Here is a 64,617-nt window from a genome sequence, read left to right as displayed (position 1 = left end):
AGTGTATTACACCTTCATTTGAACTGTCTAACTTTGTGTAAATACAGAGTTATATGCCTTTTTATTATGTGACAAGAAAAGCAGATTATTGTCAAGAATCAGAATATGATCAGACTGTTAACCTAAGTAAACATAAAAAGGTAGACATTCAAAATCCAGACAACAAACCAGTTTAAACCGGTTGTTGTTATGACTTCACTGCATGAAATCGTAATTTGCATCAGTGGGAACAAGAGCTGGCCATTTATTTTCACACCACACAACAAAGAACCGCAGTGCTGAGACCAGCCCTCATCCAGTCACCTCGAGTTGAACTGTGGAGCTACCAGGGCCCCGATCAATTCAATCTGAAGCAGATCAGGTTAACACTTATCAAAAAGTGGCGGACGGAGAGGCAGTGACACCAGCGACAAAACAAAAACACTTGAGAGTAAGAGTTGATTCAAGTTGATTACATTTTATTTTGTACATTTTTAAAAAGGAAAAACATATTTTTAACAAAAAACAGTTGCTTCAAGGCATCTTATACTGTAGAGCATTACGCCCCAGTCTAGGGATACAGGAACGCAGCATAAGAGTTGGAAAGATTGACCCCGCCCTGGTCCCCAAAACCATACGATCAGGGGGCCAATCAGCAGCCGTCAGCTCATCCAATCAGGGACCTGCAGAGACTTAAAGACACAGACAAAGAAACAGCCACCAAAACTAATTATGGCCAGGGCCATAACACCCCCCTTCCCAAGACCAAACATCTCTCCTATAGATGTTTGACACTTAGGTGTTCAGAAAACCACGCCATCTCTTGCTTACAGTGAGCGAGAGATGGCTAGCAAGAGGACCTAGGGCATCAGCTAACTGGTCTGTAAGAAAAAATTGTGATAACCAAATTTTTACCTCATGGAGACTTGTAAGGAAGAGGACTCCCTTACTACATTTATTTATATTGTTTATATTGTCTGTATAGCACTTTAGAGCACACCTTTCACTTTATTAAAAGCACCTTAATAAGCACTTTATTTAGCATTGCACGTTAAGCATGGATTTGCATAGTAAAACATTTGCACACAAGAAGTTTAATTATTTATTGAATATTTATTGGGAATTTTAAAAATCAGTCGGTAGCCTTGTTTCAGATCCTGCACAGTTGCTCCTCATCAAGGAATGTGGTGGTAGTCTGTGAGGAGAAAGGAATGATGATTGAGAGGAAGTAAGATTTACCACCAACAAATGCGGGTGTGAAAATCTAGAGATCAAAGTAATAATGATGGATTGGATTTATATAGCACTTTACAATGCCACTATTCATTCACTCTCACATTCACACACTGGTGGAGGCAGCTACAGTTGTAGCCACAGCTGCCCTGGGGCAGACTGACAGAACAGAGGCTGCCATATCGCGCCATCGGCCCCTCTGGCCAACACCAGTAGGTGAAGTGTCTTGCCCAAGGACACAACGACCAGGACAGGGAGCCCAGGGATCGAACCGGCGACCTTCCGGTTACAGATGCGCTTCCCAAACCCTTGATGCCCGGTGATGCAAATAAGTGTTTGTAAGATATGATTACTCACCTTTCTTGCCTGTGTCCTCTTCAAGGTGTTTGAGCAAATGTTTAGTGATGTGTCCTGTGTGTCGAAGCTTCGTTGCCCGTGTCGGGTAATCTCGGGGGAGTTTTTGTGAAGCACGTATCGAGGCTTGCTTTGATTACGTATGCAGTGACGGTCGAGGCCTCGCGGGCAGTCCGTACCATGTGACTGATTCAGGAACTGGCTCGCCGGTTCGCGCCAGATTCAAAATAAAATGGACAGCAAAACAAAGCTGATTTCCCCATCACATTGTGTTGTGGAATTGGACTACATACGTGCTACAGAGTTACTTGAGCATTTCTTCTTCGATGGAACCAGTAAGAAAGAGATTTTTTTAAAATTTCATCTCTTCTAATAAAGTATGCACACAGTCATAAATGTCACGAATGATAAGCACCATAATATAAATAAACAACACTACAGATCCTATAATCTGATTTCTGTCTTTTAGTTTATTAAAAAGTGAAGAACCACACACTAGTTTGTGTCATTATCCAGATGTACATAAGCATGATTACCAGTGTTGGGACTAACGCGTTATTAAGTAACGCGTTACAGTAACTACGTTATTATTGTGGTAACGAGCACGGTAACTAGTTATTATGCCAAAACCAGGAACGCGTTACTCGTTACTGGGATTTAGATAGGGTCGTTATTCGTTACTTCGTGTGGTGGCATCGCGGAGCTTCCACAGATTCAGTAACATTAGCAAGTGGTGGAAGCCAGCAGGTGGAGGAGGGAAAAGGGAGGCAAGCGGTGAGACCCGAGGCGGCCACTGGTCCGAGTGTCAGGTGAACTGAACTTCAGGTAAGAAGTTATGACCTGCAGTCTCTCTGGGTCAGATATGAACCAAGTTTAGGTGGAGTTTATTTTCGTTATGCTGACTTTTTCCGTACTGCGTGCTAGCTAGCATGATGGAGTTTCTAGCTGGGTGGTGCTATGAAGTTACTGATGTTGAACTTTATTTTGTTCATAAGTTATTAGAGTTGCCAACCGTCCCGTCTGGTATTCAGAGAAAATATTACGCGTTTCTTATTGAGGTGAAAAGGAACAGTTTGTCCCGTAATTCAGCTACAATGAAAAAGACACAAAGCTGGAGTTATTCTGTGTCTTTGCTGCACAGCTGCCTCTTCTTCTCTCATTCTCTCCCCTCCCTCTCCCGTTTCTACTTCAATCATGAAACTGATCAATGATCAGCTGATCGGCTCTCTTGTTTGTTTATCGCCCACTTTGCGGCAGAAACAGGAAACCAGCAGATGTCGCGCTAAACAACAGCAGCACGTTTAAGCTTGATCAGCTGTTGTTAGAATTTATTTAATATTAATTTCTACTATCAGCTGATGTTTGATGGAGCCACAGCTGTAAAGCTGCTGGTCATGATGTTGGTTTGGTTATGTGGTGAGAGGGAAACATGAAGATGAAACCAGGAGATGTCCTTACTGGATCATCAGAGCTGTGATGGAGAAACAGGTTTACCTTTTAGGTGACATGGATGAGTTGAAGTTATGAACTGTTTCTGAGAGACAAATAACACCAGGATCCTTTTTTAGGTAGCTGACAGCTGGTAACTGTGCAGGGGCGGGTCTAGCAAACTGTGGCCAGGGGGCCAGGTAGGGCATTAACAGGGAGAGGGGGGCACAAAGAAATACTTTTCTTTCTTATTCTCATTTAAAATGTCTCGCTTTTAATAAATAATTATCTGAATCTTACAACAAACGATTGATAGATTGATGCATATATACCATCAGAACAGTGAACATCACTGTCACAACAGTGTTTATTTTCATTCAAAGGCTTTATGATTCTTCCTATAATGGCGGCCGGTCTCTAGTCAAAATGCCCGGGCCAATTTTCTGTCCCAGTCCAGCTCTGTAAGCAGCTAATCTGCAGTCTGGTGTTACCCACATCTTCCTATTCAGAAGGCAGAATTTCTGAGTTCTGAGTACAATCAAAGCACCACGACTGCAGTTTTTGTGTTGGATGTAAAAGGCGCACATGACTCTGTGACGTAGGCTAGAATCATGGCGGCGGTCAATGACCGTCCAGGCGTGGGACTTCTCTCGTGGAAATATGCACATTATCTTTTCCTTTGGTAGGTGGCACAGTGCACTGTGGCAAGTAAGCAAGCTAGAAGACTGGCAAAGTTATGGAAGCAACACATTAACAAGAGAATTCTGAGTTAAACCAAAGTTACTTTCCCTAGTAACTAGTTACTCTGAAAGTAACGAGTAACTCGAAGTAACTGAGTTACTTTTGATAGAAGTAACTAGTAATGTAACTAAGTTACTAATTTAAAGTAACTTACCCAACACTGATGATTACACAGTTACACAATCATACCAAAACTCTGTCCTGATAGTTTCCACTTTCTCTTTTGTATCAGACATACTGAGACAATATTCGGGATAAATAACCATGAAAACAATTTATTTATTCAGTTTAGAGGTTTACACATCACATCATTATAATTAAAGAGCCTTTTTCACTTGAATCGTTCACTTGATGGCGCAGTAGAGCAAATGAATCATCACAATGCTTCGAACCTTGAGTCGACCAGTTGGATGGAAAGCTTCAGTTCATCGCGAGGTTTCATCTCAGCATCACGACGTTAGTGCTTTGCTTCTATGTCTCGTCGTCCCCAATTGGCTCCAGCTGTCATGCCACCTGTTCCTCGTTCCCTCATGTTCCAGGTTGTGTATTTATAGTGTGTGTCATCTCATGCTTGTTGCTGGTTCATCGGTGTTGTTTCCCCGAGTCTCCCTGCGTCTGTTTAAAGGTTTCTGGTTTATTTTTCTTAGTTTTTCCAGTTTAGGTATTCTTAGGTTCTGCATGCCATCCTCACTGCTGTTTGTACTGTCACTGTTAAAATAAAGCTCACTCGCCACAGAAGCCGTGCTTGCATCAAGGGGCATTCTCAAACACCACATGTCTGCCGTCACAGTTGCTCTGTGCGCTCTGGGTGAAGTAGTCTCCCATCTTAAGCCCTCTATGTGTCACCTCGACACTCTCCCCTCTCGCCTTTCCAAAGAAGTCTTTGACACTATTGGACCTAATTTATTAAACCTCCCTTCTAATGCGAACCATCCCAGCTGATCTTAAGCATGCTACAGTGCACCCATTTCTCAACAAAACAAATCTTCATGCAACAGCTCTCTCAAATTTTAGACCAATCTCTGAACTCCCCTTCCTGCCCCAAATCCTCAAAGAAATGATCTTCCTTCAGCTCCAGGCTTTTCTGGAAATGAATGACACATTTCAGTCTGGTTTCAAAGCATTACTGATCAGCCAGGCTCTGCTCTCTCGACTTCAGCGTGTTCAGGATGCTGCAGCCCGACTCTTGACAGGCACATGTAAACACGACCATCTTTCTCCAGTCTTGGCTCGTTTGCATTGTCTTCCTGTATGTTATAGAATTGATTTAAAGATTTTATTCCTTGTTTTTAAGTCTCTAAATGGATTAGCTCTGTCTTACCTCTTAACCTGTTAACTAAAAATACTCCAATTAGCACTCTTAGGTCAGCTGATAAGTTACTTCTGATTGTTCCTAAAACCCAGAGGAGACCGGGCCTTTGTGATTGCTGCACTTTGGAACAGTCTGCCTCTTCAAATTAGTGTCTCTTCAACACTCAACATCTTTAAAACCCATCTGAAAACCCATCTTTACTCACTAGCTTTTAATTGTGACTGAGGTTTTTACTGTTTACTGTGTACAACACTTTGATCAACCTGTGTTGCTTTTAAATGTGCTTATAAATAAATATATTGATTGAATGAAACGGTGCAGGTGGCTCCAGCAGATTATTAAACAGAATATGTGACAGCAATTGTTCCTTTGTAAAAAAACAAAAAACATGCAGCTGCTATATGTCAGGCAAGTGACCCCAGATTCTTCAGCATTGCGTGATATCAGTAAATATGATGTGAGGGAAATGAATGACACTCCTCCTTTGGTGGTGATATTGTAAGTGAGGTTATTTATTGAGCGCTTTTTGTAGACAGGCAGTCACAAAGCGCTGTACACAAGGGTTAAAATAAAGAAAACATTAAGTAATAAAATAGACAATGTAAATAATGCAAATTCAAAACAATTCAAAAGTGTTGATTCACAGAAGGCCTGTTGAAACAAAAACGTTTTTAACTGCTTTTTGTCACGGTCCGCTGTGACGGACCGAGTGGAGAATGCGTGTAATGGACCCAGGTGCGTACACAAGTGAACAGACGGGAGTGAACTTTAACAGAAGGCGAGCCTTTAATATGGCTGAAAACAAGGTGTGCAAATACAGCAGGGATGGCGTGGCTAAACAAAAACCTAAACTGGGAACAAACTATGGTGAGGCTATGGCTTGGCAGACAACAGACCAGGCATGGAAACACGGAGGGTGGGAACACAGACGACGCGACACAGACTGTAAGAAACACAGAGACTAAATACACATGAGGGATGATCAGGGGAAGTGGCCACACATGGGAACGCAGCTGACACACATGAACTTAACGACAGGACAGGAGGAGTGAAACTGAATACACAGACAGTGAATGCAGGCCTTCAAAGTAAAACAGGAAACATGAGACATGAACGGGGGAGACGTAGTACAGGGGGAGGTGACATGACTGACAGCATGAACTTGACAGTACAAGACACACAGACGTAAACACACGAAGGGCAAGGGAGACGTAATGCAAGGGTAACATAATTACAAAAGGACTGGACTACCTTAAAGAACCTAAGCAAACAATAAACATCAAAATAGGTTAAGCATAACACACTGGGTCACACGACCCAGGACCATGACACTTTTTAAAGGATTCCACAGAGTCAACCAAACGTAGCTGTGGAGGTAAACTGTTCCACAGCCTTGGTGCAACAGACTGAAAGGCTCCGCCCCTTTAGTCTTCAGTTGTGTAACAACGAGCGGAGACAACGAGCAGCAGTGTATTTTATAAGAAGCTTGGATAAATAATCTGGGGCCATTTAGTGCTCTACTTGTTAAAACAAGAATTTTAAAACAAATTCTAAAATCTATTGGGAGCCAATGTAAAGAATATAAGATGGGAGTAATGTGAGCTCGCTTGCTAGAACATGTTAGTAGCCTGGCCACTGCATTTTGTATAGCTTGGAGGCAAGAAAGAGATGATTTATCCAAGCTGGTAAACAGGGAATTACAATAACCTGAACGCGATGACACAAATGCATGAACAATTGGTGCAATATATTGCACCAATTGTTCATGCATTTGTGTTAATGAGTTAATGAGTTAATCACTTGTTCTCCTTCTAAGCAGCCTGTGAGACTGCCACAAAAGTACCATTGAAATACCTGCTGAGAAATTTCACAAAGGGAGCCTCTCCAAATTACAATGTGCTTTGAGAAAGCCAGCTACCAGGCTGACTGTCTGACTGACTGTCGGACACGTGATCAGGTCTCTGTAAAAAGGATTGCAGTGATTTCTGGCATGACTTCCAGAGTATGGCTGGGTAAGTGGATACCCAACTAGGCTGAGCGAGGGGCTCCACTATTAGCAATGATACACAGGAGGGGAACTGACTCCAAATGACAAACTGAAATAGACTGGTGAGCAAACAAAAGCTTTCACTGACTTTACAAACTGCATTAAGTGTGCCTGTAAATGTTAGAATGTAAGGTAAAACTGCTAAGGTGTAGATAAAAAAATGAGTAGTAGTAGTAAAAAGCATTGTGAATGTTCAAACTTAAGTAGAATGTGCTATATAAGTACCAGTTCATAAACCATCCATTTGCCAACTCTAGGATCATGATGACAAACTATTTATTTCAGACAGTGGATGGAAAATGTTCATACATGACGTGTGTTTTATTGCACAGGGTATGGCTGTTCCCGTGTTCCATGACCAGGACATCGTGATTTGAGGTATGACTTATGGATTTGATTCAATTGAGTTTTATTTATACAGCCCCAAATCAGAACAAGGCGCTTTAAATTGTAGAGAAAACTCCAACCATCATATGACCCCCTATGAGCAGCACTTTGGCGACATTGGGAAGGAAAAACTCCCTTTTAACAGGAAGAAACCTCCAGCAGAACCAGGCTCAGGGAGGGGCGGGGCCATCTGCTGCGATCGGTTGGGGTGAGAGAAGGAAGTCATGATAAAGACATGCTGTGGAAGAGAGACAGAGGTTAATAACAGATATGATTCAATGCAGAGAGGTCTGTTAACACATAGTGAGTGAAGAAGAAACACCCAGTGCATCATGGGAATCCCCCAGCAGCCTACACCAATCAAGAGCACCTGGCTGCAGCCACTGGGGAGCGCCATATTGTGACCTCCACAGTAACCGGAAACACGTAACTTCAGTTAAATCGACTTTGACAGCGAAAACTAAATTGTGTTTTTGTTACTATTGATGCTGATGAGAAATAAACATGGTTTAAAATGTTTTTTAACACTCTGGGTTTGTTTAAAAAAATCACCATCCCTTCAGCTTGTTCGTTGCCAAAAGTGTCCATGTTTTATGTTTTTGTTTTGGTTTTTTTGCTACTTTTCCTTTTGGCTCTCGGAGGAGGTGGACGACCTTTTTCTCCTCTCCCTTATCTTCCCTGCTTAGTTCTTATGTCCTTGTCTAGTCTCGTGTTTTTTGTATTACTTTCCCTGGAACACTCTCTCACAGTCTGTTTCTAAAACCTAAAGAGAATTATGGATTTGATCAACTGGTCTCTGAATGCTATTGACACCCTTTTCTCAACGAGAAGTCTGGGCTCGGGAGAGCCCGAGTGCCCTGGAGGGACTTTCCCTGCCGGATACATGATGGACGGGTGGCAGACATGGAGGATCGTGTGCCTGGCGGGACTGTCGATCGAGGACGCTGAAGATATCTACCTATTCGGAACCATGGTAACAGGGTTCTTGCTGATCGGAGCTGGCTTGGCTCTGGCTTATCGGAGGATTAAGAAAGCCGAACCGGCTGTTCAAACCCCCACAAAGCTGCCCGCTGGGATTGAAATGATGGGACGAGACGCGACTTCTCAGAACGGGCTCATTGAGAGCAGCATGGTTAAGAGCTTGGAGACGCTTACAGCTGCCGTGAATACTCAGAATAACACATCTGAGCGTATATTGGATTACATCAAGGAAAAGTCCACTCAGAACAACATCTCTGAGCGGAAGTTGGATTACATCTTGGAAAAAGCTGACTGCGGTCGTGAGGTCTCAGAATCTGCTCTTTGAGCAAAAGAATGACAAGACCACGGAAATGAAGGTTAATACCATCATGGGGAAGCTCGCGGCTCTAAAAGACCTGCAACTGACAAATAAAGGTTATCTCATCATCTCATCATCTCATCAAGTTTTTTTCATAAATATAAAATAGTCATTACTTTTTACATTTTCAATCCTTCAAGCACCTTTTTTTTGTACAATGCACTTGTTTGAAGACAACCTCAAAACTCACCATATCAGCAGTGCTACTGGAAATTATTGTACGGTGGTCCCTCACTATAACGCGGTTTACCTTTCGCGGACTCGCTGTTACGCTGATTTTTTATTTTTTAATTTACAGCACATTGTGTTGTGCGTTCTGATTGCTGTAGACCATTGTCAATCAATCTAGTGGCATGTCTCCTGTACAGCAGCGGTCCCCAACACCCGGGCCGTGAGAGCTGAGGCTCGGGTGTGAAATGTATGGTTTTCTGAGGTTTTATCGTTAATTCGGTTTCCCTGGGTCTTTTGCCGTGTTGTAGTCGTGTGTCCTATTTTGAAAGAACTATTTACGCGTTACCGTAGCGACCAGAGAGCATTAAGAAGCAGAGAGGAGGATGTTACTCTCAATGTTGTTGGCGCATTTCAGGAGGATGCTGCTAATAAAATTACACAATTACACAGTGAATTCACGTTTATTATTATATTTACAAAATACCACATTTTTTGTCTTGGTCGTATCATTTTATTTTGTTGTATTTATCCGCGACATCTTAAAGGCCGGTCCATGAAAATATTGTCTGACATTAAACTGGTCCGTGGAGCAAAAAAGGTTGGGGACCGCTGCTGTACAGCTCAGAATGCGTTCAGCTTGTCTTGAAGATTGTAAGTTTTCTCCCCAACAAACACAACAATGCCGACGAAACGTTTTGCATTCTATAATACTGGACTTATGTTTCTACGAAGGTTTGAACTGTTTAAACAAAAGAGAAAAGTGTGAAAATGTTCGTGCCTGTCTGAGGAAAGTAAAGCATGTAGTGAGGGAGTTTTACAGTTTTAAAACATCTATAATAATTGTAAAAAATAAAGTTGGCTACTTTGCAGATTTCACCTGCCGCGGGTTATTTTTAGAACGTAACTCCCGCGATAAACGAGGGACCGCTATATTATTCATAGTAGAGTCTGGGACATCTAATTGATTAACATCAACATTGATTATTGTGCTCTATTATTTTTGTTCAAGGAGAGCAAAAAATATAAAACTCTCTCTCAGCTTGTTTGTTGCCAAAAATGGCCACTTTTGTGTATGTTCACAAAATGCTATAAAATGTATATTTATTAAAACATTTTTCTACTTTTACCGACTTGACTCTTTAAATTAGCTCCAGTCCTTTTCATCAAAACCAAAATTTTATCTACATTCTTTTTTTTACTCTTTAAATGCCAGTTAGGTTATATATATTACCAGTAACCTTTCAGATAAAAAGGTTTATTTATTTATCTTTTCATCTGAGCATCGGGGACAAGGCTGTCTTGCACTTGTTGAGGTCACTATAGTGTGCGCCCCATTTCTTCCAGGATCACTCTTCATTTGTAGGTTTTAGTGGACTCCTACTACTGTGAAGTGATTTTCATGGGACAGAGGCTTGTATTCCAAGATCTGGGAGATTGTAGAAATGAGCAGTGATGCCCTTCTTGCCATCTTTCCAGAAAAATAAGTGATCTAGAAGCTGTTAGGCTTATTTACACCAGCAGCACTTTCTGCACCTGCATAAACTCCAGGACACATTTACTAACAGTGTTTGTTGCTGTATGTGCTGCAGCTTTGAATTTGTTTTTGAGAGTTAATATTTTGGCTATGGTGTCTTGTTGTGAACTCTACAAGAGTAAAACGGTTTTTAGCAGGTGCTTCAAAGCTAAGTTTGACTGGGAAACTCAAACTCAACAGAAATTCAATGCAGCCTGTGTAATATTTAATGCGTCATTTTTTCCCCCAGTCTATCTTGCAAACACATATTTGTGCTGCAATGCCATGCACAAACTATTGGTGTCACGGAGGAGCAGGGAGGACTCGGCGCAGACTGAAATCTCAGAAAAAACAGGTTTATTTACACACTCCAGGTGCACTATATACAGGTGAAGGAGAAGGGGGCCAGGGTTCCCAGGGGTGCAGAGCGGGGTCGGGAAAAGCGTCCAGAGTCTCCAAACCAAACACGAGAAATCTGCATACAGAGAACAAGGGTTAGCACGGAACTTTCACGGACAGAGCTCAAAACTGGCTGAGGCTAAAGTAACACTGACGAGCGTTATTCAATAGTCCAGCGGTGAGGTGCTCTCAGTCACTGCCTTAAGTAGCGGGAGCAAACAAGGTGAGGAGCCACAGGTGATTGCCTACAGGTGGTGGAGGCCGGGAGCTCACAATGAGCTCCGCCCAGGCAGCGAGCAGAGAGAGAGGAGAGAGAAAAGACAAAACATAACATGTAGCCACACAGGGCCAGCCGAGCAGGCACGGGGACCATGACAATTGGACCCTTAAGATCAAACCTATGTCATTCTTTTGGTCCACTGCGGTGTAGTAAGCCATCAAACACCCCTGTTTGAAACTAAAAATATTACATGAAATTTGTTGTTCAGCCAAAAATGGGTAAATGATGTAATTTGGTTAAAAAAACAAAAAAAAAAAACAAAAAAACAACAACAACAACCATAATTTTTATGTGCTGAGTTTAGAATAAAAGCAATTTTACCTAAATTGCATGATTTAGCACTGTCAACAACAAGGAATTTAAAAATGTCATAATAATGGGTTTCAAGTGGCCAAAAGCTGAAAACAATCTAGACCCTTTCATTCCATTTGCATTAACACAGCAAAAATGGTCAAAAAAAGAAAGAAAAAGGAAGTGAAGTGGCCACATAAGGCCAGGATAGAGCCCAGAGGGTTAATGCGTAAAATGTATAAAAATATTATGGATTACAGGGTAATACATTAATGTTAATAGCAACTGTAAGCTTTTTATTTTGAAGTTACAAGTATAAACAATTCTGTTACATTTACACTTAATTTTTTTACTTTAAGTATGGACATGGAAACAAGTAAACAACATTTTATAACAAGTTTAACTGGAATTCTGTACACTGAAAAAAAACCAACCCAACAACACATAAAAACACAAACAAGCAGCCAGTGCCTTCATCTGTCCATTAAGTGTCAAACGTCACATGACCCGTAGTCCCTGCTCGTCAGCACATGCTTTTAAAAAGAGCTCCATGTCCTCTGCAAACTGAAAAACATAAATAAAGTATGAAATAGTAAATGCCATGAAGTGCAGTGAAAAATACACAAATAAAACGAAACATAGAGTGGCTAGATGAACATAGTTGTCAAGTTGAATGCTTCTGTGAGAAAGAGAAAGGATAATTACATTTTTGCAAATCATTTTGCTCGCTTTTGTTTGTCTTTAATATTAGCTACATAGAGATGTGAGAGATGTTTGTGCAGCAGCATAGATGTCCTCTCTGTCTGGTCGAGGTGAGTTGGACTATTTGCTGGATGGAAGAAAGTGATTGTGGCTGCTCTATCTGGGACAGCAGAGAAGGACACTGAGGAGTGAAGAGAAATGAGGTGCCAGTTTGTGACCTATTTATGGAGGATAAGAGAGTTTATGTCTTTGGGACGTACTGCGTGTGTCTGTGCACATATTTGGTAACACACATGAGACTCATTTGCAGGTATTTATCTCCATACATATCATCAGACAGCTAACACCAGCTATTTTTAGGGCCTGGACAGTCTGTGTATGTGTGAGTGACTCTGTCCATGAATATGAGAGCAGTCTTCAGTCTGAGAGCTCAGATAGCCATACATGACAAAGGGACAGAATTATTGTTGGTGTGTATGCAGAAAGAAGGCCGTGTGGTTGCTACTGTCGAGCAGCATATGTGTGTAGTCGAACACCACCTTCCCCCAAAACACACTCCCCAAAGTGACGTAATTAATCTCATGAGCCTCTGTGTTATGGCCAGTACTATTTTATTTTTAGCCATGCATAGTAGAACACATTGGGCAGAGTCACACTTGCATTGCTCCATTCCAGAAGGTCTCAGGTTGCCACAGATCACACTCACCAGTGTATGTGGTCTAGGAGCTCTCCCCAGAGGTTTGTAGTTGTAAACTGTGATTTGCTCAGAACTCATTGTTGCATTTTGTTTAAAAAGTAAACATACTCCTGTACAAACGCCATCCACTGGACCAGGTCTAGGCACTTTTTTGGGTGAAATCAGTCAGGGGGCTGGGCAGGTCCGCAAAACCGGTCATGAACCAAAAATAGCAACGAGCCAATCCCAAGAACTGCCTAATTAGTCAATAAGACTCTGGAGAGTCTGGAGAAAAGAGAATCTGCCAGTAGTCCTGGTTATTTCCAGTTTGGAAATCCAGGGGCTCGTCAAACCGGGGCATGGAATAAGCACCAAGCTGAGACACTTCATTCAGTTTAAAACTCTTCTTAACACATTTTTATTTGCTGAAGCCTTTTGCCCTCTTTAAGGGGTTAACTCAGTTTGTTTTAACATGTTTTATCTTATTTATTCATTTATTTATTTTATCTTATTGTATCTTATTTTATTTTACTTTGCTTATGCTTTTTGTATATGTACAGCACTTTGTGAACCCTGGTTTTATGTTAAAGTGCTTTATAAATAAAGCTGATATGGTATAATTATAATTATAGTTGCAGTACAGTGGCCCTTGTTTATCGCGGGAGTTATGTTCTAAAAATAACCCACGATAGGTAAAATCTGCAATTTTATTTTTTTACAATTATTATAGATGTTTTGAGACTGTAAAACCCCTCACTGCATGCTTTATACACTTTTCTCGGACAGGCATGAACATTTTCACACTTTTCTCTCTATTTTAAACACTCAAAGTTCAAACCTTTGTAGAAAAATAAGTCCAGTATTATAGAATGAAACCAAAGGCACCTGTAGGTGATGATGTTTAGTTGACACTGTTGTGTATCTTGGCGAGAAAACTTACAAACATAAAGTACAGCACTTCAGGGTCACACTGCTAGCGATCGAAGATTTATGTAAATTTGACAGGCTGAACGCATTCTGAGCTGTACAGGGGACACGGCATGGAGGAAATTGATTGACAGTGGTCTGCAGCCAATAAGGACACAGAACACTATAAGCTGTAAAAAAAAAAAAAAAAAGGGGGGGGGGGGGAGGACAATTTAAAACTGCTGGCTAGGGTTAAACATAAATTCATTGAAATTATAATTCATGTCTGCAGTAATTACACGAGTTATGTCAGTTGGAGGTAACTAAAATTAATACTGAATCAGTGTGTAACTGAAACAATGTCAGACTTGTGGTGGTCTTTTTTACTGAAAGAAGTTCGGGAGACAATCTAGCAGTTCACGCCGTTTTATCATGCGGCAGTTGCAGATTCGGCTTGCACAGCTGTTGGTCTTCTCTATGTCAGGTCGTCTGCTCACAGAGAAGTGAAGTACAGTTCATAATTCAAAATATATATCAGACACATGAAAACAGGAAACATTTGTAATTGGCTATTGATGTGCAGATTCCCTGTTTTAGACTCGGTGCTCCCTGATTTGTTCTCCTCGTGGTCCTTCTGCATGGCAACGGTCTTTGACCTCAAGTCAGGGATCTTCTCCTGTGTGAGAAAACTCCTTCCTACCTTACAGTTGTTACCAGACATGTTATTTCCAATTTAACTGACAAATCACAAGTTTCAATTATTTTTGACTGGAACACCATGTTATACCCCACACAAAGCCAAGGCAGCCTCTATCTATCTGAAGCAGTGTTCTATAAGTGTGGAGCAATTTACCTTCAACACTCAACTCTATGCCTCTTAGTTTACCCTTCACACTGTGGGGTTAGTGCTCATATCCTTCTAACAAGGAGTGTATCAACTCTATTCTGAGCATGCATTGCAATGCATGTTAAAAATGAACTTTATTAAAAAGCTTCTACCCCATCGGACCAGAATGGACATGTCCTAAAAACGATTTGGGCTTTATAGATAATTGTGAAACATTATGGGGGAAACCTGGTCTTGTTAGCACAAGCGGCATCCATCCCACTTTGGATGGAGCAGCTCTCATTTCAAGAAACCTGGCAGCAATTTTTCACACCAGCCTATTAATCAACCAGCAGGAGCTACGAGGGCTACGCCGCAAACTTGCACTAAAAAAATCTGTGAAACAGCGAGGTGAAAGGTGAACCGCGTTATAGCGAGGGACCGCTGTAATTTTGAAGGTAAGTCACAACATACCCTTCGTAAATACTAATGTATAGAAACCGTTACCAGCAATCATTCATTTTTGTGTGGTTTTCACGGTTTGTTGACATGCTGTGTAGGTGTGTACTTGACGAGCTAATCTCGACATAACGGGGAAACATCTGGTTTGACTGTTCTTCACCTGTAGTTTGAATGCTGAACATTTGCCTGTTTAGATCATGAGACCAGTCACTACACAGAGATGTGCTTCTGAGTGTGGACGATGTCTCTTCTGCTGCAGTGATGCAGTTCTGCTTGTGTTGAGTGATGTAAACAACTGATCGATCTAAACGCTTTAAACGTCAAAATTGATCATTAGATTTGTTATGACACAGCAGCGGTGAGTGTTCCCACCTTCTGCTCTTTGTAACTTAACGCCATCTTTCTGTTTTCGAGTTCTGGACATGATTTTGGAGGATATCTTCGCAGTAGCGATTGACCGCAAAGTAAAGCTGCCGGAAATGTACAACCCCACATCCGGTCTCAAAACAGGAAGTTAGCATTGTCTCGTGCACATAGTCAATACCTGTTTCACCTTACTCACTTTATTTAAACCCTACAGTTCCAGGATGTTATCTTAATAGTCATAGATTGGGACATAATTGTAGATAGTAAGTTGACTGCAGTAGATTAAAGCTGAAAATATGAAGATGGCCATTCTTGGGAAGGTAAAATAGTAATAATAGTGAATTTTTTAAAAAAGGAGAGAAGAAAAAGAAAGAGCAAACGCGCTCTAGTGTGAACCCTCAAAGCGGCCCGCATGCGCAAAAGAAGATGTCACACACAACACGCTCTGTTTAGACCCAGACCAAACAGGATTGTTGGCCGTTAATATAAAGACTTGTTTCGGACTTTACGTTTCCCAATTTTGCTTTAAGTTATAGTTATTTTGGTATTTACATACGGCCAAATAATTATCCTTATTGCTGTTTTAGAGGAGCGGTGCTTCAAAGGATAGCTGCAGATTTCTGTCAGAATCTGCAGATTATACAGTACAAATAAAATGTTCATGGTTCTCCAACGTTGTCTTCCAGACAGTTTCACTAACATCTACATGGGATGGCCAGGAAGCGTTCGCAATGTCTTATTGGGCGCTTCTCTGGAGCTGATAATTGGCGTCTGTCTTGTGTCAGTGACGTAAAAGACGGATTTAATGCGACATGACTATTCAAACAGCAGTCGCTTTCTAAAACATCAGATATGTATCGGATTCAGCACCACATACGAAAGTGACCCAGATCGGATTTGAAAATATCGGATTTGTACTGTTCACACTGTCATAGCATGATTGGATATGGGTTGCATAGGGTCAGAAAAGTCGGACTTGATGCGATTTTTCCTGCAGTGTGAAAGTAGCCTTAGTCTCTGAAGTTTAAAAACTTCATAATGACAGGCTGAGGCACCTAGGAATTATTTGAGGGAAGACTGTGACATCTTTCAACATCCAGTGGGCTCCTTAGAGTGTTTTGGAGAGCCAGCTCTCCATGAAAGCGCATGCATCTCTTCGTTCTGCTCCTTCAGGTAGGTTGATCAATCTCAAGTTGGATCTGCGACTTGTTCTCTAGGTCATTGACCTTTGAACGGAGCGTCTCTGCCTCCTTTTCCAGCTTTTTAACTGCGATTCTCCACTTGTGTCACTCTCTCAACGCATCCCTGTATGTCTTCTCGCACAGCGGAAAGCACACGGTCCAGTCTGCCGGAAAACTCTGACTTAAGTGTGTCGAGAGCTTTCAGAATTTTCAACTTTTATTTTCAACTGGCAGTGTGCTGATGTAACAGCCTTGTTAGTTTCTTCCTCATCCTCAACGCCATCATGTAGCACACTAGCTGCAAACTTTGTCATGTCCATTTCCTTGTGAGACATTTACAGTGGGGCAAAAAAGTATTTAGTCAGCCACCGATTGTGCAAGTTCCCCCACCTAAAATGATGACAGAGGTCAGTAATTTGCACCAGAGCTACACTTCAACTGTGAGAGACAGAATGTGAAAAATAAATCCATGAATCCACATGGTAGGATTTGTAAAGAATTTATTGGTAAATCAGGGTGGAAAATAAGTATTTGGTCAATAACAAAAATACAACTCAATACTTTGTAACATAACCTTTGTTGGCAATAACAGAGGTCAAACGTTTACTATAGGTCTTTACCAGGTTTGCACACACAGTAGCTGGTATTTTGGCCCATTCCTCCATGCAGATCTTCTCGAGAGCAGTGATGTTTTGGGGCTGTCGCCGAGCAACACGGACTTTCAACTCCCGCCACAGATTTTCTATGGGGTTGAGGTCTGGAGACTGGCTAGGCCACTCCAGGACTTTCAAATGCTTCTTACGGAGCCACTCCTTTGTTGCCCGGGCGGTGTGTTTTGGATCATTGTCATGTTGGAAGACCCAGCCTCGTTTCATCTTCAAAGTTCTCACTGATGGAAGGAGGTTTTGGCTCAAAATCTCACGATACATGGCCCCATTCATTCTGTCCTTAACACAGATCAGTCGTCCTGTCCCCTTGGCAGAAAAACAGCCCCATAGCATGATGTTTCCACCCCCATGCTTCACAGTAGGTATGGTGTTCTTGGGATGCAACTCAGTATTCTTCTTCCTCCAAACACGACGAGTTGAGTTTATACCAAAAAGTTCTACTTTGGTTTCATCTGACCACATGACATTCTCCCAATCCTCTGCTGTATCATCCATGTGCTCTCTGGCAAACTTCAGACGGGCCTGGACATGCACTGGCTTCAGCAGCGGAACACGTCTGGCACTGCGGGATTTGATTCCCTGCCGTTGTAGTGTGTTACTGATGGTGACCTTTGTTACTTTGGTCCCAGCTCTCTGCAGGTCATTCACCAGGTCCCCCCGTGTGGTTCTGGGATCTTTGCTCACCGTTCTCATGATCATTTTGACCCCACGGGATGAGATCTTGCGTGGAGCCCCAGATCGAGGGAGATTATCAGTGGTCTTGTATGTCTTCCATTTTCTGATGATTGCTCCCACAGTTGATTTTTTCACACCAAGCTGCTTGCCTATTGTAGATTCACTCTTCCCAGTCTGGTGCAGGTCTACAATACTTTTCCTGGTGTCCTTCGAAAGCTCTTTGGTCTTGGCCATGGCGGAGTTTGGAGTCTGACTGTTTGAGGCTGTGGACAGGTGTCTTTTATACAGATGATGAGTTCAAACAGGTGCCATTCATACAGGTAACGAGTGGGGGACAGAAAAGCTTCTTACAGAAGACGTTACAGGTCTGTGAGAGCCAGAGATTTTCCATGTTTGAGGTGACCAAATACTTATTTTCCACCCTAATTTACGAATAAATTCTTTACAAATCCTACCATGTGAATTCATGGATTTTTTTTTCACATTCTGTCTCTCACAGTTGAAGTGTACCTCTGGTGCAAATTACTGACCTCTGTCATCATTTTAGGTGGGGGAACTTGCACAATCGGTGGCTGACTAAATACTTTTTTGCCCCACTGTACCTTGTCTCTTCCTTCGGGTATAACAGGATAAGAGTTTAGAAAAGTGTGAAGTAGGAAATTTCAGAATTTGAAAAAAAAAAAAAAAAAAAAAAAAAAATGCAGCAGAGCTCCGAAACATGTGGCTTACAGCTACACCGTCTAAGCCAGAAGTCTAATTTAATTGTTACACCTGGTAGAGAAGCCACACTGATCATTTTATTAAAGATGAAAGAATTTAGACATTTTGTAACTCTCAGTGATGCGCAGTGTTCGTTTGACTTTGGGACCTGAAGCGGAGTTTAGGACCCAGATTACTCCGCGAGGCTCCTGACTACGGTAGCCATAATGATCCGAATATCCATCAAGCGGTGCGGCTTCGTAGCTTACCAAAGTCGTACTAAAACATTTTTTGACAGATTTTTGAGCACCGTATACCACATAAAATCCGTTTGAGGTCAGTAAGCACAAACAGAATTCATACATAAGGTGCACTGGATTATAAAGCGCACTGTCGATTTTTAAGAAAATTAAAAGATTTTAAGTGTGTCTTATACTTCAAAATATATGGTACATAAGGTTACAGATTTTTAGGATCACCTCTAAAGGCTGAAAAGAAACCCCAAAACAAGTGGATAAAAATCAAAAAAATAAATGAATGCATGAGAAAAAAAAAAACAAAAAAAAAAAACTGCTCTAAACAGACCATTACAGACTGAAGCAGGCAGAAAGGGCCAGAGGGATTCTCAGCTTCAACTTCAAAGTCTCACATAAAACACTGACCACAAACAGGAATACAGCATAAAAGACATTTATTTCTGGAAAACAACAACCTGTGAGAGTTCTCATGCAGTCTATCAAATTCCTACTCACACTGAAACATTTTACGAGCCTCTGGCTTTTCACCTGTGAGTTTTCTTGTGATGCATCAATATACTTTTTCGACTGAAACTTTTCCCACATGTTTCACAGGGATATGGCCTCTCACCTGTGTGGGTTCTCCTGTGAATATACAAATGGCTGCTTCGACTGAAACTTTTCCCACATATATCACAGGGATATGGCCTCTCACCTGTGTGGGTTCTCATGTGAATATACAAAGTACTGCTTCGACTGAAACTTTTCCCACATATATCACAGGGATATGGCCTCTCACCTGTGTGGGTTCTCCTGTGAATATACAAATTACTGCTTCGACTGAAACTTTTCCCACATGTATCACAGGGATATGGCCTCTCACCTGTGTGGGTTCTCCTGTGATTATACAAATTACTGCTTCGACTGAAACTTTTCCCACACGTATCACAGGGATATGGCCTCTCACCTGTGTGGGTTCTCCTGTGAATATACAAACGACTGCTTTGAGTAAAACATTTCCCACATGTATCACAGGGATATGGCTTCTCACCTGTGTGGATTCTCATGTGATCATACAAATTACTGCTTCGACTGAAACTTTTCCCACACGTATCACAGGGATATGGCCTCTCACCTGTGTGGGTTCTCATGTGAATATACAGAGTACCGCTTCGACTGAAACTTTTCCCACATGTATCACAGGGATATGGCCTCTCACCAGTGTGAATTGCAAGGTGATGTTTCCATGTACTTCTAGCTCTGAAACTTTTCCCACATGTATCACAAGGATACGGTTTCACATCAATGTGGGGTTTCTTTCTTTGGGCCTGATTCTTGATGGATTTTTGGCAAACATCAGACACAGTCCGGCTCTCCACATCATTGTGACTTCTGTCTCGCTTCTGTCTCTTCTTTGACACTGAGGTCACAGTTTCGCTTAGCCCTGACTCTTCACACTTGCTGGATTCTTCATCTGTGCTTTCACTTTGAGGAGAGTCATCACAGAGGAGCTGCTCCCCATCTCCTCCTGGTTCACTGTGCTCTCCTTCCTCAGCAGCAGTCACCATAAAGGTATCAGGCTCCTCCTTCAGTCCCAGCTGCTCTCCTTCCTGACTGCTGCACAGTTCCTCCTGTTCCTCTTTAATTTGTGGAGGTTCTGGGTCCTTCTGCTCCACACTGGAGCTCCTCTCCTGGTCACAGAGCTGCTGCTCAGGGAGAACCTCCTGTTCCTCATAGATATGCTGCTGTGGGACGTCTACAGGGACAGAAGAAAAAAGTTACTGATGCAACCACAGAAACATTAACAGGACTTTACAGCATGACTGCATCACTCATGTATGTGGACTGACACCCGAGTTCACCTGTTTTGTGGTTTGAAAGCCACAGAGTTTAGAGAAAATGGGTCTCAATTGTTCCCATACTACTGACACATACGGGATCACTGAGGGTAACAAATTTCCCACGTGTGGGACTAATAAAGGTTATCTTATCTTATCTTTCTCTTTTGCTCTTCTCCAGCTTTGACAAAAGTCCAGCTGGGATAACCACATTTACTCAGGGCCTTCTTGATTAGGGATGGGTATCATTTAGGTTTTATCCGATACCGGTGCCAAATCGGTACTTTTGAAACTGTGCTGGTGCTTAAATGGTGCTCAAACCGGTGCTTAAAGAATGGAGAACACAAAATTGGTCCAAAAACCTCTCATGTTCAGCTGTTTTTTTGTAAAAAGATAACAATGTTAGCCTTTTCTGCAGCTATAGGGCATATATGGTATCACTCTTGGATGGAAGCAGTGCTTAAACAGTGGAAAAAAAACAAAACAAAACCATAAACCTTGTCCAAAACCTCTCATGTTTAACTGTTTTCCACTTTTTCTTTGGTCATTTTAGCCTTTTTGGCCAGGGTGAAGGGAGTATCTGCCATCAAACAAGAACACAGCTGCATGTAACTACGACGGTGTTTGCTAGTTCACCTTACATGCATTAATGTAATAACGTGGTTAGCCTACTCAACGTAAATTACACACGAACAACATTAAGCTACTCACGCAGAGAAGAACGGCTGCTGCTGCATCATCATCCTCATCATTTCTGCTACACTGGCAGGGCTAGGGGCCAGGACTCTCCTCTTTGGGTTCTTGAGGGATGTTGCTAACTCTGGGTCCGACAACAGGTACCACACCCGCAGTAGATGTGCACTGCGTGAGGTTTCGCAGTAAGCTATCAAATACGGTGCATTTCTCGGCTTTAAAAAAAAACAAAAAAAACCAAAAAAAAAACGCTATGCGTCGCCAGGTGTTTCATCAGATTTGAGGTGTTACCTCCTTTGACAGTATCACAGTATCAGCTTAAAGCACTTGTTGCGGCTGAGTTTGCATATTTTGCTGTGAAGTACAGCCAGACTTTGACCGCTTCGCCTTGAGCATTTTTAATCTGTAGCTCTGCTCTAAAAGAACGTACGTACCTGGACCCGCCTACTATCCTTGCTAAAGTTAAATAATTGGCTAGAATCCAAAGTGTATGACAATTCAGGAAAAGAAAAAAAAAAAAAAAAAAAAAAAAAAAAGCATATGGCCACAATGGCACCGGATACCGGTACCCATCCCTATTCCTGATGTGCTGTTTTTCTGCTTCCCTGGCTGCTGGGTCAGTGGGGATGGTGTTCGCTCTGTGGTGTAGCATCCTAATGACACTCAGTTTGTGTTCCAGTGGATGATGAGAGTCAAACCTTAGATACTGATCTGTATGCGTAGGTTTCTGGTACACATCAGCTTTTAGATGTCCCCCATTACTGATGGAAATCTCACACTCAAAGAAGGCTAACCTGCCACTTTTCATATCCTCGCTGGTGAATTTGATGTGTCGGTCCACCGAGTTAATGTGATCCGTGAATTGTGGTATGTCCTGAGATTTGATTTTCACCCAGGTGTCACCTTCGACTGGCACAAACAATTATTCTGATAGTCGATTAGTCAACGATTAATTTTGCGATTAGTCGACTAATCAGATCATCATCCATTGGACGTAAAACGTATTGCACCAGCAGCGTCTGCTCTTATATAACTATCATTAGCTTACAGCTTTAAGTGTTTAAGGTATGTGCTAACTAAAAATGAAGACAAGATGATAGTTTATTAAACGTTTAATGACCTTTGCAGTTTGTCCTGGTGGAGTTTAATAAACTCAGCCATCTGCTTCTTGCTATCTAAAATATAACACGACACTGGAGTAAATTCTCGACCATCTCACACTTCTGTTTAATCAGTTTTCAGCTTGACGTTTATTCAGCTGTGTGAAAAGTAGAGATGGACCAATCCGATATTACGTATCTGTATCGGTCCGATACTGACCTAAATTACTGGATCGGATATCGGAGAAAAATAAAAAATGTAATCCGATCCATTAAATATCTCGAAAGCACCTCACAAAACTTGCAACGCGCCGTAACTCACCTCAGAACGTTAGCAGTCGGAGCAGTATGCATCACGTGATAGAGCGGCTGTGGCATGCGGGACCTGTCGGTGGTCTGGATAGCATTTGGAGCTTCGCCACCAAACCGACATTTCATCTCCAACAAAGTTATCACAGAGAGAAGTAAAGCAAGTGTGTAAGTCCATCTCTGAATGTTTGTAAAGCATTCCAGCGTTAAGCTTAACAACCGATATATGGAGCGACTGCCTCTTCTTGCTGCTACTTCAATCATGAAACTGCTTAATGATCAGCTGATCGGCTTTTCTGTCGGGAGTCCGTCTCTCTTGTTTGTTTTTGGCCCACTTTGCACCAGAAAGAGGAAACCAGCGGCTGAACAACAGCAGCACGTTTAAGCTTGATCAGCTGTTGTTAGAATGTATTTAATATTACTTTCTACACCAGGATCCTTTTCTACGCAGCTGACGGCTGTAACTGTGCAGGGGCGGATCTAGCAAAGTTTAGCCAGGGGGGCCGATAGGGCATTAACAGGGAAAAGGGGGCACAAAGACATACTTTTCTTTCTTATTCTCATTTAAAATGTCGAGCTTTTAATAAATAATTATCTGAATCTTACACCAAAGTTTTAATCTGATGTAAAATGTATAGAAGTCCATTACTGTATATAGTAACTATTAAGTCTAATATATATACCCTAGTAAGCTATAGTACTTTTTCCTTTGGGAAGGTACCATCTGTGCAGTCTGCAATTCTGTTGAAGAAAGATGTTGAATCTATTTAATATTTCTTGAAAAATAATTGATTTCTGTGCATTGTTTTTCACACTGCATCAAATTAAGGTTGATTACATCGATTAAGCATCATGAGGAGCGTGATTTTTTATTTATAAATAATTTATAAATAAATAATTTTTTATTTATTTATTTATTGTTGTTGCTGGGAGTTGGAACCCTATTAGTTAGGTTGCTTAATATTTACGCTAAGTACTCTTTAAAATACCAGAATAGGGAGGATGGTGTAGGTTTAAGTTTATTAGATTGATCAGTATTGCTGAACTATGAAATATTTTTTTTTGCATACAGGTATAACAGAATAGCTTTAGTGTAGTTGTTGTTTTAAACTTGAGTATGAACTTATACAAAATGCAGCAAGATATTTAAAAAAACAGTTTTGTTGATTAAAAAACACTATATCGGATTCATATCGGTATCGGCAGATATCCAAATTTATGATATCAGTATCGGACATAAAAAAGTGGTATCGTGCCATCTCTAGTGAAAAGTAGAGATGGCACGATACCACTTTTATGCTCAACCTCAGGTCGAAACCGGGCAAATCCGGAGAAAATCACCCTCCGCTCAGCGATCATGCTGTAGCGGTTATGGCGGAGGCCCAGTCGTCCCCACTTCTCGGCCAAATGGACGTCGACAAATTGGTGGAGATGGTATCGGCGCAGCTGCAGAAGGCTGTGGAGGCCTCCTTTGAGAAGAAGATTGATCCGGTTCTGAAAAGACTGGAAACATGCGCAGCTAACATCTCTGCATTGGATGTTAAAATGAAGGAGGCAGAGGTGCGTATATCAACGCAGGAAGATGTTACAGTGGGATATGGCGCCAAGATTTCTGAAGTGGAGCTTAAGCTGGAGGCCGCTTTGGATAAGATTGATGGCTTGGAGAACAGGAGCCGACGGTGTAACATACGTGTTATTGGGCTACCCGAAGGCAGTGAAGGTACCAACCCTGTGTCTTTTTTCAAAACGTGGTTACCGGAGTTGGTGGCTGTGAGTTTCAAGGGCGGCGCTGTTAAAATCGATCGCTGCCACCGGGTGCTTGCACGCCTCCCTTCCAGTGCCCAGCGGCCCCGCGCGGTCATCATAAAGCTCCACAACTTCCAGGATAAAGCACGGATCATGCAAATGGCTACGAGGAAGCAGTCCTTATTTCATAACAGCATTCCTATTATGATATTCGAGGACTTCTCCGCCGCTGTTCTGAAGAAACGCCAGGGATTCTACCACGTCAAACAACGCCTCAGGGAGATGGGTGTCCCCTTCGCCATGATGTACCCGGCTGTCCTTAGGATCAAGATCGATGGCCAGGAGAAATCTTTTAGAACTCCAGAAGCAGCCTCAGCTTACCTGGATAACGTGCCTCAAGGGGCGGGACCGCGCTCATCCTCAGTGGCTCCAGCGGACTGTTGATCTGTGCTCCTGTCCCATACGTGAGGCATTCGCCAATCCCTCGTCTCCTCCTTTCTTTTTACTTTTTTATTTATTTATTTATTTTTTATTATTGTTATTTTTTTTCTGTTTGGTTTCTTTTTTTCTTTTCGGGTCTGCGCGGAGATAATAACCCCATACATATAGACTATTTTATTTAGCCATTTATAATCCGAATCCTTGTTTTAGCTGCGGGCGGGCAGCTGTTTCACGTTACTGATTAAGAAAAGACTCTGGTCCAGCATCTTTCTATGTCCAAGTTGGAAAGTTTGCTTGCGCCCCCTGCTGGGCGTTGGAGACCTTTGTCTGACCTCCATACTCACTGGTTTCTTGACGGTTCTGTTTCTTGTAAATAGTTTTTTGTTAATTGTTAGCAAAGCAGGACGTTTGTTTTTCTATGTGTATTTTACTTGCCACTGGTGTTGTAGAGCAGTGTTTGGGAGCCCTACATATCAGCTATGCTTTGGTCACCTGAGCGAGGTTCCATGCTTATTTCAAATATTGTATGATAAGTGATAATTCAGTGTTAAATGTTTGTTCCTGGAATGTAGGAGGTATACATAACCCTATTAAACGGAAAAAAATATTGAGTTTTCTTAAGAGGGAGAATGTCCATGTTGCCTTGTTGCAAGAAACTCACCTGTCTCCTCAGGAGCATCTAAAACTGAAACGTGATTGGGTCGGTCAAGTTTTTAGTTCCTCCTTTACGAGTAAGAGTCGCGGTGTAGCCATTTTAATACATAAACACCTACTGCTGACAGTTGACCAAACAATTTGTGATAAGTCTGGTAGATGTGTTTCCTTAAAGGGCACCCTAGGTGGTCAGGCGGTGTCATTTCTGAATATTTACTTTCCACCAGTACAGTCTAACGACTTTATTGCTCATACTTTCTCTTCCTTTTCTGATTGGGTTTGTGATAATTCTGTGATAGCCGGTGATTTTAATTGTTATTTTTCTACAACTAAGGACAGATCCCCTCCTAAACAAATTCAAATGTCTACAAGGGCCAAAGCACTTTTAGATACTTGTAACGAACTTGATCTGGTTGATACCTGGCGGACTCTTCATCCTAACGATAAAGAATTTACTTTTTTTTCCGGGTGTTCATAGAACAAGTAGTAGAATCGATCGTTTTCACCCCCAAACGATCACTGGGAAACATTTTGGGATGTACAATAGGCGATATTATTATATCAGATCATGCGCCGGTCTTTGTTCAGCTAAGTGATCTAAATCCTGTCCCTCGGTCTCATACCTGGAGATTTAACAATTTTTTGATTCACGACCCAAAATTCGAAATATTTTTAAATGATCAGCTTGAACATTTTTTAAAGGTCAATGCAACCCCTGAAGTTTCTCCAGGCCTGCTTTGGGACACCCTGAAGGCTTACACCCGTGGACTGATTATATCATATTCAGCAGGCCTGAAGCGGAAAAATCAGATGGAACAACGGAAATTGGAACTGGATTTGCACAAACTGCAGGCTAAACATAATGAATCACCATCAGAGCAATTAAGGAATGAAATTCAGGTGGTTAAAACAGCTTTGGAGGCACTATTGACAAGAAAGGCTGAGAAATCTCTTTTCTTCATGAGGCAGAGGTTATATGAGTTTGCTAATAAACCTAACCGCTATCTGGCTAATCTTCTTCATAATAAGGGTGCTGGTTGTAATATCCCATGTGTTAGAGACTCATCTGGTTTACCTAAATATGACAATGTAATTATTAATGATACTTTTAAAACTTTTTATAAGCGGTTATATACCTCCCAGTTTAAATCAACATTGGAACAAGGTATGCATCACTTCTTCTTAGGACTAAATTTACCTAAAGTTACTGAAATCCAAAGGGATGATTTATGTAAGCCTATAACGCAAAGTGAAATTTTGAAAGTTATTCAGATGCTTCCAAATAACAAAGCCCCGGGTCCAGACGGGTTCACAGGGGAATTTTTTAAGAAATTTAGTAAGTTTAGTCTGACTTCCCCACTGCATAAGATGCTTCTGTCCTCTTTTGAGGCAGGCACTCTCCCCCCCTCCTTAATGGAGGCTAATATTTCGCTAATTCTGAAGAAGGGGAAACCTCCAGAAGAATGCGCCTCCTATAGGCCTATATCTGTTTTAAATCTTGATTTGAAGATACTTGCTAAGGTCCTGGCTGTACGTCTTGAGCCAATACTACCTTCGATCGTTAAGAATGATCAAACTGGTTTTATACGGGGGCGGTATTCCACACATAGCGTGAGGCGCCTACTTAACATTATTCAGCACTCATCTTTGTTTAACCCTGAGGCTCTAGTCATCTCACTTGACGCTGAAAAGGCCTTTGACCGTCTGGAATGGCCGTTTCTTCTTTTCACACTTCAAGAATTTGGTTTAGGTGACAACTTCGTTAAATGGATTCAGATCCTTTATACTTCCCCTCTTTCGGCAGTGATTACCAATGGTTATAGGTCGGACAATTTCAGTATTGAACATGGCAGTCGACAGGGCTGTCCGCTGAGCCCTTTGTTATTCGCCCTGGCTATGGAACCCCTTGCCACAGCCATTAGGAAGGATGCTGCTATTGAAGGACTCTGTTTGAACAATTCTCAACATAAGATTTCACTTTATGCAGATGACGTCTTAATTTTTCTAAAATATCCTGCTCACTCAAATTCCTAGATTAGTTGCGTTAATTTCCCAATACGGCTCCTTCTCAGGCTACAAGATCAATTTTTCTAAAAGTGAGGCTATGCCCCTCTCTGTTCTAAATGAGGTTGATCCAAACATTTCTCAGCCTTTTCGTTGGTCTCCCTCCGGTTTCACTTATTTAGGGGTAAAGATTTCACCGAATCTAAAAGAAATGTATAGTCTGAACTACACCCCTTTAATTCAGACCATCAATCGCGATTTGGGTAGGTGGTGCAGCCTCCCTCTGTCTCTCTTAGGTCGTATTCATCTGGTCAAGATGAATATCCTCCCTCGCCTCTTGTATTTATTCCAGATGTTACCGCTTGCTCTGTCAAAAAGGTTTTGTCAAAATTAAATGGTTCAATTATTTCTTTTATATGGCGTAAGAAAAGACCTAGGCTGAGATACAGTTTTCTGTGTTTGCCGGTTCAGAAAGGCGGTCTTGCCGCTCCCTCCTTCCCACAATACCTCTTGGCTGCACAGTTTAAATTTCTTACAGACTGGTTTATGGACGATCCGGATTCCATTTACCTCAGCGCTGAGTCCACTTCTTTAAAGGGTATCCGTTGCGGAACCTGCTATATATTTCCTCAGGTAAAGCCACAGTTCTAACACAAGATAATATGGTGCTAAAGAATATGCTCGTTGTTTGGCGCAAAGTCAGGCGCCTGGAAGGATATTTTAATTGTTTCTCCCTTCTTACTCCTATTCATGAAAACCCTGACTTCTTACCTGGTCTTCGGGCTGGTTTTGCGGACTGGTCTCAAAAAGGGATTAATACAGTGGGTGATCTTGTTCATGAGAACTCTCTTCTTACTTTTAATCAACTGAAAAGCAAGTTTGGTCTGACCAATAAGGATTTTTTGAAGTACTTTCAGGTAAAGCACTATATTACTTCTAAATTGAAGGATTTTAATGGAGGGTTTGGTCTTTCTCCTATAGAATCACTCATGGTAAAAACTACCCAACTAAAATGTATCACTAAAAAGATTTATAACATTCTGTCTGATCTTAGAATGGATGACTCTAACAAAATCAAGGGCCAATGGGAATCAGACGTAGGCGCTATAGATGCTGAAACTTGGGATGAGTTGTGTTGTCGTCCTTTTAAAGCCTTGGCATCTAATTCTATTTGGGAAAGGCAGTTTAAACTTATAAATAGGCTTTATATTACACCTGAGAAGAGACACATGATGTTTCCAGCTTTGCCTAATCTTTGTAACAAATGTCAGTCTGCTGTTGGTTCCTTTTTTCATTGTCTGTGGAGCTGCCCTGTTATTCTACAGTTTTGGAGATCACTCATAGATAAGCTATGTACTATATTTAATTGCCGACTGCATCTGGGTCCAAGGACTTGCTTGTTAGGACTAAATGATGAGCTACCTGCCGGCTTTCGCAGCAAAGATCTCCTTCACATACTGCTGCACTACGCTCGAAAGTGCATTATGGTACTGTGGATTTCTGATAAGGCTCCATCTGTCAACCAGTGGCTACAGTCTGTGATATGTATTATGCCAATGGAAGCCTTCTCTACGGCACTTAAGGACAAACCTTTCCTTTTCTATCGCATATGGGACCCTTTTTTGGCCCACCTGGACACTCCTTCTGCTCAGAGGTTGAAATCGGGCTTACGGGATTTAGCCTGGCAACAAAGGGACGATTGTTAACCTTTTTCATTGTTTATTACTATTGCTGTTGGCTTTTTCTTTCTGCCTCCCACGTCCTGCTATACATGTAGATGCATCTTTGTCCTGTGTATGTATATGCTGGTGACTGCTGTTTTCCTGCTTTGCAATTAAAAGTTCAATAATGAAAAAAAAAAAAAAAAAAAAAAAAAAAAAAAAAAAAAAACTGCAGGAATGTCTTAAAGACATAAAGACCTGGATGGCCGCTAACTTTCTGCTTCTTAATTCAGATCAAACTGAGGTTATTGTACTCGGCCCTGAAAAGCTTAGAAATATGGTATCTAAGCAGATTCTTACTCTGGATGGCATTACCTTGGCCTCCAGTAACGCTGTGAGGAACCTTGGAGTCATTTTTGACCAGGACATGTCCTTCAACGCACATATTAAACAAATATGTAAGGCTGCGTTCTTCCATTTGTGCAACATCTCTAAAATTAGAAATATCCTGTCTCAGAGTGACGCTGAAAAACTAGTTCATGCATTTATTACTTCCAGGCTGGACGACTGTAATTCATTATTATCAGGATGTCCAAAAAACTCCCTGAAAAGCCTTCAGCTGATCCAAAATGCTGCAGCAAGAGTCCTGACAGGGACTAGAAAGAGAGAGCAGGTTTCTCCTGTTTTGGCTTCCTGTTAAATCCAGGAATCAAAATCCTGCTCCTCACATACAAGGTCTTAAATAATCAGGCCCCATCTTATCTTAATGACCTTGTAGTACCATATCACCCTATTAGAGCACTTCGCTCTCGCTCTGCAGGCCTACTTGTTGTTCCTAGAGTATTTAAAAGTAGAATGGGAGGCAGAGGCTTCAGTTTTCAGGCCCCTCTTCTGTGGAACCAGCTTCCAGTTTGGATTCAGGAGACAGACACTATCTCTACTTTCAAGATTAGGCTTCAAACTTTCCTTTTTGCTAAAGCATACAGTGGGGCAAAAAAGTATTTAGTCAGCCACCGATTGTGCAAGTTCCCCCACTTAAAATGATGACAGAGGTCAGTAATTTGCACCAGAGGTACACTTCAACTGTGAGAGACAGAATGTGAAAAAAATAAATCCATGAATCCACATGGTAGGATTTGTAAAGAATTTATTCGTAAATCAGGGTGGAAAATAAGTATTTGGTCACCTCAAACAAGGAAAATCTCTGGCTCTCACAGACCTGTAACGTCTTCTGTAAGAAGCTTTTCTGTCCCCCACTCGTTACCTGTATGAATGGCACCTGTTTGAACTCATCATCTGTATAAAAGACACCTGTCCACAGCCTCAAACAGTCAGACTCCAAACTCCGCCATGGCCAAGACCAAAGAGCTTTCGAAGGACACCAGGAAAAGTATTGTAGACCTGCACCAGACTGGGAAGAGTGAATCTACAATAGGCAAGCAGCTTGGTGTGAAAAAATCAACTGTGGGAGCAATCATCAGAAAATGGAAGACATACAAGACCACTGATAATCTCCCTCCATCTGGGGCTCCACGCAAGATCTCATCCCGTGGGGTCAAAATGATCATGAGAACGGTGAGCAAAGATCCCAGAACCACACGGGGGGACCTGGTGAATGACCTGCAGAGAGCTGGGACCAAAGTAACAAAGGTCACCATCAGTAACACACTACAACGGCAGGGAATCAAATCCCGCAGTGCCAGACGTGTTCCGCTGCTGAAGCCAGTGCATGTCCAGGCCCGTCTGAAGTTTGCCAGAGAGCACATGGATGATACAGCAGAGGATTGGGAGAATGTCATGTGGTCAGATGAAACCAAAGTAGAACTTTTTGGTATAAACTCAACTCGTCGTGTTTGGAGGAAGAAGAATACTGAGTTGCATCCCAAGAACACCATACCTACTGTGAAGCATGGGGGTGGAAACATCATGCTATGGGGCTGTTTTTCTGCCAAGGGGACAGGACGACTGATCCGTGTTAAGGACAGAATGAATGGGGCCATGTATCGTGAGATTTTGAGCCAAAACCTCCTTCCATCAGTGAGAACTTTGAAGATGAAACGAGGCTGGGTCTTCCAACATGACAATGATCCAAAACACACCGCCCGGGCAACAAAGGAGTGGCTCCATAAGAAGCATTTGAAAGTCCTGGAGTGGCCTAGCCAGTCTCCAGACCTCAACCCCATAGAAAATCTGTGGCGGGAGTTGGAAGTCCGTGTTGCTCGGCGACAGCCCCAAAACATCACTGCTCTCGAGAAGATCTGCATGGAGGAATGGGCCAAAATACCAGCTACTGTGTGTGCAAACCTGGTAAAGACCTATAGTAAACGTTTGACCTCTGTTATTGCCAACAAAGGTTATGTTACAAAGTATTGAGTTGTATTTTTGTTATTGACCAAATACTTATTTTCCACCCTGATTTACAAATAAATTCTTTACAAATCCTACCATGTGGATTCATGGATTTATTTTTTCACATTCTGTCTCTCACAGTTGAAGTGTACCTCTGGTGCAAATTACTGACCTCTGTCATCATTTTAGGTGGGGGAACTTGCACAATCGGTGGCTGACTAAATACTTTTTTGCCCCACTGTATAGTTAGGGCTGGACCAGGTGACCCTGAATCCTCCCTTAGTTATGCTGCAATAGACATAGGCTGCCGGGGATTCCCATGATGCATTGAGTTTTTCCTTTCCAGTCACCTTTCTCACTCACTATGTGTTAACAGACCTCTCTGCATTGAATCATATCTGTTATTAATCTCTGTCTCTCTTCCACAGCATGTCTTTATCCTGTCTTCCTTCTCTCACTCCAACCAATCACAGCAGATGGCCCCGCCCCTCCCTGAGCCTGGTTCTGCTGGAGGTTTCTTCCTGTTAAAAGGGAGTTTTTCCTTCCCACTGTCACCAAAGTGCTGCTCATAGGGGGTCATATGATTGTTGGGTTTTTCTCTGCATCTACTGTATAATATAAAGCGCCTTGAGGAGTCTGTTGTTGTGATTTGGTGCTATATAAATAAAATTGAATTGAATTGGAAGTGTGAGAGGAAAACCCCAACCCTGCCTCAGTGCAGTGTCCTCGGGTGAGTTTAAAGCTGAATGTTTGTTTAAACAGAGACACATTCACCTTCTGTCCTCCAGAAACATCCCCGCAGCCTCAAAGTAAACGTACCACAGAGCTGTGATCAGGATCCTCCCTCAGAGTGACACTCACCTGTCCTGTGCAGCTTTATTTCTGGTTTCCAGGTGATATCTAGCAGTCTGCGCTGACGGTCGATCTCTTCCTCGTACTGCACAGGATCATTACGAACTTCAGGCTCCTCCTTCAGTCCCAGCTGCTCTCCCTCCTGACTGCTGCACAGTTCCTCCTGTTCCTCTTTAATCTGTGGAGCTTCTGGTTCCTCCTGGTCCACATTGAAGCTTCTTTCCTGGTTCCAGAGCTGCTGCTCAGGGAGAACCTCCTCCTCCTCACAGACCTGCTGCTGTGGGACGTCTGGAGAGACAGAAGAAAGACGTCACAACCACAGAAACATTAACAGGACTTTACAGCATGACTGCGTCGCCCATGTGTGTGAGAGTAAAGCCGTCCAATCAGCTGTAAGTCACTGATCTCAGATCTGCATTTATTCAGATAAAGACAAGACGTGTGGAAATGTGACCACAGGAACCGTGCACGTGCTGTGTATGACTTTAGCTTTTATGAACTGTGACAATCACCACAACGGGCCCGGGCGACCACTTTGACGTCACTGATGGAGAAATAAAAAAAGCCTTATTGTTATGACATTAACACTGAACTCTTTACAGCTCTGCAGAAGAAGAAAGGAAATCAAGGAAAAACCTTTTCAGGCTAGATTACTGAGTTTATGAGGTGCACCTGAACGCACCATCAAACACACGTTTCACCGCCAAACAAAAAGATTTTCAAACAATTCACAGGATTGAGTGATGGATCCAGGTCAGAGAAAAGCTCAAATCCAGGCTGATTTCAGCGCCTGTTGTTTGAATGCAGCGCAGCGCAGTCCTGTCCTCTGTTTGCTCTTTGTTAGCGCACATCTCCAAAAAGTCCTCACAATCAGAAACGTCCCGCAGAGCTGTGATCAGGATCCTCCCTCAGAGGGACACTCACCTGTCCTGTGCAGCTTGATTTGGGGTTTCCAGGTGATATCCAGCAGTCTGCGCTGACGGTCGATCTCTTCCTCGTACTGGACGATCGTTTTTTCAAACTCCAAGAATATTTGTTCAGCAGCAGCAGTTAGTCGCTCGTTGATAAACTCTCTCAGATACTGAACTGGAGGCATCGTTACTGCCTCGGCTCACACACAGCACAAAGCGAGCCTTCAAAAGTTCACGCTGGAACAACCAAACTGCCGGCTTTTAAAAATGTTTACTTCCGCTTCGTGTCCCGCTCTGAAGTTCCGGCAGGAGGAGGATGTGCAAATACTTTGTTCCGCCTGGAATAAACGTCCTTCTTTCTTTCTAAAAACCTATTTAAATGTACCAAACAGAGCCATAAACACATAAACAACGTGTTATAAATAATAAAGGAGAGAAAATGAAAAGAAAAGGCCTCATTCAGGTTTTTATCCATAATGAATCATATCCATTCTAGTACTGATCATTCATATACTCAACACCAAAAAGTCTGACGTGAATGAATACTAACACACGGCTTTATAATATTTTATTGCTTGATGTAGGTCTAGAATAAATGAGGAATTACACATGCTGTTCATTAAATGTGTTTGTGGCGTGCTCAGAGTCTTCATTGGTGGAAATCATTTGTAAAAAGTTCAAAACATAATGTCTAGATTTGAAAATGCAAACGCACAGCTCTTTGTGCCAAATTTAATGAGATATGATGATGATTAAAGCATGTCCTGTTATGGAAATATGAAATAAATCCACACAGACACAAACAGGTTTGAGTTAGCTTCACTCAGGGCACAAAGAGCAGCACAGAGTGTGGCAACAAGCTGACAGTCGTGTGTAGAGATGGGTTTTGTGGAGGGTGTTTCTATTCCTGTGCAAAATGTGTATTCATGAGAGATTTTTGAAGTAGGTTTTGCTGTTGATAACACAATCAGGCATATAACATGGCGCAGACTGTCCAAGACAGCTACCCAGGAATTTTTTGTGCTGAATAAATGACAATATTTTGGTGAACGTCTTGTTTAGATATCTGGAAAAACTTCATCGGATCACAAGCAAAGACGTCCTGGGGACAAATTTGTGCCTGGCCTGCTGAAACTGTACCGGTCTAAGAAGGGAGCTCTTGGTGAGGAGATGGAAGACCTCCTGGATGAACTTGATGAACAGGTGAATGGCCTGCATTTGTATAGCGCTTTTCTAGTCCCTAAGGACCCCAAAGCGCTTCACACTACATTCAGTCATTCAAACATTCACACACTGGTGATGGCAGCTACATTGTAGCCACAGCTGCCCTGGGGCGCACTGACAGAGGCGAGGCTGCCGGACACTGGCGCCACCGGGCCCTCTGACCACCACCAGTAGGCAAACATGGGCAGTGGCGGTCCTAGCCCTGGGCGAACACTCCCTCTGCCCCCCCCCCCCCCACACACACACACACACAAACACACACACACACACACACACACAAAACATATTACAGTTTTTTACAGACGCTAGGACACATGTCCCAATACTTAGGTCACTTTTGCAAAACTCTTCACACAATCCTCCTAACTGACCGTCAGCTTGGCAAAGCAGTTCATTTCACATTCAAAATGCACTACAACTACCAAAACACTTCATTCAGGTCTCAAATAAACTCATTCTTCCAGAACACTAGCAAAGGTTGACAGCCGACAAACACACTTTGTCACCCACAAAACAATGACCTAAAAAACACTAACAACATGTAGCATTACACAGTGTTTTCTTGTGTAAAACAAGGACACATCTCTGTTTATAATTTCAATATATGTTACTGGAATGAATCAGACATCATGCAGAATTCGTTAATATTTGTTTATGTATTTTTAGTTTTTTGCACTAAGTAATCCCAAAATACAAGAATTTGTATACACACCATCCACTGATACACATACAGTAGTAATGCTAATCTACTCGGTCTTCTCCATTTGGCCACAGGTTCTCATCCACATCACATCTTATGTCATCTAGGGGAATACACCTAGGAAAGAATCTCCTGGCTGCCAGAATTGAAGGAGTTGAACAATTGAAGGAGTAACACCTGTGTAGAGGTTCATCTACAATGAGAATCAGCTGTGGCTGGTTAAACTGCATTTTTAGATTTAAAACATGTTTCAATAAAATATTGTAGTTGAATTTTGCTGTCTTATTCAGTTTTGCATTGTGTTATTGTTTTGGCCATAAGTTTAACAGTTTTGAAAACAGTATGTAAGCACATGCAAAATGTCCTGTACATACAAAGATTTTTGGCAGTTGTTGTGTCTGAGTGAGAAGATAATTCATGAAATTTGAGAGATGAAGTCATTGAATGCATTTTGTGCCAAAACAATGATAACTGGTCCTCAGTTTAGCCCACATAGACTTCTGTTGTGCTCACTGTGTGAGGAGTTTTGCAAACGTGACCTAAGTATTGAGACATGTGTCCTAGCGTCTGTAAAAAACTGTAACATAAAACTGTTGTCGGAACCATACTGAATTTCACCAGAGAGACACACACACACACACACACACACACACACACATATGAAGAGAGAGAGAGTGCACATAGTATGCAAACAGCCACCAAACATCCATCATGATTCATCATACAATGAGAACAGAACAACTCAACAACTGACAATGACTAATTAATATTAAAATCTGTAACATAATGTTTGGAGTTTAGTCTGTTACTGTTGCTATTTTTACCATTTCTTCTTGGAGCAACTGTAACCCACATCATTTCCTTCAGGATCAATAAAGTATTCTGATTCTGATTGTTTCAGGATGACCTGCCATTATCCAATCACACATCTGCTTACCTGCATCTTTTGCTCGTTTCTCCTCCTCTTCTTTTCTATTTTTTCTAAACTGAAGACATGATGGCTTTGAACTTTTCTTGTCCATCTTCCATTGGTTTTAATTTTACACTCCAGTATGAACACCTATGCCTCAGGGATCACCACAACATAACCTAATAAACCTACACCTTAGTTCACTTTGTCTAGGGTTTATTTCGCACAACCCAGGATTCAAATCATGAATACATAATAGGCTTGGATTTACAACATTATGAATGAAATGTGGTCTACTTGGAAGCAGCAGGACTCTCCTCCCCTTTCCAACGGCTTGTGTGTGAGACTTTAAATCATCAAACTGTAAATGTTAAATTGCAGTTGTCAGATAATTTTATGCAGGTAAGCAGATGTGTGATTGGATAATTTTATGGTGAGGATTGCAGTTGTCATAACTCTCACTGCTTTTTTCTGCTGAGGAGCAGCTGGGCGTTGTTCCAGAAGAAAATATTTTTGTACAAAACTCATCACAAGGTTGGTGGGTGAAAGATACTGTGCCATTAATTAAAGGAAAGTAAGCTTTTTCTTTTAAAACCTCCATGAGTCAAATGACCATCATGGTATAGAGGTTAAAGTTAAAATCTTTAGAAATGCATTTTGTCCTTAGTTTTTCTTGGCTCTCAATACTTCATATTTTACTTTTCTTCAGGACACTGACATTGTTTTTGGAACCAGTGTTGAACGGTGCATCAGTTGTTATCCTCACCATCCTGCAAGATGACGATGCCGATACGTCTGTGTGAGACTGTGCAGTTGTGTTGGAAGGAGACATCGTGCTACATAACGTTTAACTATAAAGACACATCTCCTGGATGCACTGGTACGCATCTTCAGTGATGTATCCTGGGGTCATCAGGTGTTTCGGGTCTCACAACATCCTACACCCTCGCCCAGGCGACCCAGCCGGGGGTGATCAGGCCCCGACTTGTGTACCAGTAGCTACCCATATCTCCTATATGATATATGCAAGTGACATTTTTTACTGTAACAGCGATTCATACAGGAAAATAATGACTATTAATAAGGTTGCCCAAACGGTTGCATCACACTGGTTATAGGAACATAGTGAAGACAAGTTATTTAGAGAGTAAAGAGAGGTTAGTTTATTTTGGAGTAGAGCTGCATTTATTAAGAAAATTTTAAAAAGACAGGAACACTCTTTAGAGGTTTGTGGGTGGCTCTTAAAAGAGCCGTTGTGGGGAAGTCACTCAGACTTCAAACAGGCTACTCCTTTGGTTGCCAAGACACGGCTCCCTGCGCCGAGAAGTGAGCCATGAACTTCTCCCTCACCAGGACAGCCTCTCTGGAGGAGTTGTTTGCTGCTACACGACCCAGGCCTTGCAACGGCTCCACCACAGCAGGTGCCACACCCCTCACAGCAGGTGCCACACCCCTCACAGCAGGTGCCCCTCTCTCGGCACCTCTCTCGGCAGAAAATTGTGGAGAACACACGTTGCCTTCACGCACTTCTCCGCAATTTCAGGACAGAGCTCCATGGAGCGCAGATGCAACCTCTACTGTGAGGGAGAGAGGGAAGTTCCAGCGCTCCTGGAATCCCTCTGCAATGCACCGCCAGTCTGCAGTTGAAGGCACAGCCATGAAGTCGTCCACTAGACAGTCCCAGATGGACGTCGCTACCTGGGGGGTGATCTGGCTCACCGTGGACACACCAACTCGAAAACTGAATGTGATGGTCCTGAAGGAGTCCCCGGTGGCAAGGAACCTGGACAAAATGCTGCAGTTACAAAATACATTATTCAAATTCCAAAATACTTTTGTGATGTCAGATTTAAATTACAAAACATAAATCTTACATAAAACCTTTTGTAATTATCAGGATAATTACATGATATATATTAGATATAATCTAAAACAGTCTGCTGGGATTATATACAAATATTCAACTATCCCAGAATTAAACCAGGTCTAAATAAAAAGGAGTGAGTATCACTACAAAGGTTAACCCACAGTGGTCCTCATACCACAGTCTGATATCAGCAAACAGCGAGAGCATACACTGATAGGACACCACAGCCATGCTATCATTCAAACACTGATAACAGCATAAATCGAATTAAATCGGGACTTGATGAGAGCTTCTGAGTATCACTAGAAATATTATAAACAGTCGTCTCCGTACCACAGTTTGCTTTCAGTAAACACCGACAGCATTCGTTGATAGCATAGCACATCCATGTTAGCACAGGTATCAATAAAGGACTACCGTATTAAACACTAACCTCAGGCAGATGGACAGGCACTCTGCAGGTGGGATTGAGCGCCTGTAGTTGGTGTCTAGGCGGGCGATGCTGGGACCAATGCGGGACAGCAGGTCCTCAAACTGGGCGAGTGAAAGACGGTGGTATTGCTGGAATCGGCCGTCATCCAGGCGCAGCTCCTGGAGCAAATGGTGAAACTCACCAAACTGCTCACGCGTCTGGAGGACCTGATGGACCCAGGTACGGCGAGGACGTCCTTAATGCCGCTGCTCTGCTCCTTTTTGGCTCCTACCTTAAAGCACACTGTGCGCTGTCGATCTTACGTGCTGCACAATAATGTTTAACATTTAGTATTTACTGTTATATTCCCATAGATCATCATGGTGTTGTTTATTTTATTGCTCTAGTCTTCTGCTTGTTTTCTTTTTTCTTTCTCAACAGGTGATCCAGGAAAAAAAAAAGATCCCGACGTATCAGCCAGAGGCCCCTTTACTACAGTTCGGAGCCGCGACCTGTTTTATATACGCGCGAATAGTTTTCTATACGAGATCGCTGCAAAAAGTGCAGCCTTACCTGATGTGCACCTACTGTTACTCATTTATATTAAGATTTAAACATCTAGTTGGTGTTGGTGTGGAGAGTAACCTTCAGTAACAGTAATAAATCACACAGCAATAGGACATTCATGTAGTTGTAAAGTATTCAGAATACATTACTTCTATAATCTTTGGTGGAATACATTTTAAAATGAACACTGTCAACAGGTTAGCACCTCATACCACAGTGCAGCAAAGCAGTCTCATGAGCGCTGGGAAGGACACGCCCAGAGCCCAAAACAGACAGTGCAGGAGATGACAAGGTTAGTAAATGTATGGTGAAAATTATACTTTTAGTTATCTTGTTAGTTATCTACAAAATCTGCTTCTCACATATAGGGCATTTCCAAGATTTTTTTTCCAAACTTCTTCAATTTCTTTCATTACAGCTGTCCTGTGCCAGAAGTTCTGTTGACCCACAGTGAGAGGCATCATTTCAGAAACACCAGGAAGACTGAAACTCATCGCCGGGATCAAGCAGGGCTCGTGATCTTCACCAGCAGCTCCCTCACAAGAAGGATAAACCCAGCATTTCATGAACACTGATGGAGACCTTTGCTTTGTGGGCTTGTGGCCCTGATGAAGGCCACAAGCTGAAACGCGTTGGTCTATTATTAAAGTTGTTCATCTTCCCTCAAGTGTTAGAAGTACTCAGATAATCCTCAGAGGGTCTGGACTTTTACATAATATCATAGCTTTAAGTCCTGTAGAAAGTTAAATATATGTTGTGCTCTCTGGTTACTCTGGTATGAATGACTCTGAATTACTTTATGATAAATAACACTATTGTCAAAAACAGTGAAAGAATTCCAGATCACAAGTTTTTAGTTCAAATACAAGTAACAACCTTTGACTTTAATCAGGTTTTATTTAATTGTGTCAGAGAAAACATCATGTGCTCTTCATGTAGCAGGTCTGAGATCAGCAGTTTTCTGAAACACCAAACTGAGGTCCTGTTAATGCTGATGTACAGTGACACAGTTACAGGGGTGATTAATCCTTTTGACTTTTTGTCTTTAAATTTATCAATAAAACAGCTGCAGCTTTCAGTGACAGCACATGTGGTACTTTAACCTTTGTACTGTTTTCTTCAGTTAATTTTGGAGTTACTACAAAGAGTGAAGATATAGGATGATCTGTCTGCTGTCACTGGGTGGTGCTGAGGTCTGAATCTGAGGACGGCTCCTGTAATCACAAACAGAATCATCACAAACTGAAATATAAAGTTTATCTCAAATCTGAAATAGAGCTGATCCTTCTCTGTCCTCACACACTCAGGATCTGAAGTTGTTCAGTCCTACAGTTCTGCCGACAGCTGTTTATTTTTTATTTGTTTTAAAGGTGTTAGGGAGTCTTTTGACAACCAGAAGTATACCTGTACAAGGTTGCCTCAGGGATTCCAGAATAGCCCCACTCTTTATGCAGAAGCTCTGAGAAAATCCATGTCATTTTGCACGCTTCCTGCCCCAGGTAAATTCCTGCTATACGTTGATGATATCTTGATTACAGGCTACACACAAACGGATTGCAAAGCAAACACACACAGTTTTGCAACATCTAGCAGAGCAAGGCCATAAAGTCTCACAGCATAAATTGCAATTGTGGAGCCGAGAAGTAACGTACCTTGGCCACAGACTGACAGGACAAGGCAGACAGCTGTTAGACAGCAGAAAAGTAGCTGTACAGAACGCTCCTAAAACCTGTCACCAAACAACAAATGATGAGTTATTTAGGTCTCTGCAACTTTTGCAGATGTTGGATACCTGAATATGCACTGCTGGCCCAACCTTTGCAAAACCTGATCTATGGCAAACACTTAGCTCTGAAAGATGAAATAGAATGGACACCAGAGGCAGACAAAGCATTTATTGACTTAAAACTTGCCCTGCAAACAAGCACAGTTTTAGCTTTGCCTGACTGTGACAAGCACTCTCCTTCCTGCGGAAGTAGATGGTGCCGAACACAGCTGTATGCAGAAGCTAACTGAAAAAATGAAACCCCGACCAGACATTTTTAGTACACTGCAGCCTACTTTTGTAGACACTGTTTTAGAAGCGAAACCTTTAGCTTCCTCTTTTTCAGCACAGAGTGCAGAACTAGCGGCTATCATACGTGCATGCTGCGCAAAGGTCGAGAAATAGAAATATATAAATATTCACACTGACAGTCAATATGCGTTGCACACCAAAAAAGATAATTCAGAAATTACTGAAGGCAATAACTTTGCAGACCGAGCAGCAAAGAAGGCAGCACAGCAACCTGTACAGACTTTGATGTCTGAAACCTCACATCTAATACCACTTGATGTACTTAAAGATGAACAGAAAGCCGCACCTATTGCAGAGCGTAAGAAATGGCTAAAGTGTGGAGTAGAACTACACAATGACTTACTGACCTGTAATGGCAAACCAGTATTGCCACAATCCCTACACAAGACGGCAGCATTAGCGACACACGGATTAACACGTGTGTCGGAAAGGGGGGAATGTCAGATATCCTCCCTAAGCACTTCACGGGAGACCTTTTTCCCACTGCCTCTCACTAGTGAGCCTATTAATAAGTCTATAAGAGAAACCACCCTAGCAGAGTGGATGATTAAATTATTTGAGAATAAAGAGATTCTCTCCAGTTTCTTGCAGGTTGCAACCAGGTGATTGGATCCTGATCAAAGTGCTCCAGAGAAAGAATTGGAGTTCACCAAGGTGGGAAGGCCCATATCAGGTCTTACTCAGCACACCGACTGCCTGCAAAATAGCAGAAAGACCATCTTGGATCCACCAAAGCCACTGCAAAAAAGTGAGTGACAACACAAGCATAGACGCCGGTTCCCCCGACTCCTAGGTGTTCCCTGGTGGAGGAAAGGGCTGTTTGGGTATATCCCGCCCTTTTGTCTTCTCGCCAGTGGTCTACTCACCTGGAGCCCGGGTGTGCCTGGTCATCATGAAGAACCTTGTCCTCATAATGACTGGCATTGCGCTCCTAGTGAGCCTACTGATACTCACCTGGACAGACGAGGACCCACAGCACCACCTGCAGAAGAAATGGTCATATGACAACTTACACCTAAAGGATATGGACAAAGAGCACAACCACCCCTGACTGAACAATGCCTGGTACCGGTACGTCTACAACCGAGTACATACAGAAGACAACCACACTGGCTGCTACGTCTGTTCTCACCTCCCAACAACAGCAATGCAAGCCACCCTGTATGGAAAATCACCCAGCCTTTCCGAAGCCCTATGTATATTCTACAAAGCCACCAGCGGAACATGTTCCCCCGAAGACATCTTCTTCTTCAAGGTTGAGTTAAAGACACAAGTCTCAAAACCCGACCTGCCACGGTGTAATGGAACACTGATCAACTATAAACCTAATGAGGTAGTATCTTGTGCACCAGAGGTCTCAGACTGGAACTACAGCTGTGATGACCGATACTGGGTACACCTGAATGCGACCAATGACAAGGGAAAATCTTTCAACGTCAGGAGGGAACCAGGAATACAACATCCAATGTGTTTCACCTTCGCATACGGCAACAGAATGGTAAATGGCCTGCATTTGTATAGCGCTTTTCTAGTCCCTAAGGACCCCAAAGCGCTTCACACTACATTCAGTCATTCACCCATTCACACACACATTCACACACTGGCGATGGCAAGCTACATTGTAGCCACAGCTGCCCTGGGGCGCACTGACAGAAAGCTGGGGATGAACCAAAACTGCTCCCAGACTTTCCGGATGCCGCAGGACAGAAAGGCACGGATAAGCTTCCTGAATGGCACATATTGGGTGCAGGGTACAGCTTGGGCATGTGGCTCAAAGACATACTTCACCATCCCACCCAACAGCACCGGACTCTGCGCCCCAATTTTAGTGTCAGACCACACATTCAGAATATTCCATCAGGACCAACCAAGACGCAAGAGGAGCACTGATGACGTGCAACCTCATGATCCAATCTGGGGCAGTGATGTACCAGCGGAGTTCAAGTTGTGGACCACCGGACAGAAAGTCCTGCACTCACTTTTCCCATGGATCGGGAATGGAAAAAACATGCTAAGAATCGAGACTCTTGACTACCGATTTGGACTTTTCCTGAACAGCTCAACATGGATAAACAAGGCTCAGAATGAGGAAATCGACGCGATCAGAATAGTGGTCATGCAACACAGAGTTGCCCTGGACATGATTCTCGCTGAGAGAGGGGGCCTCTGTGTCTTATTCAACACCACTTGCTGCACCTATATTCCAGATAGCGTGCATTCCTTGACCATGACCACCGCCCTGGAGAAGTTACGACAACTGAGTAATGCACAGCAACAAGACTATGTCATGAACACAGAGGACTGGCTGACCTGGCTGCTGAGCGGCAGCTGAAAGACCCTCGTGATCAAAGGACTTGTCTTGATAGGAGTTCTTCTTTTATTGCTTTGCATGTTCTCAACTTGCATTCTACCCTGTATCAGATCAATGATTGGCAAAATGGTACAGGCCACAGTGATCACCTATGTTGGACTGCCACAAGAAGATGAACCGGACGAAGAAGATTTAGTATAGGAACACACACATTCGCATATACTGAATGATGCTACAATTGAAAATGTTATGTGCAAGTGATTGTTAGCTGATAATAAAGTATGATTGAAGTGGTGAAATACGGTAACAACAGGGAGGGATGTTAGGGAGTTTTTATTGTTTTATTTGCTTATGCTTCAAAAGTTATGTTATACATATTTCACCAGACACAGTTTTCTGTAGAAACAGGAAGCTGACCCTGTGACACTGGCCTTTACCGCAAGAGACCAGCACAGAAATACATATCCGCAGAAGTTGACTTGCATTATATTATTCTTAGAAATTGACTTGCAACACACATACTTTGTGACACACACACACACACACACAGACAGCATCAGAATCTGCGTAACAGGAAATGTGATTATATTTGCATATTGACGATGTAACCTATAAAAATAAACGAATACTGCAGTTCGGTGTGATTAGCTCTGAGCTTTTCACCCGTGCAGCACGTTAACCTACACAAGTGTCTCAGTGTTGATTATTCACCTGACTGTTTGTTAACTGAATATCACTGACAAAAGGCCTTACTAACACATTTTCTAACATCATGTTTACCTTTGAGTTGTTGATGCTTTATAAATGGACATCTGCAAAGATGAGATGATGGAGCAGGTTTCAGTCGAGGTTCAGTCTGCTGCTGCATCCTGGTCACAACATACAGAGGTGTTATCAGCTCAGTATTGAACAAGAAATATTAATGCTTCAAATTATTTGTCCTAAAGGATGCAAGCTATACAGAGTACTGCACATGTGACTTTGTGAACATAACTCATTAAAAATAATTCGGACAGTTTTTTAACCTGAATATTTGCAACAAACAAAAAATACACAGAGTCAGTGCTAAAAAATAATCAGAGGAAAAAATTAACATTTTAACTTAAGCTGCCAAGCGGAAGTAGTTGGTTTCAGTACATAAGTATCGGGCTTTGCTATTTAATCCGTAGCTATTGACTAATGAGGGGTTACTGAAGTGCCAGCTTTTTAAAAGTTGGCGTTAATGTCGTTCCACATGTGGAAAGCGACAGAAAACACGCTTCTGTTTGCACATATTTAATAATCAGCTCTGCACAGGAGCAGAAGCAGAGTCCAGCCTGTTGCTCTTACAGTATAATACTCATAATAAAAGTACAGTAACCGTGGTTAGTTACTGAGCAGCCTGGTGCGTTTCTCTTGATTTCTTTAGTCAGGGGAAATTCATTCACCTGCACGGGTTAGCTAAACGACCTTTACAAAACAAGTTTCCCCGACAGCCGAGTGCTCACCTAACACACAAATCCTGATTTACAAGTACAAAATATTTATGAGCACAATTTGAGCCCATATACTCTCTCTACCACAGCTGCCTTTGAACTTGCCTGGGCCAGGTCTGAGTCCAGCTTTGCTACTCCTGCCAGGTCACATGACACAGGGGTGTGCTCTGATGTCAGCAGGCAGGTCAGTGGAGCCCTCTGGTGATGGATATATGGCAGTGAAACAGGAGGAGGCCTGAGAACAGACAGCAGGCTTAACTAGCAGGACAAAGTAGCATGTAGTACTTGAAGGAGTCATCACAGCCAATCAGCTCTCAGGAAGATGGAACATCATATAAATATTTCTCTTCTTTCATTTTCATCAATGTATTTCCTTTGATAGATTTTCTGTCAATACTTCTGCTTGATTAGAAGCTCATAGGCAGTTCCTGTCACTCTACAATAAAACAATGTAAAGGCTGCGCTCTCTGCCCTCCCACTAGCTGACACAAGTAAACTGTGTATATGTAAGCATTTAAACACTGCAGAGAGTCAAATTAACAGTAACACTATTTTGTCTAAGTCCGCCATTGTAGAAATTCTTTTCACCGAAACAATAACATGGCGCACAATGTGACAATAAACGTATAAAACAAATTCTTACCTCGCAGCAGAATAAATAATCAGTATTTTAAGGCTACTGCATGTATAGATGTCACTGCTGGCTCACATAAGCTAGCTCTGAGACCCGCCAGAGTTTACGCCACAGTTGACTGTCGCGAAAGAGTCGTAAATCACCGGCATTGTAAAACTTAAAATGATTCCAGGGCATGTTATAAGAAAACACCCAATAGATGTGCTGGATATTAAACGGTATCAAACGACTAAATGAACACAGGGTTACAATTACATGCTCACGTCGTCACATCGAGAGTTTATTCATTAATCATCAGAGTTGCCTTCAGAGTTACATTGTTGAAAGCAGCTTCACTAACGCCAGCAAAACAGTATATAAGAGCACAGAAACAGCCGTGCTTATCGACAGCTCGACATATCCTCAACAACTCACCTCAGTATGGCTGCCATCGGTCACCTTTTAACTCCGTTTTACAGCCTCTTCCAGAAATTGAACGCGTTCGCGGTGCACTATACACATATACAGCATATTTATTTTACTTGGTTTTAGAGTTGGAGTATTTACATATTGATCTGAAATATTTTGCTGCTGAGCAGCGGAGCTCCAAAGGGTCCCCTGTAACCATGGTTACGCAGATTCGTTCCGACTGTCACGTGACAGAGGAGAACCTGTTTCAAATGTATACCTGGATCAACCTGAAATCAGTTTGAAAGCAGAAGAGGACAGCAGATTGAGAAGAGATTTCTTCAAACGGTAAGGAGCTTCTAACAAGTGATATCTGATAAGCTTAAAACTTAAATCTTAAATCTAATGTCCAGATTCATGCTAAACTTTTCTGATTACTCCGTGAATCTGTTCATGTTTTGAATCGGGTAATTTCATGGTGAGAAATGTCTTTGACAAAAAAAATGCAGGATTAATTGACTATGTGCACGAGACAATGCTAACTTCCTGTTTTGAGACCAGATGTGGGGTTGTGCATTTCCGGTAGCTTTACTTTGCGGTCAATCGCTACTGCGAAGATATCCTCCAAAATCATGTCCAGAACTCGAAAACAGAAAGATGGCGTTAAGTTACAAAGAGCAGAAGGTGGGAACACTCACCGCTGCTGTGTCATAAAAAATCTAATGATCAATTTTGACGTTTAAAGCGTTTAGATCGATCAGTTGTTTACATCACTCAACACAAGCAGAACTGCATCACTGCAGCAGAAGAGACATCGTCCACACTCAGAAGCACATCTCTGTATAGTGACTGGTCTCATGATCTAAACAGGCAAATGTTCAGCATTCAAACTACAGGTGAAGAACAGTCAAACCAGATGTTTCCCGTTATGTCGATATTAGCTCGTCAAGTACACACCTACACAGCATGTTAACAAACCGTGAAAACCACACAAAAATGAATGATTGCTGGTAACGGTTTCTATACATTAGTATGTACGAAGGGTATGTTGTGACTTACCTTCAAAATTACAGCGGTCCCTCGCTATAACGCGGTTCACCTTTCACCTCGCTGTTTCAGATTTTTTAGTGCAAGTTTGCATGCTTATTTTTACGGCACATTGTGTCCTGCGTCCTGATCGCTGCAGACGATCTCCTCCGTGATGTCTCTCCTGTACAGTACAGAATCGCTGCATCGATCACTAACAGCGTGACTCTGAAGTGCAGTACTGTATGTCCACGATGTCCACCAAACGTTTTGCAACGTCAAAAAATAAAATTGGCTACTTGATTTCACCTCTCGCTGGTTATTTTTAGAACATAACACCGGCGATAAACGAGGGACAACTGAGAAATCTAACATTTGAATCCCTTTTCTCTTTTGCTCTGAGGCGCGGGGAAAAATATCGACAAGTCGATGAACATCATTTACAGATATATTGGGTAAATGCCCGAGACATCTATAGAAATGTAAATCGCCGCTTGATTCATTCATTTGCTTAACTTGTTTTGGACCGTAAACCAGGCGCGAATAGGACACCGGAAACACAGCTCCCCACAGGAGTTTCCGCACCGGAAGTAGCATATGCTTACGTGCACACATTCTTTTTTTGTTATTTTTTAAATGAACTTTTATTTAGAACAATAACAATGACAATCTCAAAGAGACAAGCCACATATTAAATCAATCAGAACAGAATCACATCTCCTGTACACCACGATGAAATCGACAATAACTGAAAATAAACATACATACACACACACACATATATACATATATATGCATATACACATGCATACATACACATCCATATTCACACATCTACATAATAATAATATAAAAAGATGAATAACCAATACAAAAATAAATAACAATAAAAAAAAGAATGAAAAACAAGGAACAGAAATAAAGAAGACAAGGGGGATCATAAAATCTCTAAAATTGAGGTTCCATAAACAAGACACATAACTTAAATAAGGGGCTAAGAAAAATCAAACTCTTCTAAAAATCTATGCAATTTGATTGCTTGGGGCTTATTTATTAGCTTAAGAGATTTACGGAACAGGGAGAGGTCGTTTTTAAGAGCAGACCATGAAGGGGGGGATTTAGCATATCGGCATTTATGTGTGTAATACTTTGTTATAATAATGAGATTGTTAGCTAAAAACTCACTATTTTTGTCCTTAAGGATTACTCCAATTTGAACGTGCACATAGTCAATTAATAGCTAACCTAATTGGCTTACGGGATGATGACGTCACATATATTTAGAATCTTACCACCAACTTGGTCCTTTGATTCTTAAATCCATAAATAGGGGTGAAAAGCAACGACTTTTAGTCCGTTAACTGCAGCATTTATGTTTGCAGAATGGAAATGTTTGCCAGAGAAGTATTTTGAAACATCTGGATCCTTTCCAGAGTAACTGATTACAGATTCTGGTGGCGAGGTGGCCTGGTCTGGGTTTTTTCTGCTTTCTTTTACACGCCTGGGACAGTGCCACCCCATCATGAGGGCTGGCTAGGCTTTCGGAGCCTGTGTGTGTGTATGTGTCTGTATGACTATGCTTACTGTTTTGTCTATTTCAAACAGATGCCTGTCCTCACCTCTGCAGTGCTGCTGCCTCCTGTAACCCAGCATTTTTCTAAGCTAAGTTCTCTCCTTTTTTATGTTGTTCTTTTAGTTTTTGTACTGAGATGAGGCTTGAAGTGTCTGTGGTGCAGCTGGTCTGGTCTGTCTCGAGACAGTCCAGGCTGCACTGACCTGTAACAGGTGGAGACTCACCATGACATTCAGAACTCAAAAGTTTTTTCTTTCCTAACTCTTCTGTAGAAGGTTTCTCTGAGAAGGGGAGGGCAGTGAGACCTGGGGGAGGTCCACCCATATAAAGTGTGGCCAGGCGGCCCGGTCGGGCATTTTTCTTTACTTTATATGCCTGAGGGTGGTGCCAGCCCATCAAGAGGGCTGGCCAGGCATTCGGAGCCTAGAGGAGGTCCACATTTATAATCGTTGGCCATGTATGTGTGTATGTCAATATCTGGATGTGTGCAAATGTATGTGCAGTCATGTGTGCTTGCGTGGAGATCTGAGGTTGGCTTGTAGGGTGGACCTCTGCGCATAATCACATGTGTGTGCAAACATTTCCATTTCTGGATATCTTGGAATTTGGTTTCTCTGGGGGAGTTTATTTTTGGATGTGTGCAAATGTATGTGCATTCATGTGTTCCCGCGTTGAGATCTGAGGTTTGCTGGTAGGGTGGACCTCTGCGCATAATCACATGTGTGTGCAAGCATTGCCACGGCTGGATATCTTGGAATTTGTTTTCTGAGGGGGAGTTTATCTCTGGATGTGTGCAAATGTATGTGCATTCATGTGTGCCTGCGTTTAGATCTGAGGTTGGCTGGTAGCGTGGACCTCTGCGCATAATCACATGTGTGTGCAAACATTTCCATTTCTGGATATCATGGAATTTGGTTTCTGAGGGGGAGTTTATTTCTGGATGTGTGCAAATGTATGTGCATTCATGTGTGCCTCCGTGTAGATCTGAGGTTGGCTCTTAGGGTGGACCTCTACGCATAATCACATGTATGTGCAAGCATTGCCACGGCTCGATTTCTTGGAATTTGGATTCTTTGGGGTGAGTTTATCTCTGGATGTGTGCAAATGTATGTGCATTCATGTGTGCCTGCGTGTAGATCTGAGGTTGGCTGGTAGGGTGTACCTCTGCGCATAATCACATGTGTGTGCAAACATTGCCACGGCTCGATTTCTTGGAATTTGGTTCCTTTGGGGTGAGTTTATCTCTGGATGTGTGCAAATGTATATGCATTCATGTGTTCCTGTGTTGAGATCTGAGGTTGGCTGGTATGGTGGACCTCTGCGCATAATCACATGTGTGTGCAAACATTTCCCTTTCTGGATTTCTTGGAATTTGGTTTCTGAGGGGGAGTTTATCTCTGGATGTGTGCAAATGTATGTGCATTCATGTGTGCCTGCGTGGAGATCTGAGGTTGGCTGGTAGGGTGGACCTCTGCGCATAATCACATGTGTGTGCAAACATTTCCCTTTCTGGATTTCTTGGAATTTGGTTTCTGAGGGGGAGTTTATCTCTGGATGTGTGCAAATGTATGTGCATTCATGTGTGCTTGCGTGGAGATCTGAGGTTGGCTGGTACGGTGGACCTCTGCGCATAATCACATGTGTGTGCAAGCATTGCCACAGCTCGATTTCTTGGAATTTGGTTTCTGAGGGGGAGTTTATCTCTGAATGTGTGCAAATGTATGTGCATTCATGTGTTCTTGCGTTGAGCTCTGAGGTTGGCTGGTAGGGTGGACCTCTGCGCATAATCACATGTATGTGCAAGCATTGCCACGGCTCGATTTCTTGGAATTTGGATTCTTTGGGGTGAGTTTATCTCTGGATGTGTGCAAATGTATGTGCATTCATGTGTGCTTGCGTGGAGATCTGAGGTTGGCTGGTAGGGTGGACCTCTGCGCATAATCACATGTGTGTGCAATTATTGCCACGGCTCGATTTCTTGAAATTTGGTTTCTGAGGGGGAGTTTATCTCTGGATGTGTGCAAATGTATGTGCATTCATCTGTGCTTGCGTGGAGATCTGAGGTGGGCTGGTAGGGTGGACCTCTGCGCATAATAACATGTGTGTGCAAACATTGCCACGGCTGGATATCTTGGAATTTGGTTTCTCTTGGGGAGTTTTTTTCTGGATGTGTGCAAATGTATGTGCATTCATGTGTTCCTGCGCTGAGATCTGAGGTTGGCTGGTAGGGTGGACCTCTGCGCATAATCACATGTGTGTGCAAACATTGCCACGGCTCGATTTCTTGGAATTTGGTTTAGTTTGGGGTGAGTTTATCTCTGGATGTGTGCAAATGTATGTGCATTCATGTGTTCCTGCGTGTAGATCTGAGGTTGGCTGGTAGGGTGTACCTCTGCGCATAATCACATGTGTGTGCAAGCATTGCCACGGCTCGATTTCTTGGAATTTGGTTTCTTTGGGGTGAGTTTATCTCTGGATGTGTGCAAATGTATGTGCATTCATGTGTTCCTGCGCTGAGATCTGAGGTTGGCTGGTAGGGTGGACCTCTGCGCATAATCACATGTGTGTGCAAGCATTGCCACGGCTCGATTTCTTGAAATTTGGTTTCTGAGGGGGAGTTTATCTCTGGATGTGTGCAAATGTATGTGCATTCATGTGTGCTTGCGTGGAGATCTGAGGTTGGCTGGTAGGGTGTGCCTCTGCGCATAATCACATGTGTGTGCAAGCATTGCCACGGCTCGATTTCTTGGAATTTGGTTTCTTTGGGGTGAGTTTATCTCTGGATGTGTGCAAATGTATGTGCATTCATGTGTTCCTGCGCTGAGATCTGAGGTTGGCTGGTAGGGTGTACCTCTGCGCATAATCACATGTGTGTGCAAACATTGCCACGGCTCGATTTCTTGGAATTTGGTTTCTTTGGGGTGAGTTTATCTCTGGATGTGTGCAAATGTATGTGCATTCATGTGTTCCTGCGCTGAGATCTGAGGTTGGCTGGTAGGGTGTACCTCTGCGCATAATCACATGTGTGTGCAAGCATTGCCACGGCTCGATTTCTTGCAATTTGGTTTCTGAAGGGGAGTTTATTTCTGGATGTGTGCAAATATATGTGCATTCATGTGTTCCTGCGTGTAGATCTGAGGTTGGCTGGTAGGGTGTACCTCTGCGCATAATCACATGTGTGTGCAAGCATTGCCACGGCTCGATTTCTTGGAATTTGGTTTCTTTGGGGTGAGTTTATCTCTGGATGTGTGCAAATGTATGTGCATTCATGTGTTCCTGCGCTGAGATCTGAGGTTGGCTGGTAGGGTGGACCTCTGCGCATAATCACATGTGTGTGCAAACATTGCCACGGCTCGATTTCTTGGAATTTGGTTTCTTTGGGGTGAGTTTATCTCTGGATGTGTGCAAATGTATGTGCATTCATGTGTTCCTGCGCTGAGATCTGAGGTTGGCTGGTAGGGTGGACCTCTACGCATAATCACATGTGTGTGCAAGCATTGCCACAGCTCGATTTCTTGGAATTTGGTTTCTGAAAGGGTAGTTTATCTCTGGATGTGTGCAAATGTATGTGCATTCATGTGTGCCTGCGTTGAGATCTGAGGTTGGCTGGTAGGGTGGACCTCTGCGCATAATCACATGTGTGTGCAAACATTGCCACGGCTCGATTTCTTGGAATTTGGTTTCTCTTGTGGAGTTTATCTCTGGATGTGTGCAAATGTATGTGCATTCATGTGTTCCTGCGTGTAGATCTGAGGTTGGCTGGTAGGGTGTACCTCTGCGCATAATCACATGTGTGTGCAAGCATTGCCACGGCTCGATTTCTTGAAATTTGGTTTCTGAGGGGGAGTTTATCTCTGGATGTGTGCAAATGTATGTGCATTCATCTGTGCTTGCGTGGAGATCTGAGGTTGGCTGGTAGGGTGGACCTCTGCGCATAATCACATGTGTGTGCAAGCATTGCCACAGCTCGATTTCTTGGAATTTGGTTTCTGAGGGGGAGTTTATCTCTGGATGTGTGCAAATGTATGTGCATTCATGTGTGCTTGCGTGGAGATCTGAGGTTGGCTGGTAGGGTGTGCCTCTGCGCATAATCACATGTGTGTGCAAGCATTGCCACGGCTGGATTTCTTGAAATTTGGTTTCTGAGGGGGAGTTTATCTCTGGATGTGTGCAAATGTATGTGCATTCATGTGTGCCTGCGTTGAGATCTGAGGTTGGCTGGTAGGGTGTACCTCTGCGCATAATCACATGTGTGTGCAAGCATTGCCACGGCTCGATTTCTTGCAATTTGGTTTCTGAAGGGGGGTTTATTTCTGGATGTGTGCAAATATATGTGCATTCATGTGTTCCTGCGTGTAGATCTGAGGTTGGCTGGTAGGGTGGACCTCTGCGCATAATCACATGTGTGTGCAAGCATTGCCACGGCTCGATTTCTTGGAATTTGGTTTCTTTGGGGTGAGTTTATCTCTGGATGTGTGCAAATGTATGTGCATTCATGTGTTCCTGCGCTGAGATCTGAGGTTGGCTGGTAGGGTGGACCTCTGCGCATAATCACATGTGTGTGCAAGCATTGCCACGGCTCGATTTCTTGAAATTTGGTTTCTGAGGGGGAGTTTATCTCTGGATGTGTGCAAATGTATGTGCATTCATGTGTGCTTGCGTGGAGATCTGAGGTTGGCTGGTAGGGTGGACCTCTGCGCATAATCACATGTGTGTGCAAGCATTGCCACGGCTCGATTTCTTGGAATTTGGTTTCTGAAAGGGTAGTTTATCTCTGGATGTGTGCAAATGTATGTGCATTCATGTGTGCCTGCGTTGAGATCTGAGGTTGGCTGGTAGGGTGGACCTCTGCGCATAATTACATGTGTGTGCAAACATTTCCATTTCTGGATATCTTGGAATTTGGTTTCTGAGGGGGAGTTTATCTCTGGATGTGTGCAAATATATGTGCATTCATGTGTTCCTGCGCTGAGATCTGAGGTTGGCTGGAAGGGTGGACCTCTGCGCATAATCACATGTATGTTCAAGAATTGCCACGGCTCGATTTCTTGAATTTTGGTTTCTGAGGGGGAGTTTATCTCTGGATGTGTGCAAATGTATGTGCATTCATCTGTGCTTGCGTGGAGATCTGAGGTTGGCTGGTAGGGTGGACCTCTGCGCATAATCACATGTGTGTGCAAGCATTGCCACGGCTCGATTTCTTGAAATTTGGTTTCTGAGGGGGAGTTTATCTCTGGATGTGTGCAAATGTATGTGCATTCATCTGTGCTTGCGTGGAGATCTGAGGTGGGGTGGTAGGGTGTACCTCTGCGCATAATCACATGTGTGTGCAAACATTGCCACGGCTCGATTTCTTGGAATTTGGTTTAGTTTGGGGTGAGTTTATCTCTGGATGTGTGCAAATGTATGTGCATTCATGTGTTCCTGCGTTGAGATCTGAGGTTGACTGGTAGGGTGGACCTCTGCGCATAATCACATGTGTGTGCAAGCATTGCCACGGCTGGATTTCTTCGAATTTGGTTTCTGAAGGGGAGTTTATTTCTGGATGTGTGCAAATATATGTGCATTCATGTGTTCCTGCGTGTAGATCTGAGGTTGGCTGGTAGGGTGTACCTCTGCGCATAATCACATGTGTGTGCAAGCATTGCCACGGCTCGATTTCTTGGAATTTGGTTTCTTTGGGGTGAGTTTATCTCTGGATGTGTGCAAATGTATGTGCATTCATGTGTTCCTGCGCTGAGATCTGAGGTTGGCTGGTAGGGTGGACCTCTACGCATAATCACATGTGTGTGCAAGCATTGCCACGGCTCGATTTCTTGAAATTTGGTTTCTGAGGGGGAGTTTATCTCTGGATGTGTGCAAATGTATGTGCATTCATGTGTGCTTGCGTGGAGATCTGAGGTTGGCTGGTAGGGTGGACCTCTGCGCATAATCACATGTGTGTGCAAACATTTCCATTTCTGGATATCTTGGAATTTGGTTTCTGAGGGGGAGTTTATCTCTGGATGTGTGCAAATATATGTGCATTCATGTGTTCCTGCGTGTAGATCTGAGGTTGGCTGGTAGGGTGTACCTCTGCGCATAATCACATGTGTGTGCAAGCATTGCCACGGCTCGATTTCTTGAAATTTGGTTTCTGAGGGGGAGTTTATCTCTGGATGTGTGCAAATGTATGTGCATTCATGTGTGCTTGCGTGGAGATCTGAGGTTGGCTGGTAGGGTGGACCTCTGCGCATAATCACATGTGTGTGCAAACATTTCCATTTCTGGATATCTTGGAATTTGGTTTCTGAGGGGGAGTTTATCTCTGGATGTGTGCAAATATATGTGCATTCATGTGTTCCTGCGTGTAGATCTGAGGTTGGCTGGTAGGGTGTACCTCTGCGCATAATCACATGTGTATGCAAGCATTGCCACGGCTGGATGTCTTGGAATTTGGTTTCTGAGGGGGTGTTTATCTCTGGATGTGTGCAAATGTATGTGCATTCATGTGTGCCTGCGTGTAGATCTGAGGTTGGCTGGTAGGGTGGACCTCTGCGCATAATCACATGTGTGTGCAAGCATTGCCACAGCTCGATTTCTTGGAATTTGGTTTCTGAGGGGGAGTTTATCTCTGGATGTGTGCAAATGTATGTGCATTCATGTGTGCCTGCGTGTAGATCTGAGTTTGGCTGGTAGGATGGACCTCTGCGCATAATAACATGTGTGTGCAAACATTGCCACAGCTCGATTTCTTGCAATTTGGTTTCTGAAGGGGAGTTTATCTCTTGATGTGTGCAAATGTATGTGCATTCATGTGTGCCTGCGTGTAGATCTGAGGTTGGCTGGTAGGATGGACCTCTGCGCATAATAACATGTGTGTGCAAGCATTGCCACAGCTCGATTTCTTGGAATTTGGTTTCTGAGGGGGAGTTTATCTCTGAATGTGTGCAAATGTATGTGCATTCATGTGTTCTTGCGTTGAGCTCTGAGGTTGGCTGGTAGGGTGTACCTCTGCGCATAATCACATGTGTGTGCAAACATTGCCACGGCTCGATTTCTTGGAATTTGGTTTCTGTTGGGGAGTTTATCTCTGAATGTGTGCAAATGTATGTGCATTCATGTGTTCCTGCGTTGAGATCTCAGGTTGGCTGGTAGGGTGGACCTCTGCGCATAATCACATGTGTATGCAAGCATTGCCACGGCTGGATGTCTTGGAATTTGGTTTCTGAGGGGGAGTTTATTTCTGGATGTGTGCAAATGTATGTGCATTCATCTGTGCTTGCGTGGAGATCTGAGGTTGGCTGGTAGGGTGGACCTCTGCGCATAATAACATGTGTGTGCAAGCATTGCCACAGCTCGATTTCTTGGAATTTGGTTTCTGAGGGGGAGTTTATCTCTGGATGTGTGCAAATGTATGTGCATTCATGTGTGCCTGCGTGTAGATCTGAGGTTGGCTGGTAGGGTGGACCTCTGCGCATAATAACATGTGTGTGCAAGCATTGCCACAGCCCGATTTCTTGGAATTTGGTTTCTGAGGGGGAGTTTATCTCTGAATGTATGCAAATGTATGTGCATTCATGTGTTCTTGCGTTGAGCTCTGAGGTTGGCTGGTAGGGTGGACCTCTGCGCATAATCACATGTATGTTCAAGAATTGCCACGGCTCGATTTCTTGAAATTTGGTTTCTGAGGGGGAGTTTATCTCTGGATGTGTGCAAATGTATGTGCATTCATCTGTGCTTGCGTGGAGATCTGAGGTGGGCTGGTAGGGTGGACCTCTGCGCATAATCACATGTGTGTGCAATTATTGCCACGGCTCGATTTCTTGAAATTTGGTTTCTGAGGGGGAGTTTATCTCTGGATGTGTGCAAATGTATGTGCATTCATCTGTGCTTGCGTGGAGATCTGAGGTGGGCTGGTAGGGTGGACCTCTGCGCATAATAACATGTGTGTGCAAACATTGCCACGGCTGGATATCTTGGAATTTGGTTTCTCTTGGGGAGTTTGTTTCTGGATGTGTGCAAATGTATGTGCATTCATGTGTTCCTGCGCTGAGATCTGAGGTTGGCTGGTAGGGTGTACCTCTGCGCATAATCACATGTGTGTGCAAACATTGCCACGGCTCGATTTCTTGGAATTTGGTTTAGTTTGGGGTGAGTTTATCTCTGGATGTGTGCAAATGTATGTGCATTCATGTGTTCCTGCGTGTAGATCTGAGGTTGGCTGGTAGGGTGTACCTCTGCGCATAATCACATGTGTGTGCAAGCATTGCCACGGCTCGATTTCTTGGAATTTGGTTTCTTTGGGGTGAGTTTATCTCTGGATGTGTGCAAATGTATGTGCATTCATGTGTTCCTGCGCTGAGATCTGAGGTTGGCTGGTAGGGTGGACCTCTGCGCATAATCACATGTGTGTGCAAACATTGCCACGGCTCGATTTCTTGGAATTTGGTTTCTTTGGGGTGAGTTTATCTCTGGATGTGTGCAAATGTATGTGCATTCATGTGTTCCTGCGCTGAGATCTGAGGTTGGCTGGTAGGGTGGACCTCTGCGCATAATCACATGTGTGTGCAAGCATTGCCACGGCTCGATTTCTTGAAATTTGGTTTCTGAGGGGGAGTTTATCTCTGGATGTGTGCAAATGTATGTGCATTCATCTGTGCTTGCGTGGAGATCTGAGGTTGGCTGGTAGGGTGGACCTCTGCGCATAATCACATGTGTGTGCAAGCATTGCCACAGCTCGATTTCTTGGAATTTGGTTTCTGAGGGGGAGTTTATCTCTGGATGTGTGCAAATGTATGTGCATTCATGTGTGCCTGCGTTGAGATCTGAGGTTGGCTGGTAGGGTGTACCTCTGCGCATAATCACATGTGTGTGCAAGCATTGCCACGGCTCGATTTCTTGGAATTTGGTTTCTCTTGTGGAGTTTATCTCTGGATGTGTGCAAATGTATGTGCATTCATGTGTTCCTGCGTGTAGATCTGAGGTTGGCTGGTAGGGTGTACCTCTGCGCATAATCACATGTGTGTGCAAGCATTGCCACGGCTCGATTTCTTGCAATTTGGTTTCTGAAGGGGGGTTTATTTCTGGATGTGTGCAAATATATGTGCATTCATGTGTTCCTGCGTGTAGATCTGAGGTTGGCTGGTAGGGTGGACCTCTGCGCATAATCACATGTGTGTGCAAGCATTGCCACGGCTCGATTTCTTGGAATTTGGTTTCTTTGGGGTGAGTTTATCTCTGGATGTGTGCAAATGTATGTGCATTCATGTGTTCCTGCGCTGAGATCTGAGGTTGGCTGGTAGGGTGGACCTCTGCGCATAATCACATGTGTGTGCAAGCATTGCCACGGCTCGATTTCTTGAAATTTGGTTTCTGAGGGGGAGTTTATCTCTGGATGTGTGCAAATGTATGTGCATTCATGTGTGCTTGCGTGGAGATCTGAGGTTGGCTGGTAGGGTGGACCTCTGCGCATAATCACATGTGTGTGCAAGCATTGCCACAGCTCGATTTCTTGGAATTTGGTTTCTGAAAGGGTAGTTTATCTCTGGATGTGTGCAAATGTATGTGCATTCATGTGTGCCTGCGTTGAGATCTGAGGTTGGCTGGTAGGGTGGACCTCTGCGCATAATTACATGTGTGTGCAAACATTTCCATTTCTGGATATCTTGGAATTTGGTTTCTGAGGGGGAGTTTATCTCTGGATGTGTGCAAATATATGTGCATTCATGTGTTCCTGCGCTGAGATCTGAGGTTGGCTGGAAGGGTGGACCTCTGCGCATAATCACATGTATGTTCAAGAATTGCCACGGCTCGATTTCTTGAAATTTGGTTTCTGAGGGGGAGTTTATCTCTGGATGTGTGCAAATGTATGTGCATTCATCTGTGCTTGCGTGGAGATCTGAGGTTGGCTGGTAGGGTGGACCTCTGCGCATAATCACATGTGTGTGCAAGCATTGCCACGGCTCGATTTCTTGAAATTTGGTTTCTGAGGGGGAGTTTATCTCTGGATGTGTGCAAATGTATGTGCATTCATCTGTGCTTGCGTGGAGATCTGAGGTTGGCTGGTAGGGTGGACCTCTGCGCATAATCACATGTGTGTGCAAACATTGCCACGGCTCGATTTCTTGGAATTTGGTTTAGTTTGGGGTGAGTTTATCTCTGGATGTGTGCAAATGTATGTGCATTCATGTGTTCCTGCGTTGAGATCTGAGGTTGACTGGTAGGGTGGACCTCTGCGCATAATCACATGTGTGTGCAAGCATTGCCACGGCTGGATTTCTTCGAATTTGGTTTCTGAAGGGGAGTTTATTTCTGGATGTGTGCAACTATATGTGCATTCATGTGTTCCTGCGTGTAGATCTGAGGTTGGCTGGTAGGGTGTACCTCTGCGCATAATCACATGTGTGTGCAAGCATTGCCACGGCTCGATTTCTTGCAATTTGGTTTCTGAAGGGGAGTTTATTTCTGGATGTGTGCAAATATATGTGCATTCATGTGTTCCTGCGTGTAGATCTGAGGTTGGCTGGTAGGGTGTACCTCTGCGCATAATCACATGTGTGTGCAAGCATTGCCACGGCTCGATTTCTTGGAATTTGGTTTCTTTGGGGTGAGTTTATCTCTGGATGTGTGCAAATGTATGTGCATTCATGTGTTCCTGCGCTGAGATCTGAGGTTGGCTGGTAGGGTGGACCTCTACGCATAATCACATGTGTGTGCAAGCATTGCCACGGCTCGATTTCTTGAAATTTGGTTTTTGAGTGGGAGTTTATCTCTGGATGTGTGCAAATGTATGTGCATTCATGTGTGCTTGCGTGGAGATCTGAGGTTGGCTGGTAGGGTGGACCTCTACGCATAATCACATGTGTGTGCAAGCATTGCCACAGCTCGATTTCTTGGAATTTGGTTTCTGAGGGGGAGTTTATCTCTGGATGTGTGCAAATGTATGTGCATTCATGTGTTCCTGCGTTGAGATCTGAGGTTGGCTGGTAGGGTGGACCTTTGCGCATAATTACATGTGTGTGCAAACATTTCCATTTCTGGATATCTTGGAATTTGGTTTCTGAGGGGGAGTTTATCTCTGGATGTGTGCAAATATATGTGCATTCATGTGTTCCTGCGTGTAGATCTGAGGTTGGCTGGTAGGGTGTACCTCTGCGCATAATCACATGTGTGTGCAAGCATTGCCACGGCTCGATTTCTTGGAATTTGGTTTCTGTTGGGGAGTTTATCTCTGGATGTGTGCAAATGTATGTGCATTCATGTGTGCTTGCGTGGAGATCTGAGGTTGGCTGGTAGGGTGGACCTCTGCGCATAATCACTTGTGTGTGCAAACATTGCCACGGCTGGATTTCTTGAAATTTGGTTTCTGAGGGGGAGTTTATCTCTGGATGTGTGCAAATGTATGTGCATTCATCTGTGCTTGCGTGGAGATCTGAGGTTGGCTGGAAGGGTGGACCTCTGCGCATAATCACATGTGTGTGCAAGCATTGCCACGGCTGGATTTCTTGAAATTTGGTTTCTGTTGGGGAGTTTATCTCTGGATGTGTGCAAATGTATGTGCATTCATGTGTGCTTGCGTGGAGATCTGAGGTTGGCTCGTCGGGTGGACCTCTGCGCATAATCACATGTGTGTGCAAGCATTGCCACGGCTCGATTTCTTGGAATTTGGTTTCTGAGGGGGAGTTTATCTCTGGATTTGTGCAAATGTATGTGCATTCATGTGTTCCTGCGTTGAGATCTGAGGTTGGCTGGTAGGGTGGACCTCTGCGCATAATCACATGTGTGTGCAAGCATTGCCACGGCTCGATTTTTTGGAATTTGGTTTCTGAGGGGGAGTTTATCTCTGGATGTGTGCAAATGTATGTGCATTCATGTGTTCCTGCGTTGAGATCTGAGGTTGGCTGGCAGGGTGTACCTCTGCGCATAATCACATGTGTGTGCAAACATTGCCACGGCTCGATTTTTTGGAATTTGGATTCTTTGGGGTGAGTTTATCTCTGGATGTGTGCAAATGTATGTGCATTCATGTGTTCCTGCGTTGAGATCTGAGGTTGGCTGGTAGGGTGGACCTCTGCGCATAATCACATGTGTGTGCAAGCATTGCCACGGCTCGATTTCTTGGAATTTGGTTTCTGAGGGGGAGTTTATCTCTGGATGTGTGCAAATGTATGTGCATTCATGTGTGCCTGCGTGTAGATCTGAGGTTGGCTGGCAGGGTGTACCTCTGCGCATAATCACATGTGTGTGCAAACATTGCCACGTCTCGATTTCTTGGAATTTGGTTTCTTTGGGGTGAGTTTATCTCTGGATGTGTGCAAATGTATGTGCATTCATCTGTGCTTGCGCGGAGATCTGAGATCGGCTGGTAGGGTGGACCTCTGCGCATAATCACATGTGTGTGCAAGCATTGCCACAGCTGGATTTCTTCAAATTTGGTTTCTGAGGGGGAGTTTATCTCTGGATGTGTGCAAATGTATGTGCATTCATCTGTGCTTGCGTTGAGCTCTGAGGTTGGCTGGTAGGGTGGACCTCTGCACATAATCACATGTGTGTGCAAGCATTGCCACGGCTCGATTTCTTGGAATTTGGTTTCTGTTGGGGAGTTTATCTCTGGATGTGTGCAAATGTATGTGCATTCATGTGTGCTTGCGTGGAGATCTGAGGTTGGCTGGTAGGGTGGACCTCTGCGCATAATCACATGTGTGTGCAAGCATTGCCACGGATCGATTTTTTTGGAATTTGGTTTCTCTGGGGGAGTTTATCTCTGTATGTGTGCAAATGTATGTGCATTCATGTGTGCCTGCGTTGAGATCTGAGGTTGGCTGGTAGGGTGTACCTCTGCGCATAATCACATGTGTGTGCAAGCATTGCCACGGCTCGATTTCTTGGAATTTGGTTTCTCTTGTGGAGTTTATCTCTGGATGTGTGCAAATGTATGTGCATTCATGTGTTCCTGCGTGTAGATCTGAGGTTGGCTGGTAGGGTGTGCCTCTGCGCATAATCACATGTGTGTGCAAGCATTGCCACGGCTGGATTTCTTGAAATTTGGTTTCTGAGGGGGAGTTTATCTCTGGATGTGTGCAAATGTATGTGCATTCATGTGTGCCTGCGTTGAGATCTGAGGTTGGCTGGTAGGGTGTACCTCTGCGCATAATCACATGTGTGTGCAAGCATTGCCACGGCTCGATTTCTTGCAATTTGGTTTCTGAAGGGGGGTTTATTTCTGGATGTGTGCAAATATATGTGCATTCATGTGTTCCTGCGTGTAGATCTGAGGTTGGCTGGTAGGGTGGACCTCTGCGCATAATCACATGTGTGTGCAAGCATTGCCACGGCTCGATTTCTTGGAATTTGGTTTCTTTGGGGTGAGTTTATCTCTGGATGTGTGCAAATGTATGTGCATTCATGTGTTCCTGCGCTGAGATCTGAGGTTGGCTGGTAGGGTGGACCTCTGCGCATAATCACATGTGTGTGCAAGCATTGCCACGGCTCGATTTCTTGAAATTTGGTTTCTGAGGGGGAGTTTATCTCTGGATGTGTGCAAATGTATGTGCATTCATGTGTGCTTGCGTGGAGATCTGAGGTTGGCTGGTAGGGTGGACCTCTGCGCATAATCACATGTGTGTGCAAGCATTGCCACGGCTCGATTTCTTGGAATTTGGTTTCTGAAAGGGTAGTTTATCTCTGGATGTGTGCAAATGTATGTGCATTCATGTGTGCCTGCGTTGAGATCTGAGGTTGGCTGGTAGGGTGGACCTCTGCGCATAATTACATGTGTGTGCAAACATTTCCATTTCTGGATATCTTGGAATTTGGTTTCTGAGGGGGAGTTTATCTCTGGATGTGTGCAAATATATGTGCATTCATGTGTTCCTGCGCTGAGATCTGAGGTTGGCTGGTAGGGTGGACCTCTGCGCATAATCACATGTATGTTCAAGAATTGCCACGGCTCGATTTCTTGAATTTTGGTTTCTGAGGGGGAGTTTATCTCTGGATGTGTGCAAATGTATGTGCATTCATCTGTGCTTGCGTGGAGATCTGAGGTTGGCTGGTAGGGTGGACCTCTGCGCATAATCACATGTGTGTGCAAGCATTGCCACGGCTCGATTTCTTGAAATTTGGTTTCTGAGGGGGAGTTTATCTCTGGATGTGTGCAAATGTATGTGCATTCATCTGTGCTTGCGTGGAGATCTGAGGTGGGCTGGTAGGGTGTACCTCTGCGCATAATCACATGTGTGTGCAAACATTGCCACGGCTCGATTTCTTGGAATTTGGTTTAGTTTGGGGTGAGTTTATCTCTGGATGTGTGCAAATGTATGTGCATTCATGTGTTCCTGCGTTGAGATCTGAGGTTGACTGGTAGGGTGGACCTCTGCGCATAATCACATGTGTGTGCAAGCATTGCCACGGCTGGATTTCTTCGAATTTGGTTTCTGAAGGGGAGTTTATTTCTGGATGTGTGCAACTATATGTGCATTCATGTGTTCCTGCGTGTAGATCTGAGGTTGGCTGGTAGGGTGTACCTCTGCGCATAATCACATGTGTGTGCAAGCATTGCCACGGCTCGATTTCTTGCAATTTGGTTTCTGAAGGGGAGTTTATTTCTGGATGTGTGCAAATATATGTGCATTCATGTGTTCCTGCGTGTAGATCTGAGGTTGGCTGGTAGGGTGTACCTCTGCGCATAATCACATGTGTGTGCAAGCATTGCCACGGCTCGATTTCTTGGAATTTGGTTTCTTTGGGGTGAGTTTATCTCTGGATGTGTGCAAATGTATGTGCATTCATGTGTTCCTGCGCTGAGATCTGAGGTTGGCTGGTAGGGTGGACCTCTACGCATAATCACATGTGTGTGCAAGCATTGCCACGGCTCGATTTCTTGAAATTTGGTTTTTGAGTGGGAGTTTATCTCTGGATGTGTGCAAATGTATGTGCATTCATGTGTGCTTGCGTGGAGATCTGAGGTTGGCTGGTAGGGTGGACCTCTGCGCATAATCACATGTGTGTGCAAACATTTCCATTTCTGGATATCTTGGAATTTGGTTTCTGAGGGGGAGTTTATCTCTGGATGTGTGCAAATATATGTGCATTCATGTGTTCCTGCGTGTAGATCTGAGGTTGGCTGGTAGGGTGTACCTCTGCGCATAATCACATGTGTGTGCAAGCATTGCCACGGCTCGATTTCTTGGAATTTGGTTTCTGTTGGGGAGTTTATCTCTGGATGTGTGCAAATGTATGTGCATTCATGTGTGCTTGCGTGGAGATCTGAGGTTGGCTGGTAGGGTGGACCTCTGCGCATAATCACTTGTGTGTGCAAACATTGCCACGGCTGGATTTCTTGAAATTTGGTTTCTGAGGGGGAGTTTATCTCTGGATGTGTGCAAATGTATGTGCATTCATCTGTGCTTGCGTGGAGATCTGAGGTTGGCTGGTAGGGTGGACCTCTGCGCATAATCACATGTGTATGCAAGCATTGCCACGGCTGGATGTCTTGGAATTTGGTTTCTGAGGGGGTGTTTATCTCTGGATGTGTGCAAATGTATGTGCATTCATGTGTGCCTGCGTGTAGATCTGAGGTTGGCTGGTAGGGTGGACCTCTGCGCATAATCACATGTGTGTGCAAGCATTGCCACAGCTCGATTTCTTGGAATTTGGTTTCTGAGGGGGAGTTTATCTCTGGATGTGTGCAAATGTATGTGCATTCATGTGTGCCTGCGTGTAGATCTGAGTTTGGCTGGTAGGATGGACCTCTGCGCATAATAACATGTGTGTGCAAACATTGCCACAGCTCGATTTCTTGCAATTTGGTTTCTGAAGGGGAGTTTATCTCTTGATGTGTGCAAATGTATGTGCATTCATGTGTGCCTGCGTGTAGATCTGAGGTTGGCTGGTAGGATGGACCTCTGCGCATAATAACATGTGTGTGCAAGCATTGCCACAGCTCGATTTCTTGGAATTTGGTTTCTGTTGGGGAGTTTATCTCTGAATGTGTGCAAATGTATGTGCATTCATGTGTTCTTGCGTTGAGCTCTGAGGTTGGCTGG

General features: G+C 43.3%; 1 protein-coding gene and 1 long non-coding RNA gene across 5 annotated transcripts; both read right to left on the bottom strand.

Annotated features, from left to right (window-relative positions):
- Positions 1 to 10,848: 10,848 nt before the first annotated feature.
- Positions 10,849 to 46,203, bottom strand: LOC101475822 (uncharacterized). Of its 4 annotated transcripts, none has more exons than XM_076889668.1 (5): positions 46,021 to 46,203; positions 45,078 to 45,207; positions 44,278 to 44,366; positions 32,528 to 32,806; positions 19,310 to 20,627 (listed from the first exon to the last, which is right to left on the bottom strand). In XM_076889668.1, the coding sequence occupies exons 3-5, from the start codon at positions 44,363 to 44,365 to the stop codon at positions 19,417 to 19,419; spliced, it is 1,578 nt and encodes a 525-aa protein (XP_076745783.1). In that variant the 5' UTR covers position 44,366; positions 45,078 to 45,207; positions 46,021 to 46,203; the 3' UTR covers positions 19,310 to 19,416. The 4 variants fall into 4 exon arrangements, 3 of the variants coding, with proteins under 3 accessions (XP_076745783.1, XP_076745784.1, XP_024660057.2); XM_076889669.1 differs by lacking the exon at positions 46,021 to 46,203 and adding an exon at positions 45,616 to 45,796; XR_013100733.1 differs by lacking the exons at positions 19,310 to 20,627; positions 44,278 to 44,366; positions 45,078 to 45,207; positions 46,021 to 46,203 and adding exons at positions 10,849 to 10,979; positions 11,059 to 12,038; positions 33,443 to 33,728.
- LOC143421019 (uncharacterized) lies at positions 39,987 to 44,257 on the bottom strand. Its single transcript, XR_013100734.1, has 2 exons — positions 40,514 to 44,257; positions 39,987 to 40,323 (listed from the first exon to the last, which is right to left on the bottom strand). It is a non-coding gene; the product is annotated as an uncharacterized LOC143421019 (long non-coding RNA).
- Positions 46,204 to 64,617: the final 18,414 nt, after the last annotated feature.

This window comes from Maylandia zebra, linkage group LG11 (genome assembly GCF_041146795.1).
Source record: "Maylandia zebra isolate NMK-2024a linkage group LG11, Mzebra_GT3a, whole genome shotgun sequence".
Taxonomy (NCBI): Eukaryota; Metazoa; Chordata; class Actinopteri; order Cichliformes; family Cichlidae; genus Maylandia; species Maylandia zebra.
The sequence above is the reverse complement of the archived record's forward strand: the minus strand, read 5'-3'. Positions and strand labels throughout refer to the sequence as shown.

Bases quoted from the DNA above. Each gene is read 5' to 3' on its own strand.
- LOC101475822 (XM_024804289.2), bottom strand. From the start codon at position 33,614: ATGCCTCCAGTTCAGTATCTGAGAGAGTTTATCAACGAGCGACTAACT. The intron at 32,807-33,442 runs GTGAGTGTCCCT...CTGTCTCTCCAG, and splicing joins AATCAAGCTGCACAGGACAG to ACGTCCCACAGCAGCAGGTC. The intron at 20,628-32,527 runs GTGAGTGTCACT...CTGTCCCTGTAG, and splicing joins AATAAAGCTGCACAGGACAG to ACGTCCCACAGCAGCATATC.